Source organism: Lycorma delicatula, chromosome 6 (genome assembly GCF_047948215.1).
Source record: "Lycorma delicatula isolate Av1 chromosome 6, ASM4794821v1, whole genome shotgun sequence".
Classification (NCBI taxonomy): Eukaryota; Metazoa; Arthropoda; class Insecta; order Hemiptera; family Fulgoridae; genus Lycorma; species Lycorma delicatula.
This window is the reverse complement of record NC_134460.1, coordinates 23,491,908-23,550,212: the sequence shown is the minus strand read 5'-3', so window position 1 is coordinate 23,550,212 and position 58,305 is coordinate 23,491,908. Positions and strand designations below refer to the sequence as shown.

At 31.8% G+C, this 58,305-nt stretch overlaps 1 protein-coding gene across 4 annotated transcripts; it reads left to right on the top strand.

Annotated features, from left to right (window-relative positions):
• Nucleotides 1-6,982: 6,982 nt before the first annotated feature.
• BHD (folliculin) lies at nt 6,983-57,370 on the top strand. 4 transcript variants are annotated; one of them, XM_075369379.1, is made up of 10 exons: nt 6,986-7,199; nt 22,273-22,447; nt 24,114-24,251; nt 27,376-27,579; nt 31,727-31,818; nt 36,320-36,423; nt 40,011-40,153; nt 43,344-43,530; nt 48,493-48,595; nt 55,900-56,041. In XM_075369379.1, the coding sequence occupies exons 2-10, from the start codon at nt 22,304-22,306 to the stop codon at nt 56,015-56,017; spliced, it is 1,233 nt and encodes a 410-aa protein (XP_075225494.1). In that variant the 5' UTR covers nt 6,986-7,199; nt 22,273-22,303; the 3' UTR covers nt 56,018-56,041. The 4 variants fall into 4 exon arrangements, with proteins under 4 accessions (XP_075225496.1, XP_075225494.1, XP_075225495.1 ...); XM_075369380.1 differs by lacking the exon at nt 55,900-56,041 and adding an exon at nt 57,244-57,370 and having other exon boundaries at nt 6,987-7,199; XM_075369381.1 differs by lacking the exon at nt 22,273-22,447 and having other exon boundaries at nt 6,983-7,199.
• Nucleotides 57,371-58,305: the final 935 nt, after the last annotated feature.

The window sequence follows — 58,305 nt, the reverse complement described above, 5'->3', positions numbered from 1 at the left end:
CATTGATCAGAACACAGTCACCATTACTCATTGAACACCTATCAGGTCATAAATCACCGTTCATTGTGCACTTGATCCCTGTTCAATGAGCACCGATTAGATCAGATCGTTCAATGAGTACCGATTGGGTCATAGATCATTGTTCAGCGATCATCAATCATCATCATTATCAAAAAAACCATTACCATTTATTGTAAACCACATGAATATCGCGAAAAAAAACAGTTGTAGAAGGGATTCTAGAGAAAATCCTATAAAAAGCAGAACATTATTCTAGCCACCCACAATGTGCGTCATACTCCCTCACAAACTCATAGTATGTCTTTACTCCAGTTGTCTGCATAATGTAGTATTTAATTTGATGTAAATCTATCCTTCGTATAGATTTACATTTAAAATAAAATATAATGTGTGGTATACTAAGAATCAAGCATCATTACAACTTAATTTACAAATCTTATGTCAACTTTTTAACAATTCACTTGTAGCAAGAATCACAAATACACAATAAAACATAGTTGGGTTTGTTTTGTGCATTAACACAATAATTAGTAATCATCAACATCATAAATCAGCTGTCATTGATCAGAACACAGTCACCATTACTCATTGAACACCTATCAGGTCATAAATCACCGTTCATTGTGCACTTGATCCCTGTTCAATGAGCACCGATTAGATCAGATCGTTCAATGAGTACCGATTGGGTCATAGATCATTGTTCAGCGATCATCAATCATCATCATTATCAAAAAAACCATTACCATTTATTGTAAACCACATGAATATCGCGAAAAAAAAACAGTTGTAGAAGGGATTCTAGAGAAAGTCATATAAAATGCTGAACATCATTCTTGCCACTACCACAGTGTTGATCATACTGCTTCCACCAACTCATAGCATGTCTACCAATTGTATGGTTTAGATTTACATTATAAAATAAAACAGTATACGGCTTACTAAGAGGTCAAACATTTTTACAACACAAATATTTGCCAACTTATTAACAATTTACTTGTAGCAGCAGGAATAACAAATACACAATAAAACTTAGTTGAGTTTGTTTTGTGCATTAACATAACAAATAAAATAAATAGTAATCACCACCATTATAAATCAGCTGTCATTGATGAGATCATGATCACCATTACTCATTGAACACCTATCAGGTCATAAATTACCGTTCATTGTGCACTTGATCCCTGTTCAATGAGCACCGATTAGATCAGATCGTTCAGTGAGTACAGATTGGGTCACAGATCATTGTTCAGCGATTATAAAAATTAACATTATTACAAATCCAGTTTAAACTATAATACAGTAGTATATGATCATTACTGTAGTCCACACACAAATTCTTTGTCCAAATGTCCATTATTATAACAGTAGGTAATTAAGGAAAGAATTGCTGTAAGATTACATTAATTATTTGATGACAAAATTTTATTTGTGACTTCAAAAAGCTGAGAGCATAGTTGCTGGACTTTGCCGCCACATGGTTTTTTTTCTGATACACAGGTTACACGCACAGCTTAATTTAAAATATTTTTTAAATATAATTTCCCTTCTACTGCTGTAGCACTAGGCGGGGAAAGTAAAAAGCAGCAAGAACACATGAAATAATTTACATTATCAAATAAAATGAAATAAACTTATAATGTTAATATTTACCTACATTTTAACCATTACTATAATATCATCATTGATTATGATTTCATCTAATATTTGATGATAAAACTGATTTGTGACCTCAAAAAGCAGCAACAGCTCATGTATTCTTCAGATCTACAGCTAAGCATAAGAATAATTAAAAAGGGAAGCTGGACATATGATTGAATGATTAATCAGAAGTGGATTTGCAGGTTTGTTGTTTCTATTGTATTAACATAACATAAAAGTTAACATAATTTTCCAAACATATTGTAATATATAACTGTAACATTATTTGTATCCCTTACTGGTGGTTAAAAAGCTACTTTATACTAATTATTTATTGAAGGGATGTTCATGCAATAATCAAAGCCATTATCAAAGTGACATACATGATTGAAAAGAACTTTAGAGAATTCAATCTAATAATTAATTTTGATTTTTGATGCCATCCTTCTAGGCCCGGAAGCACACTTGGTCGTAGGGGTGTCATTGCCTCTAACCTTCCAGGCAGCCATGTTGGAGTCGGCTATGCTGTTCTGATATGGGGTACCACTCAAGGTCCTCTCAATTGCCTGCCTCAAATCAGGGGTCCCCTAACCAGGTCTCTTGTCTTTATTTGCCAGTCTCAAATGAGAGGTACCTGAAACAGGGGACCTCCAGGACTTGGTCTTTACACTTTCCCTTCCTACTCACCGCAAGAGTTCTCGTGCACTCACTTGAAGTGCGACACCTCAGCATCACACTCCTCATGAACGGGGCTATCCAGCCGCACCCTACTCTACCCCACTAGGTTCCATCCTCTTCAACTTCCTCCTTCGCCTTCCTTTTCTAAATGTTGCCCACCATTCTAACAATTAGATTCCAGCTTGTAGGGCTATGCAACATTGCCTCTATCACATTGTGTGGTTTTATGGCACCAACAGTTAAACACTGTGTTCAACTGTATCGCATTGCCCACAATACCTACACTCCAGCGACCTCCTCCTCTTCCTATCACAGAGGAACTTATTAAAGCAGCCAAGGCCAGTCAAGAATTGCGTCAGTTCATAGTTTACTTCACCATTTTTCTTGACAGCCAATTCATAGTTATCCACCTGACTCCTTGACCATCTCTGCTGCCACTTATCCAACATTTCTCCTTTTGCCTGACTCTTAGGTTACCCTTCTGCTCTTTCCACCATTTCGTTCGCTACAAGATCCCACGGCGGCATCCCAGCTATCACCAATGCCGCCGCGTTTGAGACTGTATGATACGCCCTAACTGCCCTAATAGCCAAGGGCCTCTGAAGACTTAACAATTGGTTCCAGGCCTTCTTCTTCAACGCTCATTTCCATGCTGCAACTGCATACATGACGACGGACCGATGCCAATAGCCTCTGTACACCAATCCTGCTCATTAGCCTCCACACCGGAATCATTGTTCATTTACTTTTCTGTACAGCCTCGACCACATGAGGCTGAAAAGATCTGTTATTATCGAGCCAGGCTCCAAGGTACTTTGTCCTGGCTACTGGCACAATCTCCACATCTCCTACTACTAAACTTATTGTAGCCAACCGCCTCCTTCCTGCCATAACCAACACTTGAGTCTTCTGTAAGGCCAAATGGACCTCTCTCAAACAACCTGTCATGTACCATCTGCATGGCTTCATTGACCTTCCTCACCAATCCATCTTCTGTTTTAGCCAATATAACCACAGACAAACAGTCGGGTACTCGCCCTGGATAATCCATGCGGAGCACCCATCATAGGCTACATTCCACAATTTAGGCCTCAACACTGAACCCTGGGGTACTTTGGCCTGCATCTCAATCTGAATCTGGGCCTTCTCAGCACAGCCTACCACGAATCGTCCACTTAAGTAATCTTGAATAAGGCATCGCAAGTATGGGTCTCTTCTCTCTTCTCTTAAGTTCACTCAGGATCCACCCGAATGGCAGTGAGTTAAACGCATTACTCATGTCCAACAACACCACCGCCGGGATGGATCTGGTTCTCCATGTCTGATACGCAGCTTAGTCAACGATCTTCATGATTTTATTTATTGCTGCCGTAGTTGTATATCCCTTCCTAAATCCAAATTGGTTCAGGCTAAAACCTTCCCCTCGCTCAATCTCTTATAAAAGCCTCATGACAATCATCCACTCAACAAGTGTCCCCATACAGCTGAGGATAACCCGAGTGGTCTATAACCACTCGGGTTATCCACTTTCCTTCCTGCCTTCTTCAGCAATGCAACTTTTACAGTTTTCCAATCTCGCGGAAAAACACCATCCAATAAAACCTTATTGAACGCAAACAATACTTGTATCGGGAACTTTGTTGCCGTCACCGCCACAACCTCATCTAGAATGTCAAACAAGCCCAGACTTTTCCTTTAGTTCATGTTCATTACAGCACACAACATCAAATTTTGTAAAAAGAGTAATTTTAACAGCTGCAATTTTCTCTTCCTCTCCCTGTTGCCTCCTTGGAAACAGGAAGTGTTTCCGAAAAATGAACGGAAAATGTTCAAATTGTATTAAAATAACTAGAAACCAAAATGATGTATTCATAAAAATTATAAATTCATAATTATTTTTGTTATACAAGTATACTAGCAGATCCAGCAATGCTTCCGCAAATATTCAAATATAGCAGTAGCTATTACTAGATTTGAGTATATACATAGATTAAATGAACACAATTGGAAGATTGATAACCATTAAAAAATTAACATTACGGAACTACAAAATTTAACCTTTCACTTTATAAAATTCAGAATGTAAATAAATCCAACTGGCAAAACAACAGTACTACCTATCGGACTTAATTCAAATCACTCTAAAGACAGTAGTCGGTGTGTGATGCTGAGGTGTCGCACTTCAAGTGAGTGAATGAGAACTCTTGCGGTGAGTAGGAAGGGAAAGTGTAAAGACAAAGTCCCGGAGGTCCCCTGTTTTGGGTACCTCTCATTTGAGACTGGCAAATAAAGACAGAGACCTGGTTAGGGGACCCCTGATTTGAGGCAGGCAATTGAGAGGACCTTGGGCGGTACCCCATATCGGAACAGCATAGCCGACTCCAGCATGGTTGCCCGGAAGGTTAGAGGCAATGACACCCCTACGACCAAGTGTGCTTCCGCTGTGGGTCCGGGCCTAGAAGGATGGCATCAAAATTCATTATTCATTACCGGTAGCTTCTGTCCAAACTTTCCACTAACAATGCGAAAGGCATCTCCTCACACATCTTTACCTAACTGATCGCATAGAGCTTTCCACTCTTCTCTTTCTATTCATTGTGTCATCTTTATACCGTCTTTTCATTAACTTAGGATCTGTGCTTCCCCTTCAGTTAGCATGTTGGAATCTCCTATAAGCCCGTATGCACTTCAGCCTGGCCACAGCTACCTGGGGAGACCACCAGTTGACAGCTTTTCTACAGGGCCTCTTCCTCTGCAAAATGTCATCACAGGCCTTCACCACTACCTTCATAAGGAACAACAGAGTAATCTCTTTCATATGTCCAATTCTTTCATTTATAAGACCTATTACTTTCAGGAGACCCTGCTTACTTATAGCTCTCCCAGCAGACTTTACTTCACCCAGTGACCACGAGGCACCAACTTCAAAATATATCGCCTCGTGGTCACTAAGCGTCTCTTCTTCCTTCAGCACCGACCAACACCTAGCTGTCCTCGCAAGTCCCAGTGAAACAAAGAACATTCCATTTACTCGGAATAGGGTTTGTAACTCATCATCATTAAGACAGATGAGTCCCAACCCTGCCATCACCTCTTCTAAAAGTAGACTCCATCTATCTGTAACACCGCCGCCCCACGCAACATTCTTCGCATTGAAGTCACAACATATAACTGCATCCTTACACACAGCATTTCTCACCCTACTCAATTCATCCAGTCTCTTCAAGACCGCCAATTATTAACAACCTTTTGTAACAGTTAAATGTAGTATATGGCTTACCAAGTAGCCATTTTTATAACTAATATTGCAGTTATTTATCAAATAAGATGTTTAATTTATAAAACATAAGTTTTATTGAAAACGGCTAGAACATGTGCATTCTTCAGATATAAGGTCAATTGTAAGTAGATTTGCTTCTATTGTTACAAATCTTTAGAATTCTTGTTGATGCCCTGGTTCTCTTTAGGCTACAAGATTCACTAGAGACAATATGTGAACTTCCTTAACGTAATTTGTTTTTTTTTTTTTAGAAGGCAGATAGTATTTTGGAAAAACAAAGCTATAACACAACAATACTCTGATTTTTATTAAAGGTGCAGGAAGGAGGCTATAGACTTAATGGAGCTTAATTTACTGGGTTGGTCTAGTGGTAAATGTGTCTTCCAAAATTAGCTAGTTTGGAAGTTGAGTTCCAGCGTTGAAACTCTAGTAAATTCAGTTACTTTTATACGGTTTGAATACTTGATCGTGGATACCAGTGTTCTTTGGTGGTTGGGTTTCAATTAACAACACAGCTTCAAAATGGTCGAACAGAGACCATACAAGACTACAGTAATATATATCATCCTAGGAAGTAATATCTGAATGGTGATTCCCATTTGCTAAACAGGAATAAGAAAAAAAAAGACTTAATGGATCAATAAAGGATTAGAATCTCCCTCAAGTAGATGATATATTTCTGAAAGTAAAAAGTCGGTTTGAGAAAGAACAATGAATATTGGTGTATCTCAATTTTTACACTACTGAAAAAGGAGTGTAATTTATATAGGATACATGTATGTTTGTTCCACTGTGACAGCTGAAAAACTGAACTACTTCAGACGTATGACCCCAAGTTGGAATCATTTTACCAGGAGTCATAGGTTATATATATATATATATATATATATATATACACGTTTCAAAAAATTATACTATATACAAAATTATCATTCACATGCTCTTTAATTAACCTATATTAAAGAACTGTTTGTTGTTTTTTTTGGACAATCGTCTTATTTAATATTTTTGGTACTGCAAATAATTGAGAGGAAGTTTCTTTTTGAATAATTTATTTTTAACCACCGTTAGGTAAAGCCAATGTATCCTTCCAAATTTATCTTATGCTTCGTAATTGATAGTAGTTTAAGGGGTGGTGGTACGCAAATTTATTTTTATTTTTTTTCCAAATTCAAGTATAATTTTTCAGATAGAACCTAAATTACAGCTTTGGGATCACAGTTTCTGATTTTTTGTCCACCGAAAGATTATCTTGCTCGTATTTTAGTATTATCTCTGAATAATTTATAATATTTTTATAATTTCTAATACTGACTTCCAGAGAGCTATTTTACGTTAAAAAGAATTAATATTTCATTTTTTGAATTTGCAGCTAGAATTATTATTGCAGCTTCAAGTGAGCACTGGATGTGAATGTTTAGTGATAGTTTGAGTTTATCGTTCGTTTGTTATTTTGTTTCTGTTAACTATAAAAAGTCCTCAGACACCAAATATTCAGTTTAAAAACTGCAACTCGTCCAGGAAGAGATGAAAAAAGCACGTGCTAATATAGAAGGAAGTGCTAGTTTATTTTTAAGTTCAGGTAATATTTGTAGGTTATGCCAAATTTCAAACAATGTTTTTCTAATTTAACATACACACATTTAATCATATTAATATGTCGATAAATTTAACCCACTGTTTTTGATATTACTGTAGTTGTATATGAGAATATTTTACCTACAACGCAAAAGCTTGATCGTAGGTAGGGGTATCACATTATATTTAGAGAAAAAAAGAATAAAAACTATCTTCTTACACACACTCAGATTTCTTCAGTTATCTCTTCCACCACACACACACATACCCACACATCTATCTACAGAACACAATATTTACATAATATTTAATATTGACTACTCTTTCATTTAAATTAAATCACCATTGAATACAATGCTTCCATCTCATCAGTTGTAAAGTAGGAAATCCATTGTTTTTAAGTTAAATTTAAATTAAAATTACAGGTACTTCTTACACTACTCGACAGGGAGTTAAAGAACTTAGGTGTTAGAAAAAGAAAGATTTTTGAAACGGTGCACAATAAGGCCTTGGAAGAGTAACATTTGCTGCAAACGTCTGCCTAGTTATATAATAGCGGTCCCCCTTAGCTATCACCACACTGTTCACTTCATTTGAAAAGGTTAGAAGATCTTATAAACAAAGGAATCTAATGCAAAATACAGATATTTACTGAAAATAAAGGGAAAGAATGTTTACATACTTGCACCACACATTACCAGTACACTAGCATTTTGTAAAATTATAATCAAATCAAGAGAGCCAAAAAGTTGATCTGTAGCAATGCAATCCAATCCATAGTTTCATTTTGAATGAATTAGAGAAAAGAAGATTTGTCAAACATCCATCGTAAAAATATATTTTAATATATGTAAACAAATATTTCTTATAAACTCTAAACACATATATGTAAATTCCTTTACAATTTGCCATCTACCATCAACCCTTAGTATTCAATGGAATTAATAGAACCCAAGATATTACTGAAACTGGCATTGTAGTAGTATAAGAGCACAGTCAACACTGGTATATTAATGGAGCTAATAACCTGGAAGCAAATTATAAAGAAGAAATTAGATATTTTATTTTTAAAGCATTCCAGATCAATCTACAACCTATCAATATTCTTAACATCTGCAATAAATATTAGCTTTCTCTTACCATAAAATTTATGTGAAATAGGTCATTAACAAATTATAAATAGAATAGGTTCTTAATAACTGGGCCTTGGGGAATATTCAATTAACCTGAAAGTTATTGCTCACACAGTCGCGCTTAATTATGGAAAATAGGAAAATAATTCTTGAAATTTAGTCTAGCATCTGTGAATTACCTTTCAAGTATTACTTCTGAGGATGTATGTATGAGTGTAAATGAAATGTAATTTTATGCAATCTCAGTTCGACCATTCCTGAGATGTGTGGTTAGTTGAAACCCAACCACCAAAAGTGGTAGCGTTTTGACCTTTTGTACAGAGGTCCGTCCCGGATTCGAATCCCAGTCAGGTATGGCATTTTCACACACGCTACAAATCATTTATCTCATCCTCTGAAGAAATACCTAATGTTGTACCCATTAGACCCTAACTTTGGAAAACCTCTTTCTATTTACCCATGGGAAGACACGTTCACCACTAGACCAACCCAGTGGGTTGAAATGGAAACCCTTTTTTATTTCTTTTTTCTATTTAGCCTCCGGTAACTACCGTTTAGATAATTCTTCAGAGGATGATATGTATGAGTGTAAATAAAGTGTAGTCTTGTACATTCTCAGTTCGACCATTCCTGAGATGTGTGGTTAATTGAAACCCAACCACCAAAGAACACCGATATCCACAATCTAGTATTCAAATCCGTGTAAAAATAACTGGCTTTACTAGGACTTGAACGTTGTAACTCTCTACTTCCAAATCAGCTGATTTGGGAAGACGCGTTAACCACTAGACCAACCCGGTGGGTGAGATGGAAAACCTAAGCCAAACAAAAACTCAACTTTACTAAATGAGAATTAAATATTCTTTTGTTAATTAAAATTTCAAAAGTGGAATGACATAAGGGAGGTATCAAAAGTAAACTTTTGATTTTTTTTCAAAATCAGAGGGCTAGTATTAAACATTAATTTTGGAATAGGAAAAAAATTCTTGAAATTTTTTCTTTGTCAGAATTGGAATTTTTCATATTCAAATTCTTTCATTTGTAACTGTAGTTATTTATCTGATAAAATGATATCTAGATACTTTTTTTTTTTTGTCTTCAGTCATTTGACTGGTTTGATGCAGCTCTCCAAGATTCCCTATCTAGTGCTAGTCGTTTCATTTCAGTATACCCTCTACATCCTACATCCCCAACAATTTGTTTTACATACTCCAAACGTGGCCTGCCTACACAATTTTTCCCTTCTACCTGTCCTTCCAATATTAAAGCGACTATTCCAGGATGCCTTAGTATGTGGCCTATAAGTCTGTCTCTTCTTTTAACTATATTTTTCCAAATGCTTCTTTCTTCATCTATTTGCCGCAATACCTCTTCATTTGTCACTTTATCCACCCATCTGATTTTTAACATTCTCCTATAGCACCACATTTCAAAAGCTTCTAATCTTTTCTTCTCAGATACTCCGATTGTCCAAGTTTCACTTCCATATAAAGCGACACTCCAAACATACACTTTCAAAAATCTTTTCCTGAGATTTAAATTAATTTTTGATGTAAACAAATTATATTTCTTACTGAAGGCTCGTTTAGCTTGTGCTATTCGGCATTTTATATCGCTCCTGCTTCGTCCATCTTTAGTAATTTTACTTCCCAAATAACAAAATTCTACTACCTCCATAATCTTTTCTCCTCCTATTTTCACATTCAGCGGTCCATCTTTGTTATTTCTACTACATTTCATTACTTTTGTTTTGTTCTTGTTTATTTTCATGCGATAGTTCTTGCGTAGGACTTCATCTATGTCGTTCATTGTTTCTTCTAAATCCTTTTTACTCTCGGCTAGAATTACTATACCATCAGCAAATCGTAGCATCTTTATCTTTTCACCTTGTACTGTTACTCCGAATCTAAATTGTTCTTTAACATCATTAACTGCTAGTTCCATGTAAAGATTAAAAAGTAACGGGGATAAGGAACATCCTTGTCGGACTCCCTTTCTTATTACGGCTTCTTTGTTATGTTCTTCAATTTTTACTGTTGCTGTTTGGTTCCTGTACATGTTAGCAATTGTTCTTCTATCTCTGTATTTGAACCCTAATTTTTTTAAAATGCTGAACATTTTATTCCAGTCTACGTTATCGAATGCCTTTTCTAGGTCTATAAACGCCAAGTATGTTGGTTTTTTTTTCTTTAATCTTCCTTCTACTATTAATCTGAGGCCTAAAATTGCTTCCCTTGTCCCTATACTTTTCCTGAAACCAAATTGGTCTTCTCCTAACACTTCTTCCACTCTCCTCTCAATTCTTCTGTATAGAATTCTAGTTAAGATTTTTGATGCATGACTAGTTAAACTAATTGTTCTGTATTCTTCACATTTATCTGCCCCTGCTTTCTTTGGTATCATGACTATAACACTTTTTTTGAAGTCTGATGGAAATTCCCCTTTTTCATAAATATTACACACCAGTTTGTATAATCTATCAATTGCTTCCTCACCTGCACTGCTAAGTAATTCTACAGGTATTCCGTCTATTCCAGGAGCCTTTATGCCATTTAAATCTTTTAATGCTCTCTTAAATTCAGATCTCAGTATTGTTTTTCCCATTTCATCCTCCTCAACTTCCTCTTCTTCCTCTATAACACAATTTTCTAATTCATTTCCTCCATATAACTCTTCAATATATTCTACCCATCTATTGACTTTACATTTCGTATTATATATTGGTGTACCATCTTTGTTTAACACATTATTAGATTATAATTTATGTACCCCAAAATTTTCCTTAACTTTCCTGTATGCTCCGTCTATTTTACCAATGTTCATTTCTCTTTCCACTTCTGAACACTTTTCTTTAATCCACTCTTCTTTCGCCAGTTTGCACTTCCTGTTTATAGCATTTCTTAATTGCCTATAGTTCCTTTTACTTTCTTCATCACTAGCATTCTTATATTTTCTACGTTCATCTATCAGCTGCAATATATCGTCTGAAACCCAAGGTTTTCTACCAGTTCTCTTTATTCCGCCTAAGTTCGCTTCTGCTGATTTAAGAATTTCTTTTTTAACATTCTCCCATTCTTCTTCTACATTTTCTACCTTATCTTTTTTACTCAGACCTCTTGCAATGTCCTCCTCAAAAAATCTTCTTTACGTCTGGTAAAGGTTGCTTTACTTACTGCAACTACTTTTGAGTTAACAAAGATGAATAAGAAGTTGGTAGTTTACAGCTAACATTAGTGAGATCCTTCTGAAAATTCCTGTCGCTAAAGTTTTACCTTATTGGACAGGAGTAAATAAAGTTGGTGGTAAGCCACCAAATAAGCTTCCTGTTAAGGGAGCTCACACAACCACCTCCTCTGGGATGTCTTCTGCAACTTCCCATTATCAAAATCTACCCCTCCAACACCACATATACTGTAAGGTAGAGAAACTGCCCGACCCCAGGGCAGGGCATCGGAATTTTTTAAAACAAAAAATTTGAAAAAGAAAAACTGGATCACCTGTAATTAATTTTTTCGTATATGTATCTCTGTTTCTGAATCCAATTATCTTTATTTATGAGCATTATTCAGTGAAATGTTAGAGGTCTTCAGATCCGCATTGATTATATCAACAGTGTTGATGTGCGCACATGAACCATTAATAATGTTCTTCCAAGAAACGCATCTATTACAAGATGTGGTAACAGTCAGAGGCTATATCTGTGAGAGATACGACTGTGTTGTAGACGGTAGAAAAAGTGGTGGTATTGCTATTTTCATGCGGAATGAGGTGTCGGCTAAAAGTATAGCACTAGCTACTGTTTTCCAGCTGTTGCTGTAAAGACCTCAGTCCTCTCTAAATTGCATACCTGCATCTCTTACCGAACTCTTAAGTTCAATGTTCCAGAAATGTCAAATCCCATCGCTTATAGTAAGAGACATCAGTGCCCACCATATTTCCTGGGGCTCATCTTTCTGCTCCTCTCGAGGAAATATGAAAAACAGAGAGAGACAAGACTTGGATCTCTGTTTACTGAATGATGAGCCATACCCATTCATGTCCTCATCATCTAGTACACTTTTCTTCTTTATTTTCCTGTTTAGCCTCTGGTAATTACCTTTCAGATAATACTTCAGAGGATGATATTTATGAGTGTAGATGAAGTGTAGTCTTGTACAATCTCAGTTTGAGGTGTGTGGTTAATTGAAACCCAATCACCAAAGAACACCATTATCCAAGATCTAGTATTCAAATCCATGTTAAAATAACTGACTTTACTAGGACTTGAACGCTGGAACTCTCGACTTCCAAATCAGCTGATTTGAGAAGACGCGTTCACCACTAGACCAATCCGATGGTTATCATGTGGTACACTGTCCAACATCGACCTCTTCTTATGCTCACCGAATTTACTCCCTCTTCTTAATTGATCTGCTTTTGATGACCTTCGCGGTAGTGACCACAGACCAATTATTATTTCTTTGCTGTTGACCGCAAGGTGAATAAAAGACCACAGAAATGGATTGTTAAAAAGGCAGATTGGAACAGTTACTATAAAGCCTTCCCATCATAGTTTGACGATGGTGTAGACACCACTGATGAACTTATCTCTTTTCCATCCCTGATACTTGAGAATGCTTATAGATATATCTCAAGATGTCCTTTCGTTCCTTGGTGGAATGTTGATTACCAAAATGCTATTAGCAATGACGGCAGGCACTGCAAAAATTTAACCGCATGCCTACAAATGAACATCTAGATTTGTACCATGATGCTAGAGCGATATGTCGTCAGGTATTCTTAGACACTAGGAAGAAATCATGGAGGAAATACGTGGACACCATATCACTCCCTCGCCTACTTTGTGCTAAAAGATACATGCTGTTGGCGGATCACCGAAACAATCCATTCTCGGAGTTCATGAAGGAGAACTTACATCACCTTCTGCAGTGGCAAGTAACTTGGCAGAAGTTTTCCGTTCGGTGTCCCTCACCTCATCATATAGTAATGAATTTCAGAGATATAAATTTCAGATTAAACTATTATCGTTAAACTTGGTGATTCAGTTGGTGAATTAAACATTCCATTTTCATTCAACGAGTTGTCACACACACACTGAAAAACTCATGTGACACCTCCCCTGGACCTGACAACATTTGTCTCACTATTCTCTCACACCTTCTTTTTTTTCAATGGAGGAGGGAAAATCTGCAACCAGAGGACCAGCAGCCCATACTGCTGGGTGTGTGGGGTTTCCCGTTGAAGGCGAGGATCCACTAAAAACTGTCCCCACTCACAAAGTGGTGATACAACCGCTGTTGGGTTTCACATCATCACCACCCATGATCATGTGTACAACCGGTCTTGTCCTCGAGAGGCAGCTTCCAACATCCCCTCGAGGGCACCCAGCAGCAATGATCCTGTTGGACTCCCACTGCCCATCCTCGAAAGCTGGCCTTCCACCACCCCCCTCGAACTGCACACCACCCAATCATCTCACTTCTTCCATCTTTTTAGAGAGGACTCCCTGGAACCAACTTACATATAGGTCCCAGCCCTCTCTCTAGCCTGTCATGATTTCTATTACTTCTTCAGGAACGATCATCCAGTCAAATGGTCTTTCAGATTTCCATCTGGGCACTTTAAAAACGTGTGCTCGACATCATTCTTGCAATATTGACAGCGACATAATTCCTTTCTCTTTCTGGAGTGGAGGAAGACATTGAACGACCCATGTCCCGAAAGCCATTGGGCTGTCCAAAAATCAATCTCCCCATGTCCTCCGTCGAGCCAGGTCTTGATACATGGGATCATCCTGTACATTCATCTACCTGTGGAGGCCGCATCCCACCTCTTTTTCCACTGACCATTCAGTGCAATCCTGGTCTCGGTATCTCTCAGAGCATTCCTTGGTCATTAAATTGATTGGAGGCATACTGGTCAACACCAATACAACCTTAAGTGAGACCGACTGGTATGCCTGGACCACTCTAAGGGCTAGTCTGCGGTAGATACTAAGCATCCTAACCCTGTTTCTCTGAATCCTTAGTGCTTTGACCCATATAGGAACCACATATAAAACAGCGGAGAGAACTGTGGAGGCAATCATTCTCCTCTTCAAGGCTTGGGGCCCCCGACGTTCATCATTAATCTAACAACCGCCGAGGATACCCTTTCCACCTTCCTGCACACCTCCATGATGTGAGTAGTGAACCCCCTCGTCTCACTGAGCCAAACACCTAAGTATTTGACTCTCCTCAAGGAAGTCGCATCCATGCCCTCCAGTGTAATGGCGAATCGAGGTATCCACCTCCTACCCATCATCAGGAGGATCTCAATCTTTTGTGGTGACACCATCAGACTCCTTGCCTTCAACCACTTTACCAAGTCTCCCAGGGCTTGATTTACATGAATGTTCACCTCTCCGAACGTCCTTACTGTCACCACCTCAGCGAGGTCGTCCACAAATGCCACCAGCAGGAACATTCCTACATAGAAGGCCATTGTAGACCTTGTTCCATAATAGGGGGCCCAGGATTGACCCTTGGGGCACCCCTTCTCACACCTTCCTAATTTGGCACTAAAACATCTATTGTATATAATAGTTTATTCTCCTCACAAGTCTTCCCTTCGTTCTGATCAGAAGCCATTGTTGTACCGATATAGTCTCACTTTGTGTGATGAAATGAAAATTAGTATTGTGGGTTGCCTATCTAAACATTTTTTGATGTGTTTGTTGTCCAGTTTACTGAGTTTTATTATGAGTTCAAGTTTTTTTCTAACCCTATTTCTCTAAGTATTGCTATAATTGTATTTTGATGTCTTTAATAAAAATGCGTTTCTATAATGATGTAATGTTATTGAGAATAAACCTGCCTCATTCCTTAATCTTGCAGTTGCAAGTTACAGTTCTAAAATCTTTTGGAAATCAGGAAGAAGTGATGTCCAAACACTGCAGTGTGCACTTTTATGTTAATAGTGTAATGAGTGCATGGTGCAGAGTTAAATTTTGGCTATAATAATATGTAGTGGTTTTCTAAGCACAGAGACATGTAAATATATCTTATGTCATGATACTTCTACTGTTATGAGTGCTATAAATGTTTTATAGAAACTGTGAATGATATAAAATTGAGAATATAAAATTATATTCTTAGTATAGATATCACAATTAAACTTCAAAAATAATTAACAAATTTTGAACAATTACTTGATGAACTTAAATTTTTTCCTACTTTAATATACTATTGTAGATAAGCTTAGGATCAGGAAAACACAATATCTAAATTTCGGAAAGCAGATTTGGACTCAGGATTACCTGTGCAAGGTTAGAGTGTTATCATGACGTGTTACCAGTATTCTAGGTCAATTAGCAATCGGTTTTGTGAGTTATGGTGATCTGTTCAGATGCTAATCCTTTCTATGGAGAGAGTTTAGGATTAAGGTTAGAGTTTTGTGGAGAAAGATATAAACTAACCTTAATAACCATCAAAAGTCTGACTCTGAGTCAGCCATTGAAGATGACTGTTGGCACTCTTCATTAGGTGATAGTCTGCTATACACATGACTAATACCACAGAACATTTGGTGTATTCTCTTCAGTGACTATATTTCTGTTAAAACATAAATTCAGCCATATGTCCTATGAGATGGTGTTAAGTATTGTCATACCTTGGTAATTTATCTCTAACCTCTTTCCACAAATGTCCTAACCTTAACTCAACCTGTCTCCACTGAACAGATTAGCATCTAAACAGGTTATCTTAACTCACAAAACTAATTGCTAATTGATTAGTAGAATACTCATAAGGTAGGCGTGGGCTTTGATCTTGCATGTGTCATCTACCTACCTAAACTTGCTTTCTGACAGTTTGACTTTATTTTCCTGATTCTAAGCATACCTACAATGGTGTATTAAACTATGAACAAAATTAAAGTTGATCAAGTAATTGCTCAGAATTACCAATAATTATTTTATGTATCTTGTTAATTTTTAACAATATGATAACTTATGAATTATATATTCTGCTAATAAGAATTATTGTTATAAGGTTGTCTGCCTTTTTTTTCTGACATTTTGTATGTAAAAGTTAAGCCTACAATTATATATTTATTTGAAAAATTTTTATTCCTTCACAAAAGTCATGTACAATTCAATTAGTGCATAGTAAAAGCAGGACTTTAAAATATCATAAAAATAAGCAAAGGAGTGACAGTTATGTTTTGAAATACTGTGGTTTGTGTTGATGGCAATATTTTTCTGGTATGAGTATCAGATACTTGCTAATATACATGCTAGATTTCGTTTTTGATCAATTTGGCTACAATTTTTTCAAATATACATAGTGACAGATAGTGTGTGAATTCAGTGTTTTGCTTATAATTCAGGAGTTGTAATTAAACCCTGAAAATAAACTTATTTTTTATAAAATTTGATTAGTTTAATAACACTGTCTTCTGGAGTTATCTTACACAGATAATTTTGACATATTCTTTTATGTTTTTTGATCCTGAATCAAAACTTGTTTTTGAGGCTTTCATTTGTTTTGTAATTGCCACTTGTAAAAAATAAAAATTGTTTAAATCATTTACTTTCGGTATTTAGACTAAACACTTTAAGATTTGTTGCGAGTCATTCTTTATATTAATTATAAAATATTAATGTGAAGATATTTATAAATGGCTCAGAGTGACTAATGTGGATTTACATCATAGAATAACATTGATACTAACTGTTTACTGTAACTCATTGCCTCTAGAAAACTAAATGTTATAACTGTAATAAGATTTAATTAATAGCCAGCCTTTTTTTTAGTAACATCATACTTTATATAATTACACTAGTCAACAAAAAAACTTTTTCCTGTATCTGGAATCATACATGGTCTGGAATCATTTTAACTAATTTTGGGGTGCTGAATTCAAAATTTTTATCAGAATTTGTGTAATGTCATGTTTTTTTTAAATACATATGATTTATTCACCAATAAATGCATAACCACTGTGAAATAAATTTATAAAAAAAATTATTATTTATGTGTATTCATTTAAAATTTGGTTATATCAATAAAAATGTATTCAAACATAGATAAATTGAAATACATTAATGCAATTCTAAAACACCAGTTTCTAAAAGTCTAAATCATTGGAAATGCCTTTAAGTAACAGTTTTTAAAAGTTTAAATCATTTGAGTTGTCTTATCTTTAATTTTTAAAATATGTTGACAAACTTTTTCGCTTGTACGATGTTTGATCAGTTTCTCTTGAAAACTGAAAAATCAGCAATAGTTATCATTCCAGGATCCCATCTTCCTTGGTACAAATGCTCCATGATCAGAATATCCTGATGGAAATGCTCTCATCGCTGACAGATACCAAATTTTCATGGAAAAAGTCTATGTGGGAATGTAGGAAATGAATTATTAATGACATCCTACATCCTAAATATTTGTAGTTTTCTAACAGCTTAAAAAAAAAAATAGTTTCATATTTTCTGTTTCCTAAAAAACCACCAATAATGTCTTTGAAGGACTTCCATGTAGCTAGTTCACTTTTCGCTAAGTTTATCATCAAACATTGAGTCCTTAAGCAGTTTTTTGATTTGCAGACCTCCTTGAGCTTAGTATCACTCAGTTTAGGATAACTTATTTTTAAATGATTAAATCCTGGTCCATCTTTGTCTAGTACCTTTACAAAATTTTTCATGAGTTCAAGTTTTATGTGAAGTGCCATCTGTATGATTTTACCATTCTCAATTAATGATAAATGCTTTACATTTTTTTTACCAGATACAAGTTCTGCTGCAACGGCCAGTTCTTTACTTGATAATAACTTTTTCTATCACAAATATCCCAAAGACAAAGAAAACAATATTTTGTAAACCAAGAAGTAATGCAACAACTTTCAGTCACTGCAAATTTGCCACACGTGCTCTTTGTATTTTATTGCTTCTAATATTGATGCTGTAGTTTCATATATTTCTTTCATGTCGACTGCATAAGCTAATGGAATGAATGGCTGTTTGTTACCATTATGCAATAAAATTGCTTTCATGCTAACTTTAGAAGAGTCCAAAAAGACTGAATTCTAAGCTCTTTCATCAGGCTATCAACATCAGTACAAATGTACAATGAATTTTTCATAGTAAAATAAGTTGAAAGAGTTATATTTTGTATTCTCAATGTAGTAGCTTTTGTTTTACCTGCTAAAAAATTCCACTGTTGCAGCAGTCTAGACTCCAGAACTTCAGCTCACTGCTTCGATAACTTTAAATCGCGAACAAAAAGTTAAGTTCATGTTTTTTAATTAAATAAGGAGATTTGTCATCAGATACAGGAAGAAATTCTTCAAGATCCTCTTCATTATCTGCTTCATGTTCAGATTGTTTTTCTAGCAATGTCAGATTAGCTGGTGGTACAGGTGCAGGCAATTCCTTTCCGGGTGTTACTGTCTGTAGAGCTGAGGATACATCTGCATATTTTATGAACTTTCTATTTCTGAATGAAAATCCAAATATATTTGTCATACAAAAGTAGCAGTCGGTGAAGTGGTCCTTAGGTTCATGTCAAACCATTAGTACAGCAAACGGCATGACTCGTAGTTTCTCCTTCAACCATTCACTTAGAGTTACTGAACACAGTATGCAAATAACATGAGGCGCCCAAATTTTATCTTGATTCTGTAGTGCACAATCAAAATAAAATGTATAAGCTGTTTTTATGAATTCAGAATTAGTCTTTCTTTGAGATTTAGGCATAAATGTACCACAGACATAATAAAAATTGTCTGGGATGATCTGAAAATCCACAAACTTTTGCAGAAGCCATGTTGTAGCAAATAAAAATGAGAAAAATCACTTTTGTATTATAAAGAATTGTTGAAAATTTAAGAAAACACTAATAACTGTGTGAAATAGAACACACAGTATAGAGACAAGTGAAGCTCAACTGATCAAGATTTTAAGCTCTATAGTAGGCAACAATAGATGTCTGTATGATTCCATCATACAAACATGTTTGTACATGTCTACTTTTCTTGATATAGGGTATATATTTATTTATCAGTACATATGAGTATATTTATTTATACAGTGCATTTATTTATTTTTTTATATATTTCTTTATTAAGTATGTGTGCATATTGTTTAAAAGTAAAAATACAAACACTATTCTTAATTGTAACCATTAGTTGATCAGAATGAGTGTATTATAAAATTTTTTTACAAATTTATGATTTACTTAAAACTTGTACGTGCTAACACAATTTCAATAGCATATTTGAAATCAGCACCCAAATTACAGTGAAAAAAGTTGTGTAACATGTTGGGTATAAATTTTGTGTTGACTATTGTTATCAATCAATATTTTTACTGTGAAATAACCCATACCAGAGGATCAGTTTTGTTCTCCCTGTCATGCGAATACCGTCATGAGTTTTGTTTTGCTCCTACTTTATATATCTTATACTGTTGTATCTTTAAGTATCTTATACTTTATGTATCTTATATATCTATATACTGTTTTTTTGTGTATTGTTAGTAATTTATATAAGAGTGCCTTATAGTTTTTTTAATTCATTGTACAGTGTTTGTCATGTTGGTGAATTAATTATAAATTCAAAAAAGAAATATTAACATCATATGACCTCTATTTTGGATATAAAGAAAGAGTTAGGACAAGTCTTTGTCCCCTCATATCTTTTTTTTTAAACCTCCGGGCCCATTGTTAGGTATTGCTTCACAGGATGAGGTAAATGATTTGTAGCGTATGAAAATATCATGCCTGACTGGGATTCATACCCGGGGGACCTCCGGATGAAAGGCCGAGATCACTAGTAAATTCAAGAAATCTATTGCACATTCTAATCTTCCTTCAACCATAAGACATATTGCATACAGTGGAATAAGAGTTCCTGTTCCAGTTCTGCTAGAAGCAGAACAACAATTTAGAAGACATTTTTGGTGATGGCTATGGTGTTTTAGAGAGAAATAAAGAAGAGGATCCAGATTTCCAAGCTGAGAGCTCTGAATTTCACAAAATTTACTCAAGCAGAACTTATTGATTTGGTTCATGATCTTAATATATATCTAAAATGTAGTCAAAATTATTGTCTTTAAAGTTAAAAAGATTGGATCTTCTTGAAAATGACATTAAAATATGTTTTTTCATGTCAGACAGATAGAATTTCATCACCTCTTCTACTTACAAGATAGTGTAGTGTATTTCAGTGAAGTAAATTCTTTTTTGGATTTACTAACACAGCATCACAATTCTATGGAATAGAAATTATTTATAGATTCCTCTAAAATGAATTTGAAAGCCATCCTTCTTCACATTGGAAATGAGAGATCATCAGTTCCTCTTGTGTATGCTACACAAGTGAAGGAGACGTGACAATATGACATTTTTACTGATGATGATACAGTATGAAGTATTCTTGGCGCGTATATGGAGGCCCAAAAGTGGTATGAAGAATGTGTGTCTTCCATTATTACACATAAAACTTAGTTGGATAATTTTTTTAAAGCTATGGATCATAATACCCTGGTCACTTTTACTCTAAGAACAAGTCTCCCAGGATCAGTGAAGCAGAAATCAAAGAAAGAATATTCCATAGGCTATTACTTATAGAGAGCTATTACTATAACTTTGAGAGGAGTTTGAATAAATCTGAGAAAACAGCATAGTTTCATTTCAAAAATTGTTAAATCATTTTTGGGCAAAAATAAGTCTAAGAATAAGAACTATTTAGAATTGCTGAATGAACTTCTTAAAGACTATAAAAAAACTGGGATATAATATTTTTTTTTTAAATGCACAAGTTGCATTCACATTTGGCCTTTTTTTACCTGACTATGGCGATGTAAATGATGAGCACAATGAACACTAAAACTAGGATATATCAATGATAGAAACATACTTCTAGGGAAAATGGAGTCCAAATATGCTTGCTGATTACTGCTGTAGACTGAAAAGGGACATTTCAGAGACTGAATACATGAGAAAATGAAATAAAGCCAGGATTTCATACTTTAGGCTTTATAATTCATTAAAAAATCAGTTTTTTAAATGCATGCTGCTACAAAATCTTGCCCTCAATTCAATTTTGGTTTGGAAATCTGAATCACACAAAAAATACTATTAAGACATACCCTTATTGAATGCATGGGTAATTATAAACAATTACGGGATCTTTGAGTTTGATGAGATTTGGTATATGTCTTATTTAGGGCCTAAGTTATTCGTTAGAATTGAAATTATTCATCGAGAGCTACTTTCACTCGATTACATTCTTTGCAAGTTACACAGTAAGCTTAAAAAAAAAAAAAATTGTAATTCAAATTTTTACTTTTTATTTGTAATACACATAATTTTGTTTCAATGAGATTAGATTCACTTAAGACTAAATTAAGTTAGGTTAAGCTTAAGGTATAGGTTTTGGTAAATCTTTTATATACATTATTTATGAAGTAAATAACTTGGTTTAAGTGGAATTTAATTGAGTTTAGTTGGATTTAGGTCAAGGTTAAGTTATGTTAGGTAACTAATGATTTCAGTGTACCAAACTATGTAATACTAGCAAACATAACCTAACACTCCTTAACCCCATCTCATTAAGCTTAAATATTAAACTGATCAATTGTTGGCTGATTCTATCACTATATACAATAACCAGTGTATTTAGTCTGAATGTATATTACACATGTACAATGTTGAATTAAAAATTTTTGGTGAGGGTACTGTGCAACTTAGGGACATAACTCGGGTGATAGGCATTTCCAATGATTAATTTCAATTGTATAACTTAGTCCTAAATAAGGTATATCACAAATTTAATAAAAATCGGAGGCAAGTCCATAATTGTATATAATTACTGGAATTTTTCATAGCAATAGCACTAATAAAAATGTTTTACTGATGTTTGTTGTCTTTTTTATATTGAGGTTTATCTGTTTCCTTTGAGCAGGTTAATAAATTATTTTACTAATGATTATGAAATGAGTGCTGTCATAGCAATTTGTCATTTTTGTGATCAGCATGGCCCTAGTGTCCTACTTAATACCAGAGTACAGCATGGATCTACCAATTATTCGCAAGAATGTAGAGTACCAATATCATCAAATGCTCATTCAGTTTGTAGTGTGAGTAAAATTTTTTAGATCTGTTTAATGGTTATAAAAATTATATTAAATTTTATATTACTAATACTAATAATAATAATGAATACAACTACATTATTTATGACATTAATTTTTTTATTTAAATTTTTAATATTTTTTAACATATGACAAAAACAAACACAAAATAGATTAATATTCAAAATGCTAAAAATTGTTGTAAGCGGATAATGAAAAAAGAAGGTTATTTTGTTAAATGTTAAGCATATAAAGAAAGCTGGCATTTAATGTAGGTGAACATTTTGGCATTGTTACAGAACTTAAAATTTAATCCTTTCAATGTGTTAAAGTAGAAATATTGTTGCCTAATTAGAAAATTAGGCAACAATATTATTAATTTAATTACATAATATTCATAATAAGAAAAAATCTAGAATGATTTGTTAAGAATAATAGTTTAATATTACCACAGATTCAATCCTGTGCTAAATTAGTTTGTCTTGACGAATCATACAATGTACAGAATGGCTGGGAAGTTGCTGTACCCCCAGAAGTTAGAACTAAAAATTTGTAATCGGTTATAAATGAAAAATTCAATATAATAATGAATTATTTTATTTACTCAATTGATACATACTATTAATTTTAATGATCTAGTGAGTCTGTGTGTTGCACTCACAGTTCTATAAGTTACCATATCCTCTGTTACATGTGACGTAGGATTTCTGGTGTTATATTACAGAAGGCATCCCTAAAAAAGTTGATGTATTTTCTAACTGGTTAATGCTAAAAAACTACTGAAGTGATATCTTCTCTATAACAGAACTCAAAGAAAAAACTAATAAAAAATTTCAAATAGTTGGTTAGAACAGTAAAACATTAATAGAACTCTTGTTTGTAAGGGTGAGTATATACTATCTCCTAACCCTCTAATAAGGATTGAAAACTGTCAAGAAATGTATATTAATTAGATAATTGTTTGGGATTTTAACTAATTCCTTTATGTAAACATAAATAATTTATTTTAGATTATCTGTTTAAGTACTGAATTATAAATTGGTTAATGTTATTGAATATAATAAAACCTTAACCTGGAAACACGCTATGTCACTAATCTCTTCTATAATTTGTGCATTTTGGTTACATTGTAGAATGGAAATGCAGAGTATGTGTGCAGCTTTGATCCTTTCAACACAACATTTGTTCTTTATGTGTTTTCCAGTTTTATATATGATCTGATATTTCTATCAATTAATGACCAGTTTCAGCAGTGACTGTTATAATAACTAGATAACTGAGAATATAAGTCATGCTGAATACTTTGTTTCTAAAATTTTATCAAAAAACAGGAGAATTAAGGATTGAAACAAAAATAATTTGCTTCAGAGTTTGTAAAATATTTCAATTTATTTGTTTTTCCTGTTGCATTATAGAACAGGTAATTTGTTCTTGCAGATGAAAGAAATTGGGTGCTGCTGTTACCCATTTCAATTATATATTTTTATATGAACTTTACTCATAGAATCTACTTTTTTGTAGCCATGTGACTGGTTTGATGTATTTTTCTATCAGTGCCTACCTCTTAGCTTCAAAATATTTTTTGCAGTCTACAGCCTCAGTTTTCTGTTTGTTATTATGATACTTCTTATCAGTCTGTCAATGACTAAACAATTCTTTTTCTTTGTTTTAGGCTTGTGAAATGGTTGGACAGTTTGTGAGTGTTGATCAAATTACCCAAGTACAGTATGTCAGTTGCCAGTTACCAGTCCATATGCCTCAGCTTACATCATGGTTGCAACATATTTGTGTTCGTAGCTTAAGTTGTGAGGTAAAATGAATTTTTTTTTTTTATGGAAAAAATGTTATTAAATAAGTTAATGATTCATTGCTATTAATTTACCTGACTTTTACCCATATTACTGATTATAATTTTTAGCAGATTTCCAAAAAAATTGAAGTTGCTACTGCACCTGACTGCTTATATATATGTGACCATTTAATTTAGGTGGCCATGCTTATGGAGCTGGTGATGCTGGAGAACCGCGGCCAATCCAATGTCCTGGAAATTTTTCATTCAGAAAGATGCAAACTGATGAGAGCAAAATGTGCTGGTGTTCCATCCTGTTGCAGCCAAACTTGTTCCATGAGATTCTTCTCTTGAAGGTGTGGTATTAACTATGCTTCCAATATCTCTAAATAAGTGTGCATTCACCGGTCCAAAATAACACACACACACATATATATGTATATATGTATGTATATCATTTTTCTTTCTGCTCTACCAGACGCAAATCTTAACCAGTTTTGACGAAAGTTGGTGGGGTGATGCAAACCTATTGGGAATAGAGTCTTATTGATTTTCAAGCAAGTCAGTTCATAGGAACCAGAGGTAGAGCTACTAAAAACAGGATTGTTGAATATGTTTTCAAGGTTAACTAAAATTGGAAATCTGTCCTTTTGATGCATTTACTGTGACAAGAGGTTTTTTTACTTATTCTGGATTAGTTAAATTATTATAAAAAATATAATAAACATTTTCCGTAGGTTACAAGAAATAGGATCCTGCTGCAGCAGAATAAGATTGGATGTTTGAAATTTTAGACAGCCCATCATGAGGTTCTGTATTGCAGTTGTTATACAGAATGCATTTTATATATTTTTTTTCTTTTTTTTTAGTTGTTTGGTTTGATGCACTTTACTGTGCCAGTTTCTTACACAACATATTCTGACATCCTATGTCATTGATTATTTGCTTCAAATATTCTAATACTTGACATTCTTTTAATAATTTTACCTTCCTTCTGGAATCAAATTCACCAATCTGGATATCTTAATATGTGATTTAGTTTTGCCCTTCTTTCTCCAAGACCGTAACCATTACACTCTGTACAAATATTTTTAAGAATTTACAACTAATTCCCAAAGCTGTGTTTGAGATCAGAAGATTTCTTTTTTTTAAATTAAAAATCTCTAGGCTAACATCAGCCTGCTTTTGATACCTTCATTACTTTGGCTAGTCTTTGTAACTTAACTTCCCAAATAGTTACCTATTCCATAGTTTCTGGTATCCTGTACTTTTCTAGCTGTATTCAGTCCTTCATTATAATTTCTTTCACAGTTCATTCTTTTTTTTTTTTTACCCTAGTTTAATTTCAAATTATACTACTTCAGCAATGAATCAATACTATTCATTACTTTTAACTCATTCCTAGATATACTCAAAGTAGCAGTATTCAAAATTTTCTTTTAGTTTTTTTTTATTATTAATTCTTTCATGGACAATAAAATAAAAGGTATGTCATTGTGTCACTCCTTTTGTGTTGGGAGTTTTTCACTCTTCACTTTCTACTCTTATTGTAGTTGCCTGAGTCTTGTACAAGTTATAAATAACTTCTCCCCCCTCTCTCACTCTGTCTGTCTGTATGAGCGATCGTGCATGTGTGTGCGTGTGTGTTAGTTATATTTATATATACTCACACACACATACACAAAATACATTTTTTCAAACTTCTGTTTTGTACATCAAGATACTGTTCACCGTCTGTGATTGCCATATAGGTTGGCTTTGTTTTTCAACCTTCCATCTAAAGTAAATGAAATAAACGAAGATGAAGTAGTTAAGAGTATTAAAATATCTCTTACGTTTTACATATACATCCATTTGTTTTCTACTAATATTTTCTTTTGTGATAACGTTTTGGCTGAACTACAATTTTGCTTAAGTTTTAACTTTGTAACATTGCCCTTTAATCCCTTTGTTCTCAGTTTTTCTTAACTTAAACTTTCTATTTCATCCTTCTTCCACATAAGAGTTTTATATAAAAATTGTATTATTTTTTGTTGATTTTGAATGTAGGGTTTATTAGGCTTTGATTAGATTATAACAAAATTAATTAATGAATTTTTTTTTTTCCGTGGGTAGGTCTTCAAGGACCTTGCAAGTATCATTTCATATAGATTCTTTCTTTTTCTTCCAGGAGTTGATTCTTTGAATCTGTTTAGCTCGTTTTTCTTCAGTCCATTCTCCTCTGTTGAGTTTTTCTTTTCATTTACAGGAACTTTTAATTAAAAAACTTTCTTTTTGTATTGTTTTCGATCTAGACAATAATTTCTGCAATGTTAAACTTTTGAGCTCTTCATTCATCTGTTTAACATAGTCCCCTTGACCTTATTAATTCCAAAGTTTATTGAAAGTATGTTTGTTTAGTCGTTATTGGTTCATTTGGTTCATGTGTCTATAAAATTTTAATAGTTTTCTTATTGTTACTTCCAGGTCTTCACTTGTTTATCTGTTCTGTTTCTACTAATTATTTCTCCAATGTATTTAAAATGGTCTGTGATCAATTAATTCTGTCACCTTGTTTCTATTGTTTTTTTTTTTTTTATATTTACTGGCACTAGTCATCATTTCTGTCTTTGAAAAGTAGATCTGCAAGCCTATTTTTTTGGCTACTTTATTCAATTGGTTGATTACTTCTTGTTCTGATTCTGCAAAGAGTACTAAGTCATTGGCAAAAGCTAGACATTCAGTCTTAATGTTCTGATTCTTTGTTCCTATTTTTGCACTTGCCATTATTTTCCCACAAGGTTTTCATGATTTTATCTAAAAAACAAAGTTGAAAAGCATTGATGAAACATCATCTCCTTGTCTTAGTTTTGTTTTTACTTGGAATTATGGTTTTTTGATCAGCTTTGTATTTTTTTAATGAATTAAATTAATTTATTAATTAACATATTATTTGTAATTAATTACAGATTAAATAGACACTTTACTCTTAACAGTTTTTTCTCTATTGTTAAAGTCTGAAAAATATACTGGATAATTTCCAAAACCTGTTTCTGCTTAAATTTTTTGCTGTATTTAAATAAGGTAATAATTTAAAAAAATTCATTTACAATTAATTTTTTTACTCATTTACTTTGTATGGATAATACTACTTTTTTCCTTTCAGGTAAATCCATGTCTATTCAGTGAAAAAGAGAATTGTGCTATGTCCATATCATTCTCTGTTAGAGATGCGATGTCGCGTGGTTTTTATAGATGGTTTAGTATTGTTATCACTATGAGAGATCTCACATTATTAGCAGCTTCCTGGCAGTTTCTTTATCATGTTATTAATGTAATTATCTCTCAAATAAAGGACAAGGCGCTTCAGGTAAATAATGATGATCAGTTATATTTATTGTTTTATTGCTTATAATATTTGGTTTATTCTAACTAGATATCTTAAATAATTAACAAAAAAAAATACTAAATGTTATATTAAAGTGACATTATTTGCTCCTTAGACGAAAACTTCCAAATAATATGGTGGAAAATGTAACGTATACATTTTCTAAATGATCTATGGTTAGGCCTACTAATATATTATTGGGAAATCAAATAAATGATTTATACTTAATAAAAATAGCATCAAATTTTGTTATATTATAACACATTACTTTAAGTTCTCTAATTACTGTATATTTTATATCTATTTACATGCATTATATGCATTCCCATTCCACAAATTGCTCAACTCGTAATCAGTTATATATTTTTATTTCTAACCCAGTTAGTAATTTCACTTTACAGTTTCTTAATTTCTTTTACTCTGAATAACGGGTATAATAGAAATTGAAACCATTTTTCATTTAATTCTTTGTTTAAGATAAAAATGATATTACTTAAGTATGTTAAATATGTAAGTATGTGCCCCTTCATTAGGCACAATGCATTAGGATAGATGCATACCATATTTTTTTCTGCCATTTTTTAGTGGTAAAACTGAGTGAGACTGAAAGCACAGAGGAGTGCTTTCTTTGCTCCCCACTTATTGTATACTAGTGCTTATTTGTTACTCTTAAGCGTCATTTGTTCTACCCTCTTGTCCTACTGTTTTTCATTTCGTAGATGTATTGCGCCCTCTTGTCTTGCTTCTTTCATTGTACTTTTTCTTTATTTCGGGCAAGATAAGTACTCCATTCAGTTATGAAGATCCAGAAGAATTGCAAGAGTTCATTGTGTATTATTTGATGAAGTTATGTCATCGGAAGAGGATTTAGGTGATGACAGGGATACTAACTGTGAGGATTTTACCCAAAATTGACCGGAAAATTTTGATACTACTGTAAGTGATACAGATGAAGAAATTGAAACACCCAATAATCTTTTCTATATTGGAAAGGATGGTACACTCAATGGCATGTAGTTCATCATTTTTTGACTCACAACGGTTAGACCACAAAATATTCTATGAGCTAGTAGCTTACCTGGTGTAGTTAGAGAAGCTGGAGCAACACTTACTTCATTTCAGTCATGGAATTTTCTTATCTCTAATAATATAATCAATATGATTGTTTGATACACAAATCAATTTAATGAAATAGTCCAGGTAATTGTAACCATGAATGAGATGCCGAACTTACTGATAATATCGAAATAAAGGCATTCATTGGATTGTTATACTTAGCTAGTACTTACAAAGAAACAGAAATTTAGAAACTATTACAAAGTAACAGAGTTTACAAGAACTATGTGGATCTGATGGAGATCCACATACACGTGGAAAAATTTAGACTTATAATGAATTTAAAAAGCTTTAAGTTCTTATTTCATTGTTTGAGATTTGACAAACTACAAGGAAGATCGAAAACTTACTGATTGCCTTGCTGCAGTTCAAGAAATTTTTAACATTTTTGTTAAAAGCCCCCCCTTTTTCAAAAAAACAAAATATTGATATAACTTTCTTATTAAGTAGAATATCAAATTCATTTAAAGTTCCTACTATTCTTTGGATAAGGGCCTAAAACTTATCTAAGTAAAGTTTTTTGATATTATCAACCATTGGCTCAAGGAGTAAAAAAAATATGGTTTCGAAGACAAAAAATCATACCTCCCTTAATAGGGGCAATATCAAGTCAGTTTAAAGTGGTCATTAGTGCTCTAAACATTACCTAAAACCTTTGTCTATAACAATTTTTGATATGACCAATCCATATGGCAAGGAATGACCAAAATGTTGCTGGAATTGTAAGAAGGGGGCTTGTCGTATGCTAAACATGTGAAACTTTTTTCAGATTCAACCATTGTCATATTGAGTAAATTTGAAGTTTTCTTAACTTTAAGGTGGAAATCTTTTTTATCCCCTACTTAGCAATGGTGAAACTAACTCTGCCTTCCAGCATGCCAAAAGGGATTTTTTTCTTTCTAAAAGCTAGTTTCTTCAGTTGGTTCCATTTCAAGGGATTGACAATTTTTTTCCTAAGTTACCTCCAAGATGTTAGGTTTAAGATACCGTTATTTCAGTTCAAAATAAAGTTAAAAGTGTGTCTTCTTATAAAGTTTTCTTGTAGTATTACAATTTGACAGTTTTACAATAAAATTTAAATATCTTTCTCTGACTAAGGTATATAACATACAACTTATAATCTATTTTTTATTTATAAGAAATGTAACAAATGAAGTTAGAAGATTCTTCATGACTTGTATTGTGTATTGTGGGATGTAAAGGTGATTCAAAGAAACGGGAAAATTAAAAAAATTAAATAACGTTAATGAAAAATTTTTTTTAGAAAATGAATTTTATTTCATGTAATTTTACAAATGTTGCCATTTTAGGATACATACATTTTAGTTTATTTTTTAAAGATGACGTCTTGTAGGACACCGACGAAGTCGCTTCGTTAAATTGTTCATGGTTTGACGTAACATCTCAACTGGAATTTCCGCAATTACTTCTCGGATCTTTGCCTTCAGTTCTTCCGTTGTAGCAGGTCTACTGTGGAACACTTTGCTTTTAAGGTGACCCCACAAAAAGTAATCGCAAGCTGAGAGATCAGGCGATCTGGCGTACAGCAATCAATCAGCGTACAGCTGCCATCAATATTCGTGCAGTATGTGACTTTGCTCCGTCTTGTTGAAACCAGGCTGTGTTAAGAATTGGTGGAAATCTCTTTTGTTGTTCCACAACAAAGGTTTCAAGCATGGCTACTTAACGAGCCGACATCACTGTAATCGCAAGACCGTTTTCATCCTCAAAAAAATAAGGGCCTATAACACCGTAAGATGACATAGCACACCATACGGTCACTTTCTGGCTGTGCAAGGGACGCTGGTGTAGCTGCGTAGGATTTTCTTGTGCCCAGTATCTGAAATTTTGCTCGTTAACAAATCCACTGAGGTGGAAATGCGCTTCGTCTGACATCCACAGTTCGTGAACAAACTCTTCGTTATCATTTATCTTCTTAAGCATTACATTACAGAATTGTGCTCGCACAACTGCATCGTTCGGTTTCAGTTCCTGGACGATCTGCAACTTGTATGGATGGAATTGCAAGTCCTTCACTAACATTTTTCAAACACTTGAACTATGTTATTGTAAAGATGCTGAGAGACGACGGATTGACCGATGTGGACTTCGTGTGACAGCATCTTGTAAAGCTTGAACATTCTTTGGTGTACGGACGGTTCGCTCACGGCCTGGAGGTTTCTTTTTCATTGCCGAACCAGTTTCCTCAAAATTAGATATCCATGTTTTAATTGCATGTGCTGATTGATGGAACACGGGTCGTGCCGTCCCAGATTAAAATGACAGCAAATTCAAAATACGCGCTACGTCCACACTGTCATTGTTTTTGTAAAACGCTTTGATAGCAAATGCACGTTGCGCACCACTCCAAGGATCCATGACAACTAAATGGCAGGTTAGGTTAGATAGGCTGGCACCACTTATCAAGTGGTACCAATCGCCCACGGCTACCAACACAACTTTCAAAATTTCCCTTTCTTTGAATCACCTGTATAAAAAAAATTATTGATAACATTTACTCATATATTCATTCAGTGCATTCATATGTACTTATGGTTAATTACTTTTATCTAATTTTTTTTGATAACATTTAGGACTTCTTGCTCATTGAAATAGAGTGTTGGAATGTATTTTCTATGAAAGTAAGAGATTACTGCATTTTTTACTGTCATAATTGCTTTCTAAATCTAAATAATATTTATTCTGAGAAAAAAAGAAAGCCTGTTGGCCTTAGAGAGGTTTTGTAATTATTTAGTCTGATCTCAAGGCTGTTGCTTATCAAAATTTAATTATATCTATATCATTTTATGCTGAGAAAGGAAAATTAAAAAAAAAAAAGAAGCTGTTCGTAACATTTCTAAGTAGAGGGCCTTCTAAGAATTTTGGGTTTTTTAACCTGTTAATAAATTTAAAAAAGAAACAAAGAATGTCTACAGTCCTAATGTTATTTACTCTTTAATTTAATTACTAATGCAGATAATCTGATTTTAATTTTTTATGATTTCTTTTCTAGGTTTATAATGTTGAACGACCATTCAGATTTAATAATCCACCCCAGTCAAGATCTTTGATGAGTCTTACTAAAAGTAAACATATATTTGCTTGGTATGTTAGTAACTCACATAAAATTTATGAGAATAGCCTCTGTATGATAGTGATTTTTGCAGTGTTCACTTTACATATAAGTTGTGTAAAAATATTGTTTTTAATGTTTTTTTTTTGTTCATTATCAGCATAGATTCGTAAGCATTTAGTAATAATTATTAATTTTCCATTGTAAAAGCGTTTCTACAAAACTTCAAGATGTAGGATTTAACTTTTGGTAAAAGACATCATTACATGAAATAAAGGTTTTGCAAAAACAAAAGAAATTTTGGTTTCGTAACAAATGTTTCTAATAGAAAGAATGTTCCAGTTCAAAAACTGAAAAATTTGAGAACTCTGAAAATCAAACGCTTAAATAATTTTAAAATTATTTCTTTTCTTATTATATATTACTATGGAATGCAGAAAAGCTCTTGGCCTTGCTTACTCCCTAAAATCTGTGTAAGTTTAACTGGAAAGAGTATTATCTTTTACCAATTTGTGAGATAAGTGTTAGTTTTTTATTTGTTATATCTTCGATAGAACTGGCCATGAAACATAGAATTTTGAAGTGTTGAATTCCAAACTATTATGAAGTTTGTGTCTCAACTGAAGGAAACCGTGAAGAAAATTAATTATTATTGTTTGATATAAGCATAGAATGACAAGTGTCAATCATGTTTAATTTTGAAGTGTGTTATCAATTCCTAGCATGGAGATTTTTAGATGATTTTTGAGGCCTTCAACAGTGGCAACAACTGAAGTGTTAGTCATGTTCATGATCTGATTTTAGCTTAATTTTAGTTGAACAGATCTCCTAGTCTGAGAAAGTAGGAGTATCCAGAGAATGTGTTTGACTTAAAATTCCTGATAGTTGGATATGTAGAAGTTGTTAGCCAAGAAAATTCCAAAATGTTTAAATGCCAACAAGAAATGAGAAGTCCAAAGTAATTAACTGAATTTTGAGTAATTTGGAGGTATTTCTTTGAAACTATTAACAACTATTGAAACAGTTAAGTAATAAAATCAGATTTGTATGACTATGACAGACAAGATCCAAAAGTCATAGCCACAGTTTTTTTAGGATAAAGAAAGTGCTTTAATGACTATTTTTAGTAGACCCAACAGTTAATTCAGAAATTTCCTGTATTGTCATTTAAAGAGAGAATTTAAAAAAAAAATTACTTGAGAAGCTGCAGAAAGGTGTTTTTATCTAGGACATGCATTTGTACACTAAACTGGTGTTAGATGTTGTGTGGTGTTAGATGTGGTGTTAGAAGGATTGGATGCAATCCAACTATTTCCCATGTTCAAAATTTAAAGAGTTTGAAAAAGAGGAAAAATTTGCTGATAGAATAGCATTTTAGTGAACAGAGACATCAGAATTTTATAAAGCAATATTAACTGTCTCAAACACAATAAAAAAAGACATACAATATGACTACAGAAAATCTAGTTTTTAGTTGCAAAATAACAATTAGCAGACATAAACAGAATAGAATGTATGTACGAATACTGAATGTTAATTCAAATACCAATAAAACAATGCTCTATTTTGGTTTAAAGGTAACTTAGCTTTAAAATAGAATGAATACTTTTTGTCACAGTTTGAATAAACATACTGCAAGATTACATTGATATATATATATTAACAGAAGGTATAGTTGAAATTGCTGATGTCCCACAAATTGGATATTGCTTATGCAGGAAAGCCCTAAGCATCCAATTTATTTGAGTTAGTGCTTAAAGGATTAAAGCCCCTAGATATTATTTTGTAAGCTTGTAATTAATCTCAAAACAGATTTGCTTATTTTTCATTTCAGGAGTAATTTCTTAAAAAATGATGAACCGTACCAGGGAATAAAATGTACTCTCATACCTTATAGTTGATGATTTTACAGATTTTAGATTTAATTTCATATGAATGCAGATGATTGTTACTTTAAATACTTTCTAATACCATTAGGAACTTAGAGATATTGAAGAAAAGTTGCTCTGTGTTTTATATTTACATAACAATACATATATAATGAGATCTCATTATTATTATTATTTTAATTTTTTTGTATGTATTAGAATAGTGACAAAATATTTTTCAAATAAATGTTAATAATGTTTGTTTTCAGTACAAAATAAACATTAAACAATAAAATAAGCTGTTCTGTTCTAGTTTTCTTATCTATTTTCCCTTTAGTCACAGTGATTTTAGTTTTCCTTTAATTTGTGATCATACATTATTCTTTGTTAAATTGAAATCTGTGTTTTTTAACATTTTTATGCAAACCAAGTTATTAGATATTGTTTTTTGTTTACTTGTTAAATAATTTAGGCTAGTTTTTGTGAAAAATGTTTAACCAATCTTAGGTACGAGCCAATTATTTTTGATTGCTTTAGTTAATTTTTATTTCTTATTTGTGTTACATTTAATTAGCATGATGTTCATTTTTATGCAAGAGACTTTATTATATATTGTTGTTTTTTTTGTACTTGCAGTGTAATTTACTGAAACAATTTATCACAAAAAATAGCGTAATTATAAATCTATATTGTAAGAAGGTCATTAAAAAATAAACTTTAAAACTGATTGTAGTAATAAATAAAAAATGCACGAATTGGGCAGCTATGGGGATGGTGGAGGCTGCAAAAAATAAAATGTTTATATTTTGCAGAGTAAATGGCAAGAGCATTATGAGACATAATTCGAGTCAGGAAATTTATACTATATTGGTTAGGAAAAGTCAGGAAAAATGGATCTTAAAATTTGATGGAAACCCTGTAATAATGTTTGTAATATTACAAAAATGAGCTCGTATTTGTTGTCTGTAGGGATAAGTTTTTATGCCACCTAAATTCTGTACTGGTGAAATTAATTGAACTGGTGGAGACATCCTTCAATAAATTTTTATAATACACGAAAGAAATTTCAGTACAATGATAAGAAATTTTAATCATACACTTCAAGAAATTTTACAATACACTGACTTGTTTACAGATTAATGTGGGCTTCCCTCAAATGTTTTTTCCACTTGAACAAAGTTCAACAGTGTTTTTGTGTTTGAATAGGTTACCATTTAATGACTAGAACCAGTTACCTAGTTCCTAGTTCATCTAGATTAGCTTATCTAGTTTAATTTAATGTTAGAACCAGTATTTTTAAGCTTAACTCCACCAAATTATTTTATGCATTAAATTGTTCCATGCTTTGATTTAAAGAATCACATAGCATGTACAACTGATAGTAAAGTTCATCCAATACTTTAACCAGGATGTCTGGAGTAACAGAAGTGAGAGCTGCTACAGTCCTTTCACTTTTATTTCATATCAGGTAGATCAGTAGAAACAAAATATTGATCAGGTAGATTAGTAGGTAGTGGAGGCACATATACAAGATCCTTTATAAAACCCTAAAGGAAAAGACCACATGGGGTCAAATTGATAACCTTCAAAGCCACCAAAAATAAGCTCTGTCATTGGGTTCATGCCGACCAATCCAGCAATTGGGAAAAATGTCATTTAGCTGATCCTGTACAGAGTTATGCCAGTGAGAAAGTGCACCTTCTTGTCCAAATAAAATTCTGTAGTCCATTTTGCAGTTGAGGAATGAACCATATACTCAGCAAAACCAAATAAGCAACTCCTGTTTTGCTAGCATCAGTGAAAAAGAATAGTGTGTAAACTTTCTGTTAGATTGTAGCACAAAAAACATTTAATTTGGGGAGTCCCTTTCGCATTGTAAGAGTTAATAGAATTTTTCTGACCCCCCCCCCCTCCAGATACAGACATTGTTAACTTTTCCACTAACATGAAAAAGTGACTCATGACTAAACACAATATGATCAAGAAAGTAATCTTCATCCTGCAACATTTTGATTACAATGTTGGAACACAGAATGTAGTCATTAGGTTGCAAAGCCAATAACTGCCGTAAATGATATGGATGCATATATGTAAGCCCTTTCTTTAAATATTCCACCCTGGCATCACTAGTTCATAGCTGGCCTTCCTAACAGATTTTTTAGGATTATACTCCCTGAAATTTTCAACATTTTCTTGAGACACCTTTGGTTGTCCTATACTCTTCCCTTTGCACAGACATCCAGTCACTTCAAATTGATTATGACACTGATCAATATTATTCTCACTTGGAGGTTCACAATTAAACTCATCACAAAACACATATTGAACTCTAACTACAGATTCATGTTTAGGAAACTTAAAAACACAGAAAGTTTCGCTTCAGGAGTCACCATTTTTACTAGTGGCGTTGTCAAGTGGAAAGATAGGGAATCTGTCTATGGTCATGAGCACAACTAAAACTGTCCTTTTTACTCTTTGATTCTAGCTTAAATCAATGCTGTATACCTCATTCCAAGAGGTATTATAAGAAATTAAAACCTCAGTACTCTTTTATGTACACCCAGTATTTCATAAGAAACATAATGGTAATAATTTTGTGAGAGGTTTTTTTTATATTTTGGTAATGTATTTATTTTCTCGTAACACAAATTTCTTTATTCGTCAGGTTGCATAGCTGGTTTTCATGGTTACTGAGAGTGGAATCAAGATATTTTCATGAGAGAATACATCGGTCCCCTTATTATTATGCCAAACCAGATATAAACATTGGTTAGTACAAATTGTTTTTATTATTTATATTTGTGTTGTCAAGTTTGAATACAATTTTTACTTTCTTGTATGAAATAAAGGAAGTATTGTGATTGCGAAAAATTTTGATTTTTTCTTAACTGTAGTAATAAGCCCTCATTGAGAGCTTTTCAATGATATATCATAAGTGGTACTTATTTTCATTGGTTCCAGAGTTATAGCTAAATCAAATTTTAATTAATGAAATATGTTCATAAATTATTAAGAATTTATTATTCATTCATAAATTATTAAGTAATGAAATATTTAATTAATTATTCTATGATCTTACACATGGAAGGCACACCGATTCAAATCCAGTTTCATATACATATATTATTTTTTTAACTTTTTTTTTAATTTAAATATATTGATTTATTAATAATTATTAACCCATGATTGTAAAAAAAATATTTACAATAAATAATTCAGTAATAACAATTAAAAAAAAAGAAAATAAATCAGAAGTTATTAGCAAAATAAAGTTTGATGTACTTTTCATTTTAATTCAAACTTTTACAGAGGTTAATAATTATTAATAAATCAATATATTTAAATTAAAAAAGAAAAAGTTAAAAAAAATATATGTATATGAATTTGCATTCGAACCAATATGTGCATGGTTAGGGATACGACACTTTCTCACCACACCACATAACTACTGGAGCGACGTGAAACAAAATTAATATATAAACTAATATAAGAGGCTTAATATAAACTAATATAAAATGTGATGCAATGTGGTGTCCACCACAATGCAATTGTGTAACTGCCCACTTTATTAAAGAATTGGAGAATCATATCTCACTTTCAAATGAAATAAGTTCATAAAGTACAGCAAAAATTGTGTAAATGTAATTTAATAGGCGTACAAGGAAGTCATGTGTATCCACATCAGATTTTTTCTCCTTTGCATTTTACTCTAGCCTTTTAACCTTGACTTACCTTTTACAGTGTTCATCCTTGATTACTGCTTTAAATATTCTATTCTTTGTCTTCGTTTACATTTTTTTACTTTTTAGTGACATAATTTACCTTGCTGCTGAGCTCAGGTTGCTGTAAAGCATTGTTCACCACCCTTTTTCTTTCATTTAGAAAAGTCTGCAACAAACTTCTCTCCTCTTCAATTTTTTTTAAAACCTCATAATCTCAGGACTCTGCCAACCAGTTAATTGTTTTGTAGTGGTCAGCATGGTTTATTCTTGATTTACTTAGATGAACTGGGATCAATTTTCAGAACGGCCTACCTTCTTTCACCTTTTATTTCGCTCATCTTTTCTTCCTTGTTAAGTTACTAATTGTGTCCAGGGTTGTAATTTTAAAAAAAGGTTATTATGTCCTTCAATACCATATTTAAAAGTTTTATATTTTACCTCCCTTTTCATTTTTTACTACCAAAAGCATTACATTAGAGTATTTCTCTCATTATGAGTTGACTCTTCTCATAAATCATAGATAGTACTGCATTTACTACATAGTCTGATATTCACTGCTTATTTACTGTTCTCAATTTTATTTTGATATTTATTTAAGCTTAAGTTAAGTTTTTTTTTAATACTGCAGTGTAAAATACATTTGACTTTTTTTTTCTATATTTCTGTAACTAAATGTAAAATATTTAATATCAGAAAAAATATTAAAATCATTTGAATTAGAAATAATAATAATATCAAAAAGTTTATGTTTTCGATAATTTTAGTTTGACTCTCTTAACGATAGACACAATATAAGCAGCAGAGAAAAATGACTAAAAGCACATAAAAGGATATTGATCTTCAAGTGTTCTAAGTTTTAAAGTAATTTCATTAACAATAGAACTTCTTTTTTAGTTAATAGAGTGATGTTGAATAACAAATCAAATTTTAACACTAAAACTGGGTATAAAAAAAAATGTAATAGGTCAGAGCTAATTATACATATTTAAAAAATATCACCTCATGTTTAGCAAAAGGTTGTGTGTGATTAGTGTAACCAGCGAATGGCACGATAATCAGCCAAAAAAATTTGAGAATTTTGAATTTGAGAGTTTAAAAATCCATTATTTTTTTAATGCAGACAAGACTGAAGTTTGGAGATGAAAAATGTGTTGGTGGAAAATTGTCAAAACTGTGTAAAAAATTTGATAGTTTTAAAGAATTAAATTGTTAGTAAAGTATTACAAAATATATTTCCATTGGTGATTGATCAGATCTGTATTGCAGAAGTAGAATGTAGGCTCATAAACCATTTTTTATAACCAAGTAGCTCGTAAATGGATGACAAATTTATACCACAGTAATTTTAGCCTAATTAGTTATTTACTGAAGTTAGTTATAGAATTTCCCTAACATGAAGAAATTATGTGATCACATCAACTGTTTAATTAAGAAATCCTATTGTAGTTTGATATTATTTTTATGAGCTTCTGCTGTATCGCTTATATTCATTATTTAGTGTGAATGAACAACATGCATTTTAACTGGTTATGTGGCTGTTTAATTTTTTTTGTTGTATATATTTATGCTTCTCAACCCAAAATTGTTAACCAATTATGTGCTGCTCCATTAGGAGAAAAATGCACCGATTTTTCAAAGCATTATGTGCAAGTTGGTTTTCCTGAAAGACTGACTGTTAGGACAGAAGATGCTGAGACATGTAGAGCTTTAGATCCTGACGTATAGAGAGAATGGGTATAGAGCACCTGTGTATGTAGGATGCTGCCTATGTATATATCTAGAAATTCTTTCATTATTGGTGATACATAATAAGCCTATTGGCTGAATTTTTATTGAATAAAGATTGCTCTTAATTTCTGCTAAAATAAAAAAATACCACTTGTATTACAGCTGTTTTAAATGTTCTTTCCATTTCAGTTACTTGTACATAAAATATAATTTGTCATCCACTGATGACAAAATATCATACTTGTTTCCACTGTTATTTTAGTTTTATCTTGTTTACTGCATGAATATCTGCAAGACAAGGTTAATAAAAAAAGAAAGCCTTCAGTTAAAAGTTATGTTTCTTGTAACTATTTTTAGAAATTCTACATTTTTAATATTTCCCCTTATTACCACATCTCATTCAAAATTGTCCTGTTCTTACTCATCTGGCTGAATAATTAATACTTTACTTTTTCCTAATTGTGCATGCACCATAGAGTAATTTAAAAAAAAATATAAATATGCATTAAGTACAATACAATAGCATGCAAATTAATCTGAACACAGGGAAAGTTTTGTTTATTTCTATTCTTTGGCTACACTGCTTGATCACGTCCATTCTTTAAGTTGTCTATGTAAAATGAGGTTTTTGTTCTTTGATTATTTAGCAATTTTCATATTATAAATAATGTTTTATGAAATTTATTTAAAAAAAAATGTGTGTAGTACACATAATGAATCAATGTCAAGTTGTGTACGTAAAATGTTAAAGAATAAAGGAGGACATATTAGTAGTTATTCACAAATTGTACAAGTATGATTTTTTTCTAAATAAAGTTACATTTTATTAAATAACATCTGTGCAGAGTAATTTGCACCCTACTGTAGTTGTTAGAAAAGTTGGTCTTATAAAGGTTAATATTACAGATAATGGTGATTTGAGATGTTTAAGGACTTTATTAACACCAGATATATTCACACAAGCTGTACTTGGTTTAATAGAAGGTAAACAATTGGTAATAAGAGGTGATATGCCTGCATTGGTTAAAGATGCTGTGAATTCTTTAAAGGTAGTTGTAATTATATTTACTAGTATTATTGTATGTAATTACATTATAATAAGTTTTTTTAAGGTATTACTAAACTGAATTGATTTATATGAGTTTAATATGTTAAAGTAACTATCTGTATATTCTATAGAGTATGATTTCTTTCTACTTTATATCTGATTAAAACAACTGGCCAATTAACTAACTTGTTGTTAGTTCATGGATCATTCGTGAATAATTGAATTGAAATGATGTTTTTAACTAACTGTTACTGAATTCTTGATCCCTGTTTCTACAATTGTACTACTGTATAGCTCTACTTTTTAAAAAAGAAATTTTTTTATACCATAATTAATATTTTTTATAGTCCTGTCATAATTATGTGGTACTGAATTCTAATAGCAGTATATAAATTAATGAGAACCTGCTGTTTGTTTATCGGTTTCTTGTTGTATTTGTTTGTTCATGTAATGTTACCCAACATATGTCAAATGCCACTTTAAAAATGTTTTGGAGAATTAGAGACAAATCTCAATTCTTGTATTCAGTGATCTAGTAATTATCTGTACTTGAAAGTTAAATGTAATGTATACTTTTTTTAAAAACAATGTATACTTCATTTGCAATATTACCTTCAATTGATTTTAAATTCCTCCCTCCAACCAGCAATTTGTTGTTGATTAGTAGAGGAAGCCTTCACTTGATGAACATCCAAAACTTTACTTGGTATTCTGTATCATAACATCTGAGAAAGATACTGTGTACCAAAACAGTTGTCATTTTTAAAATAAATTTTGTGAAAATCAAGAAACATATTTTCTTTTTGTTAATTTGTTGGTGGACCTAAACATTTACTGACTGTCCTTGCTTGCTTAATGTCCACTCCACTTATCCGAGTTTTTCAGGCCTAAAATAATAGAGGTGGACATTATACAATTTTTATAAATTAAAAAAATTGCGGTTTTTTATGCTACGTAACTTTCTGGATGTATGTGTGTTTTTGTGAATGTATATAGCATAAAAGTAAAGGTTTCAGGGAAGAAAGAATGTTAGGTGAGAAAAATTGAGGTAGTGTGATCCAATAGGAATAGTCAAGTCAGTAAACAAAACTATGTTAATATATTATGGTATATAGTTAGTTATCTACCATACGTAGGTAGTTGGGTGACATAGGATTCTCCATTGAGTCTTCTCTGGTTTTTACATCAGCATTTCCTTTGAAATAGATATTAATTGTAACTATTACAATTTAATATTTTAATTAAAGCCTGTTGTAAGAAATAGAACAGTATTTTAAATGATATTTTACCAAATGTACCTACCAAACTTTTCTACAGTTTTGTTGTTTGAATTTTCTTTTATTTTATGTAATAATATAATTGTCTTACAAAAATGAAGATTAGGAGCTTAAACATGTAAACATATATTACTTTAATAAAGATGTTTACCAGAAGTGTGGCTAAGGAATTGATTACAATGAATCATTTTGAGTTATTTTTGTGTAACTTCCAGAGAAGTTTGGTTATACATATTTATTTATTTCAACAAAAGGAAGTAGCAAGAAGAGTTTTATTTATCATTTAAGTGATCTATAGAATTCGGTTTATTAAATAGTTTTAATCTTACTTTTCATCCTTGATTTCTGGAATTTTATTCTGTGATGCATTCAAAGTATTCCAGAACAATCAGGTTGTAAGGATGCAGTTTTATAATTTTACCCATGATTCCAAAATCCCATATCTGATTACTTCTTGTTCTAGTGTGTGCATCTCCCATCTTTTCTGTATCTGTCCTTGCTTAACTGTACTCATCTACTCAATTCTGTATTTAACTTTTGTTTCTTTGTATTTTTCATTATTGCAATACTTTTGAATCAGTTCACTGAATCTAAATCTCTTTATTCTGTATTTATTTTCCCTTCTGAATTCTATCTTTCTCCATAAATACATTTTTTTTAATCTTGCAATTGCTTGATTTATCTTCTTTCTCCATCATCTTATCAACACTTGTAAATAGATTGTTTCATCTTAACCTCTTTGTGAATCTCTTGCATCATTACAATGAAAAGATATAGTGAAAACACTTTTTTACATAAAACTAGCTTGTATTTTTCTATAATATTGTTTATTTTCATTTTTTTCTCCATTTTTAAAAAAGAATTGCCATAATTGATACTCTGTTTGTTGGCAATATTGTTGTAACAGACTGGTTTTTATGACATTTGTTTTGTAAGTTATATATGCAGCTGGTCTATGGGACCCATTTTGAAAAATCAGTGTAATAGTGATTTCCCGCTGCTAAGGATTGTTATTGTATTTCACCTTAAGGACAAAACCATTATATTGTAATAGAGTAAATTGAAATGATTACAATGGTATACTTAGCTTTTTTGTGTAATGTTTCATTCAAACATTACTGAGCTAATTCCCAAAAATTATAAATTTTACATTATTATAAAATAACTGCTGATTTTAACAAAGTAAATTTAATTCATAGAATAATTTTGTTATTTGGGTCAGCAAATAAGTTAAGACTCTTTGTCAGGATTGTGCTATGCATAAATTGATACTTTCATCAGAAATATTTTGTTTTTTCCATCTCAAAGTTGCCTTTGAATTAGGTTGTTACAAAGTGATAGATAAAATAAAAAGTTGAGTATAAAAAATTGAATGTAAAGTTTTTCCATATGCTTGAAAACACACAGCCTGCATTCTTCGATTTCATTATTTTAAATAATTTTTTATTGGTTTATAAAACAGTGTATTGTAATTATAAATTCCTCATTTATGTCTTATTTGCTGAATTTATCCTTTTTTGATACACAAATAGGTGTCTGTTACTGAAATGAGGTACTTACTGAGGCTTAAATTTATGTTTCACTTTTTTTTATTGTAATTTCTCAGAATTTAAGATAGAATGAAATTTTGTATAGAAATTGTTTAGGTTGAAAAGAAAAAAAAATTATATCAGTGTAGTCAAGTATTGGTATTTTGGGTGTAGCAGTCAGCCTGTTAAAGATCATATGGTAACTACATAATTTTTCTGAAATGCTTCAACCTGAGATTCTAATTAAATTCTTCAAAAATTTCATTTACAGGGAATAGAGTTTCATTCCTTTGAAGAAGATAGGTGATATTTCTTTTCTTATTATTCAGATAAATTTTTATTTGAAATTTTCAGTTTGTCTGCCAGTTTTTTTTTTTACTTTTAGGAAATTCTGCCTTATAATTGCTGTAAATTAGTTACCGACTCAAATGAATACATTGAACCAACAAACTGTAATTTACTAGGTGTTGGGACACACGTTGCTGTCCCTAGACCTTCAAATGATGTGATAAGAATTGATATATTAAACGGAATATGTCGGCTTAAAACACTTGAATCATTACCCTCAAGATGTAAGTATCCACCTATAATTATCATTACTTCTTTTGACTAATTATTTACATTCAGTATTAATTTGTTTTAGTTTATACACTTCAAAACGCAGAGAAGTATTTTTAAGTACTTGGACTAGATCTGGGCATATGCCTATGTAATAATCAAATAAGTAAATGAAGTTGGTCTTTTTATCAAAATTGAATATTTGCACGACTGACAAGCCAGTTTTGTGTAATGGTTGAATGCTGGCTCGTAGATCAACTAGTATTGGGTTTGCTTCCTGGCAAGGATCAGACTTTTTTACCATCATTTCACCAATCTTGTTTTCCTTGTTAAAATGTATATCTAACATTTTGAAGGTCCTATGTTAAAATAAAATATAATTATTTATTTTGATTTGATTGGATATTCCTCATTGTAGTAATGATTTGGCTCTTCTATAAAAACAACAGAATTAATTATAGTAAATTATATATTGAAGCATGAATGTAATAATAGCATATCTGTATGTTGTCTGTTGCTCAATAGACCATTCCTACCTTTTCCAAAATGAAAATTCAAGAAAGTTTTTAATATCTCTTACCACTTAGTTAAAAAATGAGCTTTTAGTATACTTTTATTAACTTATTTCTGAGTGTATTTTTATTTGCATAGAAATGAAAGTTAAAAGTTATAAAAATCATTTCTGTTGTAGAGTAATTGTGAAATTTTGTCTGCATGTTGCTCAGAATACCCTTTTTCATGATATTATTGAATTTCTTTAAAAAAATAAGCTGATCGATCTACTGACTGAACTTGTACATCTAAAGAGATTTCTAGAAAAATTTACAGGATAAGCTTATCTTATCTGTTATTGCAATCTGGTGTGTGTTAATTAAAAATGTTCACTGGGAATTTCATTCTACCTTGATAAAAATTGTTTGAAATTTTTTTTCAGAATTCATTTAAATAGTGAAACCTTATGTCCCTAGAATTTAAAACTATGTTTATGAATAATTAATTGACATTTTAAAAAAAGGCTTCAAATTGTAATTTGGAAAACAGCTAACAAAATATACAAAATTCTAAGATAATAACAAACCATATTCCAATAAGCACTAAAACCCAAAAGTAATTTGTATAAATGAAAATGTTGTGACTACTTAAAGTATTATATAATATATATATATATTGGGTTTACTACACACTCTCACTCATTGATGCAAATAATATATAAAAGCACTACCCAAATCAAGATCAACCTTTGCTAATCCCCTTACAAAAATGACACAGTTATCAAATACAATGTACAAATTTTAACATGTAGCATGTAAAAATTATGAACAAAGCATTCTTAAACAGTCTGGTTAGATTTAATAAAATAATATTCTAAATGAATAAACATATTATAGATCAAATATACTATTTAACCATTTACAAAATATGTTTCCTAACTACTTGCAACGAAAGGTAAAATTAACAGCAAAACCATTGTAATAGCAATGATGAAGATATTGGATCATGGTTTTGAAAAGAACAACGTTATAAAAACATTATTTATATTATTGAGATTTACCAAATATATATAATTAAGAAATTTAAAGAACAGATAAAACAAACAAATAAAATATTTTATTCTGATCAGTACATAATAATATTTATTAATAGATCATTTTAATAAATTATAGATATAAAAACATAAATTATAAGATAAAAAATAGATGTGATTAAAGCCATGTTATTTATATAATATAAACACATTAAATAATGTAAATACATTAAATATAAAAATAATTTTCAATTAGGAGTATTAATAATTATTTTGGGGACATATTTATGTAAACGTTGAAGAGGATGCAGAAAATTCAGGGTTCTTTTTTTAAATTTCTATTTATTATTATTTAAAAATTCATCCAGAGTAACATTATTTCTGTAAAAAAAAAAATATTTAAATTTTATTTAAAATAAATTGGACTTGAGGTTAAATATTTTTTTAAATATTTCAGTAATTTATTAAGAATGGCAACACAAGCATAATAATGCCCATTCTCATAAGCTGAAGTGTTGTGTTGAGTTATGTATAAAAACAGTTGTTTTCTCTTTTGATAGAGGTGAATTTTTTTTTTAATAATAAGTAACTATACTTTTTACTAAAAATGACATATTCAGTAATCTGTTGGTTATCCTATATACATTTTTTACAATTGTCAAATTTCATTTTGTAAGTGCCACTATAATTACAGTTATTTATTGTTAAAATATAATTAACTATTTTTTCAATTTAGTAAAAATACTTCATTTTCATAAAATTAAATATTTTAATTAATATTTTTTTATTTATTTACTCTATTAAGGTTGATATTTAATTATTTTATTCATGACCATAGTATATCAAACCTTATTGATTTATTAGCCCTATTAACTTACAGTAGGTCTAATTACTAAATTATGTTAACATTATTATTTCTCAAGATCAGAAAACGTGCACATCAGTAAGTAAAGAATTTTTTTTAATACCATATAGTTTATCTAATCTCCTATTAATTGGAAACAGTACGTAAGGTTTATCCTTAAAATTCCCATACTTTTTGAATTGTATGACAAATATCACTATATAACAGAATGTGTAATAGTGCCATAACTTAGTGACAAGATTTGGTAGCAGCCTGGTGAATACCACAATATAATTTTGTTTATTCAACATACTATGCATGTTTGTGTCAAGTATTATATCGCGCAATTCATTTAGAATGAGTGATTTTCACAAGCAACATATTAATATGAAACTTTTTGTTAAGTTGGGAAAATTCTTTACAGAAAAATTTGCAATGTTAGAAACTGCATTTGGAAATAAGACATAAGGCGGACTCAAACATATGAGTGATGGAAATGTTTCAAAGATTACCAAACTTCAAAAGTGACAGATTTCACTTTCAAAATCCTCGTTGACAGATCATCAATATCCAAAACTGAAGAAATTGTTGCAGAAATTAAGGAATTCATTCACTCTAATCACTTTGTAACTAGTTTGTGAGATAGTTGAAGAAGCAAACATCTCATAAAATTTGCTGTGAAATTATTTTGCAAAATTTAGGTATAAGTTGAGTTCCAGCAAATTTGTGCCTCACCTTTTGATTGACAAGCAAAAATAGAATCGAATTGATGAAAAAAAATTGTATTGGAGATATTTTTAAAAAATAACCATTACTAGAGATGAGAAATGGGTGCATGGATCTGATGTTGAAATTAAAGCTCATTCATCACAATAGATGAATTAAAAAAAAGCAAGAGAAGTGCAATCAACTTAAAAGTCATGCTGACAACTTTTTTTTACTATGGGTGTTGCTCAACATGAATTTCTTCCAAAAGGCGAGACATTGAATAAAAAGTATTATCTTGAAATGGTGAAATGTCTTCATGAGGCAGTCAGAAAAAAAAGGCCTGATGCTTGGAAGTCAAACTGGATTCTCTATGTTGATGTGTCTGTGTAGAAATTGCTAATTATCAGTCAAGTTTTGGTGAAAGATGAGATAAGAGTCATTCCAGATCCCTGTAATTCATTTAATATAGCATCAGTGCACTTTACCCCAAATTAAAACTAAAGTTGAAAGGTTGGCATTTTCAATCTATGACCTCAAAAGAAAATTCACTAGCAAAACTATGTAGTATCTCAAATGAAGAGTTCCAGAAATGTTTCAAAGAATGGAAGAAATCTTAGGAGTGGTGTATTAAAAGTGGAGACTACTACTTTGAAGGTAACAAGAATAAATTGAATAGTTTCTAAAGTAATCAGAACATTTTTTATTTAAAAAATTTTAGGAATTTTATAAACAAACCTTGTGTATAATGCATTATTTCTAAACAGAAGGGATGTATTAATTTGTTTTTCATTATTTGGTTCAGTATTTCTTGTAACTGATGTATGCAAGGTGATGCACTAGTCAAGAGTTATTTTCTTTGAGAGTAATGATATTAAATATACAGCCAGTTTGTAGTGAAAGAACAAATGTGTAACTTAAAGAGCTTTACGGCTTTTCAGTGAATTTGGCATATTGATATATAAAAATATTTTTAGGTCAATGAATAAAACAACAGGAAACACTTCACTCCTCTCTTTCCTTATTAAGTTTGGCATTAAATGCTCTTTTTTGAGAATGATTATACCGGTTTTCAGGAGTGACTTGTATTTCATTGGTCCTGAACTGAACTAATAAAAAATTATCTTGATGGATAGATTTTCCTTTTGGCTTTCTCCTTTATCTTATCTGTGATCATTTCTTCCTCCATCCTCGGTTCTATAGCCTATTAGGTTCTCCACGCTTTGAATCCTAAAGAGCCACCGCACTCTTGATATCTGATTGAGGGACTGTCTATAAATCAACTTAGAAACTTTGTTTTATGTCCAGTTTCTTGCAAAACATAGCTATCAAATAACTCAGGCTAACCTCCATTTCAGTGACCAATTTCATTTCAGATCACCTTCAGCCTTTTTATTTATGGCACCTGATATACAAACATTTATCTTAAATAGTTTCTGACACATTCTCTTCAGAGATCTATTTTAACCTAATGTGTAAAATATGTATAGTATTATAAATATGTGTTTTATAAAATATTAAATATATTATTAGCATAAAATTATTTAAAAATATTAGGGAAAATTGCTTTAATTTTAAACACAAGCTATCTAAATGATTATTTTGCTTGAAAGGAAGGCAAAAAACATAAAATTGCTATGAATATAAAAACAAAATGAAAATGTCATATGTATTCTAATAGTTAGCTAAAGTTCAATGAGACACCATGTGAGATTTTTTTTTATAAAAAAAAAAATTCCATTGTAAAACACAGCAGATAGGTATCTACGCAGTAAAAGTAGATAATTAAAAAAGTCTGTCTTCACTGGTTGTCTGCATTGATTTTTTAATTAAACATAATTTTATTTATGTGATTGTCATAAATCTAATTGCTAACACATTGTTAAACTATTTTAATTACAGATCCGACTTTGTTGGTGAAACTGCTAAAAGCTCTTGATAACCAATCTTTGAACAATAAAACTCTTGCCTACTACCTGGTTGCTTTAAAACAGGAATGGATAAAGTAAGTTCATTGTAATACATATTTTTTGTCTGCAACTTTATGTTGCATTTTATTTACCATGATTTGTCTAACAAAGAAAGTAACCAAGTTAAAGCTGTTATGATTTTGACACACAATTATTAAAAAAATCTATTAACAAATTAAAGCCTTTTTTTTTCTACTTATTAACAAGGTTTACGCATTTAATCTGTCCCTCTAGTCCTAATATTAATACTTCTATTTCTATTACTTAATGGAATATCTCCAAATGTATCAAGCCATCTTCTCTGAACATATGTATCTTGAACCAGCAACATAATATATTAACTGAAATGTAATCAATATATGTTCCCTGAGTGTTCCACGTGTATATGTGTCCCAGTTTTTTCTTAAAGAAGAGGGTGTTGTCTTCAGGCAATTGTACGCAGCAAATTCCAGCAGCTATTGTTTTATTTCATTGCTGACTTTTATGATTATTTTTAAATTTCTATGAAATACTTGTAAAAAGGTTTTAAACATAATCAATTCTATTAATTGCTTTATAACTAATCTCTTTCCCATTTTTTCCCTAATTTGGGCGATTGGTTTTTTTTTAGTTGTAGACCATTTTTTAAGTAATGCCAATTTCAGTCTGGAATATTTACTTAAAAAATTAAAAATCTAGTTTATTTATTTTGATTATTTGTTTGTTGAAAATGTATTTAGTATTTGAATTAACCTTTATTTTGACAGAGATAAAGTGATAATTAAAAATATATATATATATTAAATTTACTTATACATACATATAACTGCTGTGGAGAGGAAAGTACTGGAAAAATCACATGGCAGCATTCACTAAATGGATGCAGTATATAATATAAGACATCATTGGTTTATCAGTTTACTGCAAAAATTACCATATATTGCTTAACAAAAATAAATCATTTGCACTTATTAATGGTTGTTTTCTTACTCTTCATGTTTTCTTGCTTAGCTTGTCAAAATGAACATAAACAGGATTTTTAACTTTTAAAAATAACCATATCTGATTGATATAGCTGTTTTTTTTTTTTTTAAGATAAGCTGATAATTTAAAAAGTGATCTAAAAAAAGTCAAAGTAGGTGGGGAAAATGATAACAAATAATCATTAATTAGACAGTTAATAAAACATTTAGAATTTTTTAGATCTAGTGTGGAGTGTGGTATGTTGTTAAACTAAAGGAAAGGTTGATCAAACTTATTAATATAATTTTTTTGAAGCAAAGCTTCTTAGTGCAGGCTAAGGGATGGGTAGTCAACTGAGGAAAAAACAAGCATCATGTAACAGCATCACACACTAGCTGATTCCCCCATTATGCCTACCACATGCTATATGTAGATACTAACATGCATATTGGGTAATCTCTCTCTCTCGTTCTCCCTCTCATACTTTTATATATGGCATGCATATGCATATTTGTGTGAAGTAAATATGTAAATAAATATTATTCAGTAATAAAAAATTTTATCATTTGTATATATTGCCTATACGTTATTTTGCACCATTAATAATTCATATAATATTGTGTAAGAAGCTTCACTTCTATCGAGTGTCCACACACTGACGTACTCATTTTATTTGTTTTTTTTCTATTCTTTGAAAAGAAGTTTACATCAGTCTATATATATATGTGCAGGTATGGTTGTCTGGACCCAAAGAAACAATTTTTGTTTGTTTTATATTTTCTTATTTTTCCTGCATTTATTTGTTCTGAATCTTCTATATTTCCTATTATATTAAATTAACTCATCTGATTTGACAGGATAACTTTATCTTGATTCAGGATGATATTCTGATTCTAGTTACCCTTATAGTTTTTGAAGTCTACTCTGTTTAAAATTAACCTCTTTTAAATTTCATATTGAATATTTTGTCAGCAAATCAGTATGCATCATATTACTAGTTTTTTTTTTTCATTTTTGGATGAATAATAATACTGTTTCTTTGTTGATTGTAAAAGTAAAGTGTCTAATTTGTGTTCCATGTATATTTCTCTGTTTAAAAATAAACCTCTTTAAATTTAAAAAAATGTTTGTAAAATTAAAAAAATATTATTTGTAGATCTCTAACAATCATGTAGAGCTATTAAAGAAAGTTATTTTAAAATAAGAAAATAATTATAATAATACATTGCATGAGAATTATTTAAATGGTCAGAATTAATTCTTTGTAGGATTACCAACAAAGAAAAATGTAGGTTCAGGAAATGGTTTAAACAATTTTGAATGTGCCTAACAATAATTTGATTCTTGTTTTTGTAAGATTCTACCAAAACCCTGTTTCTGTACTCATCTTAATATTTCTTCATTTTAAACTTCATTAATCTACTAATTCCCAAAATTTTATTTTTTTAATAACCTATACGTTTTCTTTCACATTTCTTTGTTGTAAAGCAATACTGCTTTACACTCTGTATACGAGTGGCTACAAATGAATTAAATATTACTTTTGATGGTTTATAAAAAATTTAACTTTTTCATGAAAAAAGAAAACAATAACTGATGTGGTTTTACAAGGAAAGCTTTTAAGTTGTTAGACTTGTTATTGTTGACATCAGTGTTGATTATTGTGTTGCAATTATGATAATATTCATAAATATTTTAGAAAACAGGAAGTTTGCATAAAAAGAAGTTTCTGGATGGCCTTTCATATGATCATGTTGATCGTGTTCATATCTCGAACCTATGTAGATAAACCAACTATAATTATGAAGGTGAACCGACTACTGTGTATGTATGTTGGTAAACCAACTAGTTCAGTAAGATAGAATTACAAATTCTCATCTGATTCTGAAATATTTTGCAGAAGCAGTTGAAAATTATGCCTTATAAGTGATAATTAGTACAGAATTAAAGTGATGATGTAAAGCCTTACATAAAGATTTCTCTGTAGACATGCAGGAATGTGTTGATGAAGAAGGTAGTTTTTGTGATGAGTGTAAGTGTCACATTAAAGGAAGGGTCAGTAGACACAAATTACAAATATGGAAAACAGAAAAAGCCCTAGAAAAGAAGTACAGGCCAATCTTTTTTTACAAACTCATAGTAATCGGAAGATTTTATTGTGATATATTAAATGGATGGTTAATGCTTAACTCGAAGAAACGACTAGATCATCATTCTCATATAAGATGGAGCTTTGCCTTGCTGGTACATAGAAGTTTAAAATAATCTAAACCCCTTGCAAGATGTTGGATTGATAGTGTAATGATGAAAACATAGCATTGATATTTTGGCCAACAAAAGACACAGTTTTTGTACTTCCCTTCCTTTTGATATAAATGACTTAAATATCACCACTGCTGTTGCTAGTGTTGAATGATATATGCTTTCATTTATTTAAGAATTAAAAATGAATTAGACTACCATGTTGATATCTTTTGTGTGGCTTACAGTGCACACAAAGAACCATTATGGAAATGCATTTCAAAAGATTTCTTGTAAAACCATGTAAATAATAATCCCAGTGTTTGAAAAATACAAGGGCTGTTTTTTTTCAACCTTCAATGGCTATAAAAAAAAAATACACATTGACATAACAAAATTATTTTATTACTAAAAGTTGAATAGTAACTAACTATTTTCTACATATTCACCAAAACAATTGAGGCATTTGTCATATTGTGACACCAGATTTCCGATGCCCTCTTCAAGAAGTTTGCCGCCAGTGAGATAAGGTACGTCTCCACAGACTTCTGAAGTTTTTTCTGGGTGGCAAAGAGTTGTCCACCCAACCTTGCCTTCAATTCTTGAAATAGGTGGAAATTGCTAGGTGCTAGATCTGGACTAAACGGTGGATGGTCAAAACTTCCAACTTGAATTGTTTGAGAAGGTCTTGTGTCACATTGGCACACTGCAGTCATACTACAGTACTATGGTAGCAATATAATCTGAATAGAAAAGCGAATAAAAATTGACCAATGAACAAGGCTTATCCTCCTCCGTGTCTCAGATTACAGTTATTATATAATGCCATTGCAGGTTACTATCGTAATAATATAATCTGAATAGAAAAGCCGATAAAAATTAGATCAATGAACAAGACTTGTCCTCTTCTGTATTTCAGAATACAGTTATCATTTAACGCCCCCGCCCGGTACTACGGTAACAATATAATCTAAATAGAAAAGCCGATAAAAATTAGGCCAATGAACAAGACTTTTCCTCTTCCGTGTCTCAGATTACAGTTATCATTTAATGCCCTGGCCGGTTACTAGGGTTACAGTAATAATCTGAATAGAAAAGCCGATAAAAATTAGAACAGTGAACAAGTCTTGTCCTCCACCATATTTCAGATTACAGTTTTTATTTAACGCCCTTGCAGGTTAGTACGGTATATATTCAGAATAGAAACGCAGATAAAAATTAAACCAATGAACAAGACTTGTCCATGTCCGTATCTCAGATTATAGCTATCATTTAACGCCCTGGCCGGTTATCACAGTAACAATATAATCTGAATAGAAGGGCCGATAAAAATTAGACCAATGAATAAGATTTCTCCTCTTCCGTATCTCAGATTACAGTTATATTTAACGCCCTCGCAGGTTACTACAGTAACAATATATTCAGAATAGAAAAGCCTATAAAAATTAGACCTATGAACAAGACTTATCCTCTTCCGTATCTCAGATTACAGTTACTGTATAACGCCACCGCAGGTTACTACAGTAACAATATAATCTGAATAGAAAAGCCGGTAAAAATTAGACCAAGTTCATTAGCTATTCCGATTTTTTAAAACTTTTCCTTATTTTTTCTTGGAAATACCTTCCCAAGCATCTTTTATCCAAACACAAATCTGGTTAAAACCTGGGAGTTTGATTCTTCCTGTAGGCGTGAGAAAGAAATCTTCATCAGCCATCCATTTACTGTACAGTTGTTTTAATGCAGATTTAAACGGTGTTTTAATGTAGACATCTAGTGGTTGCAATAGATATGTCAATCCGCCTGGAATTATTACTTGGTCTGTCATACCCTTTTTTAAAATGTACTTCACTACATCAGTCATTTGCCCCCCGATAACTATCCATTACTAGCATATCGGTATTTTTTTTATTAAGTAAATCTCCTGATCGCTTTTGCCATACACACCAGATCCAATCTAAAATTAAGGTTTCGTCCATCCAACCCGATTCCTGTGCTCTGGTAATAACTCCATTTACCTGTACGGTAGGAAGAGTTTTTCTTTTAAAAACAATGTACAGAGGTAATTTTGGTCCATCAGAAGTGATGCAAAACATAACACTACACCTTTGTTTTTCATTACCACCAGTGCGAATCGTAACAGTTTTTTCACCTTTTTTTTAACGTTATAATGTTTTTTAACGTTTTTGTCAAATGGCATTTCAAAATATATACGGGGTTTTGATCAGCGTTTCCTATTAGAGAAGGCAAATAGCCTTTATCTTTTCTAAGATTTATTACGAAGTTGTGAAAATGTAATATTTTTTGTTCATAAGCATCTGGAAGTCAAGAAACGGTTGATTTTTGTCTTATTGACAAATTATTTCGTTAAAAAATCGTATTATCCATCCACAGCTTGCTTTTTAAAATCAACTTTATTCAATGATTTAGCGATTTCACGAGTATATGATTGACACATTTCTGTCGTGACAGCATAACCGCATTTCCTTTTTTCCATAAAAAAGACATACAATTTTATTTCTATGTTTGTGTATTTTGGTTTTAAGCCACGAAAAGCCCTTTTATTACCAGTGACTTTCACAAAAAGTTGTTTCTTCTTACGCCAGTCTCGAATGCAACTTTCATCTACGTCAAAATTTCTTCCTGCCGCCCGATTTCAAATTTTTTCAACCTCTTCTACAGTATAACGCGCAGTTTTCCATTTACTGTAAAAGATCGTAGACTGTAAATCACCGTATTAAACTTTACAAGATAAACAGATAAAATGCACATAACCGTCCACATATACAAACAGTACAATGACTGTGGCGAATAGACAAGATGACGATGGGTAAGTGATACTGAAATTGTAGTGTCATAAAAACCAGATGCAGCCTACACAGAATGAATAAGTTTTATAAAAATACCAAAACTTCTTTCCTATTGACCATATGAACAGGATGTTAATAATTAAGGATCTATTCTGTATAAGCGGCATTCGGTATTGATAAATGAAAGCCTAATGTTAATGTATTTATGTGATTGAATTTAGGTACTTCTAAGAAAACGTTTACTTTACATAAATTATCCTGGCCAAAGGCTATGTTTCAAGTTAGCCCCGCACCCTTATTTTATTCTCAAATTCAAAGAAAAAAGGTGACGGGGGTACTCGAATAAATACGGTACTTTACATGAATAAGAAGAAGGCAGTTAGTTAGTTTCTTTATTTATAAAATAAAGAGGAAATGATACATGAGTCTGAACACAGTTCTTTGGTTTCTGGATTGTCATAGTGGATCCAAGTCTCATCACCAGTAACGATAGACTTTAAAAACTCTTCCCCCTCATTATCATAACGCGTGAGAAACATTAAGGCTGATGCCATTCGCTGCATTTTGTGATTGTCACTCAACATTTTTGGGACCCAACTTGCACACAGTTTTCAGTATCCTAGGTCTTTAGTTACTATGGTGTACAGAGAAGACTGAAATTTCTGGGATTTTTGCAGAAAGTTCACTTACAGTAAACCTCTATTTGTCGTTGACTAAATCATCAGCATGCTCAACCAGGCGTACAGTAGCGACAGACTTGAGCGTTCTTACCTACCATTATGGACGTCCATTCGTCCTTTAAATTTCCTACACTACTAACACTCATAAAGTTTTCACCATACACTAGGCTCATCCTTTGATAGATTTCAGCAGCACTACATCCTTCTGCTTGCAGAAAACGTATCACACTTCGCAACTTACACTTGGCGAGAGCATCGATCTAAGCGGCCATGTTCAATTTCCCATAGCTTGGGTCAGACTGTTGCAATGGAGTTGGCAATGGCAAAGGTTGTGGTGGGGAGTGGGTGCAGTGTAATTGCACGATACAGACCTGACTCCTGCCTATCTCTTGTTTACCTGATGCATGATCATAAGTTGAAAAAAAAACAGCCTTTGTACATTTTTTTTACAAACATAGAAAGTGTTTTTTTAATTTGTAATCACCTAGTACTTTTTCCAAATGCTTTTAATAGTTCCTTTCAATTCCTAAATCTTATCTTTGATATTTATTTGCTTCTTTCCTACACAAAATTTCTTCTACTTATGTTTTAGATACCTTTTTTCTTTATAAATCTTAAGTTATTAATTTTTTTATGTTGATGCCATTAACATATGTTTTGTTTCAGCATTTCTGCATTGCTATATAGGACACAGGCTGAAAATTCATCAGCTCTTTTAATGGCATTAGGTGTTCAAGAACAAGATAAAGTATTACTTAAATTTTGGTCAAATGTAAATAAATAGTTACAATAAACTAGTTGTGTTTTATACAGTTTCCTTTATTTCTCATTGTTATTTGCAAATTATTAAACAATAACAGGATTTATATATCCTCGGTTAGCAACAGTGGTTTATCCTTAAATTTATAGGAGTTGCTCTCAACAAATATCCGTCATCGAACAAGTATATGTAGTATAATAATTTCTCTTATTTATTTTTTAAAGTAAAATTATCGTTCCAAATGTTAATTAAAATACAACAGTGGATTTTCTTGGCATATATTACATATTAAACATATGATCCCCTAGGGATAAACACCCTCTAAATACCCCCTCTGTACCTAGCCCTGATGGGTTTTATCGGAGGTCATCTTTAAAACCTCTGGATATGGCATCTCTCAGTCGCCTAGGCCTAAGATGCCACCGATGCAAATGCCACAAGTAACATTCCCATCGGTGTAACTTACGAAAAATAACAAAACACATCTCTAGTCTCAAGCAAAATTGTAAACTATAGTCAAAGAAACTGAATCACCTACCTACCTGAAAGGTAAAATGAGTTCACATGTGATACAAATGTGGAAAAACACAAAAATAAAACTAATAACAAAACAATCAAAATGATATAACGCTAACAAAACAAAAACAACACTAACAAGAAATTGTAAAAAACAAAGCACACAGGAACAAGATCAAGCAGCACCCTAGATTACTACCTCTGCAATCCGTTCCCTAGCGAAATAGTGCAGAAATTCTGCAACCCCTGACCATTCAGCATGGTCCTTCCAGTTTTGACTGATGTCAAGAATTGCTCTGACGGAATCCAGTTGACAAATTACTGCAGTGTGCTCCATATCATATTTGGCGCACTCATACGACACATGGAAGGCAATTCCTGCACCCTACTCTGCAGGTAAAGACCCAAATCCACCAGGCCTAGCCTAGCCAATCTACCCCTGAAGGCCCCATGACTGGTAAGAAATTGAGTTACGTACTTGTTACGGGAAACCCATGAGGTGCCACGCATTATCTAAAGAGGCTTTAGATAATTATAGTGTAATGATTCTGCATTCTTCTTAATTATATATACAACAAATTTAAAAACAATACAATTTAGTAAAACCTGAAAAAAGTTTTCAGTTGAGCTTCTTTACATTATTTAAACTTCAACCTATGTTTCATCTATTGAACTGTAATCAGAAGAATAAAATTTCTCTTGAATACATTTTATAATTAATATTTTGGTTTTAGAATCTCTCCCTGACCATTATGCAGTCTGTGTGATACTTTTCCATATGTCCTAATTCAGCAATTCTCAACCTGTGGAAATCGCAGTGATGCGAAAGGGGCATCGCAAAGTTAGCCTACAGCTTTACACATAAACAATAATGAAATCATTTTGTAAGAAAAAGTCATTTATTATAAATATTTTACTTACATTTATAAGTACTCATGTAAAGAAAATAAATTAATGAGATGGTTGTGTTTGATCTTTATTTAAAAATTTCTCCATATGTGGATCTATGTTAGAAACATACAAAAGCAAATTGTTTTCAAATTATAAAAGAAAATTCCTATATTTAGTTTTTACAGCAACCTTAGATGAAAAACACTTTGCAGAGGTAAGATGTGGCAAAAGAGATTAATATTTTCAATGCTTCTGTGACTAAATTTCCATATTCTCTTCGATGAGCAAGTCAAAACATATCTAAATCTTCAGATGTGAATTGTAGTTGTAATGTTTTATTGGCAGACATTTTGATGAGCTGATCATGAATCTCAACTGGTAATTGAACAGCTGCAGCATTTTCACTAAATGGATTCTATCTCTTTGAGAAATAATTTTTATCTTCCAGGAAATACTAACACAAATGCATTTTCATTCTATCCAAACTGTGGTGAATAATATCTTCTTCATCTGAATTTTTCTCAATATAACTAGAAGCGAGTAGAAACATATCAAAATGTTTACTTTGAAGGCAAGTAATCCATTTATCAAGCTTACTAATGAAAGCATGAATTTGTCTTTAATAAAATGTTTTTATCACGTCCTTGTAAATTCACATTCAAGTTGTTAAAATGTGAAAATACATCAACTAAGTCGCATAGCTGCCATATATATTCATTATTCTTAAAAACATTGAGAATGATGTTTGTTTATCTTTGGAAAAATATTACTAATTCATCTTGCAATTCCAATAACTGGGTTAACACTTTGCCCTGCGATACTCATCTGACTTCTGTACGAAAAAGAAGAGATAGTTCTTTTCACCCATTTTATTGCGTAGTTTAGAAAACAGCCTGTTCTGTAAT

Bases quoted from the DNA above. Each gene is read 5' to 3' on its own strand.
- BHD (XM_075369379.1), top strand. From the start codon at position 22,304: ATGAGTGCTGTCATAGCAATTTGTCATTTTTGTGATCAGCATGGCCCT. The intron at 31,819-36,319 runs GTATGTTAGTAA...TTTATTCGTCAG, and splicing joins AGTAAACATATATTTGCTTG to GTTGCATAGCTGGTTTTCAT. The intron at 43,531-48,492 runs GTAAGTATCCAC...TTTTAATTACAG, and splicing joins TGAATCATTACCCTCAAGAT to ATCCGACTTTGTTGGTGAAA.